Source organism: Chenopodium album, chromosome 6 (assembly GCF_948465745.1).
Source record: "Chenopodium album chromosome 6, dcCheAlbu1.1, whole genome shotgun sequence".
In the NCBI taxonomy this organism is placed as follows: Eukaryota; Viridiplantae; Streptophyta; class Magnoliopsida; order Caryophyllales; family Amaranthaceae; genus Chenopodium; species Chenopodium album.
In genome coordinates, this window is record NC_137839.1 from 78,518,667 (window position 1) to 78,590,755 (window position 72,089).

Sequence of the window (72,089 nt, forward strand, 5' to 3'; positions counted from 1 at the left end):
TAAATATATCAATTGAATAATTCAAGCTCTTTTGGTTTCATTAATAATTTAAAACATTCTCTAATTGTTTACAAGCATGGAAAAAGTTGTATGATCTGAATTGGATCGGGACCAATGACAAGAGCACTTAAAAGACATTAAATCAATTTTGTATGTTGATGTATTGTGCAATTTGTATTGCTCCAAAAGGACGAATAGTATCAAATATGCATCACAAAACAAAATTCTAGAGTTGTACATACTAATTTAAACTTTAGCCATAAAATCATATCTAATTAAAAAGAAAGAAAAATATGTATAATATCTCAATAGGGCATGGGCAATCAACTAGGGGGTTCCATTCAAATTATATTAGACGACCATGATGGTATATCTAGAAAACCATACTTGCTTTGATTTTGATGAGATTGAGCCTTTTATTATTACTTCATTCTTCTCTTAAAGCTCTCTTTTTTTTTTTTTCTTTTTTTTTTTTTTTTTTTTTTTTTTTATTGAACTTTAGACAATCTTTATTCAAACATCAAAACCTTTTACTACTTTATTCATCTTTTAAAATTATGATTTTGGCTTTTTAATGTAATAATTAGAGGTGTTATTAGATCGAGTAATTAAGCCGTTTTAATGAATTCGGGTCAAGTCTATTTCAAATTTTAGTACTAGACCAATAGTTATTGTGTCCATACAAGTTAAAATCTGATTTAGATTTTGTTTGCGTCGTTTTTTGACTGAGTTAATTGGGTCAGTTTTTAACACCTCTAGTTGCAATCACTATTTATTCATTTTAAAATAAAAGTTCAATTATTATTTATTATTACTATTATTATTATTATAACAGGTTCTGTGTATGACTGACTACACAATGTGGTTGTTTATAAAAGAACAAAGTAACTCTTATAATACTGACGAAGCAATCCGACCTTGGCCGAACTATTCTTATAACACTAACTAAGTAATTATATGATGACTAATCTGACCATAATATAAGGATTTATGTTATTCTTATTCTTATTATTAGTGTTATTAAAAAGTAAAACTTTTTAAAAGATGGATGCACTCACACCTTTTCCCTAAAGATCCTCAAAAAGAATGATGAAAGTATGAAACCACTCGACCAAAAAAATAAATAAAAATGAAATAAAGTTACCCCTAAGAAAAAGGGCGCAAATTCACATTTCACACCCAATATCTTTTTATTTTAAGAAGATAAAGTAAAGTGAAAATAATATGCAAAAATTAATAATAATCAAAAAGAAAAAAGGGCGGGGAATTTGGATGTTAGTAAAGAGTTTAGATTCATAAAAACCATTATTCCTCCAAACATACCCTTCCAAATGCTAGTTTCTAACATTCTTTTGTATTTTAGTAATTTGGACATTTTCTACTTTACAAGTACTACTTTTTAGTATTATATTATAAATTTTAACCTTTCTTGTTTTCTTTTGTAAAGACCAAAGCCTCCTAAATATTTGGCCACCCCCTTTTTAATTTTTTTTTTCTTCAATTTCCACTATTTTTCTTGTTGGATTTTTCCTACTTATCCCCCGATTCTCCCTCCTTTCTTTCATTCTCTTCTTTTCATAAAACCCCAATATCAAATCATTTTTCAGAATGATTTTTGAAAACCTAAATATTTTATTTTTTAAAATCCCAAAACGTACAACATTACTTATACTATTATTATTGTTATTGCTACATATTTTTTTTTTAATAGTATGGTTAATTATCACTACTATATATATACCCCTTTCTCTTCATCATCACCTCTCAAAACAATTATTCTTGCACACTCTCTCTCAACAATTCTCATTATTCCAATTACTACTCAAAACTTTTGTTGCACCTTTTCGCAATCAAAATAAATATTACTCCTTCCTTCCTTTAATTAGTTCGATCTTTTTGTTTCTTTTATTAGCGTTCCTAAAAGTTCTTCCCACTTAAATAACCTTTAGTAAAAATGATGAGTGCTCAGAATCAAGCGGAACACGGTGTGATTCAATCCTCAATAGCTCTTTTACAAGAAAGATTCAAGCAACTTCAAAGAGTGAAAGAAATGAGAGAGAAAAAAGAGCTTCTTACTATGTTTTCTGATAATTATCCAATTAATAATAATAACACAACCACTAATAATAATGATGGTGATGTTGTTGATGTTAATGATGATGAAGTTCAAATATTTCTTCCACCAAATTATTATCATAGCAACCGTAAGCCTTCTTCATGCTATTATTCATCATCAACATCGTCGTCATTGTCATCGTCATCGTCGGTTTTATCTCATAATAACAACAACAATAATAATGTCAATGAGATGATATCCCTCTCTCTTTGGCCTCCGGCCATGTCATATACCAACGCTACTGCCACTGCTGCTGCTGAGCATTTACGACGAGCCCCGCTTTCGACGATGAGTACTAGGCCTTCTTCATGTGTATCTAGTGCTTATAATAAATTTGAGGATTCTCATGTTTCGGATGTTGATACTACTCTTCATCTGTGAGCTAATTTTGATTAAGTAAATTAATTAATTAATTAGTTCACGTCTTTCTTTGTTTCTTTTCTGTACTCCAGATCGGACGTACTTTGATGTAATATTAACTAGTAAAGTTAGTAAGATTATTATAATATACCAAGTACTACGTACCATGAAACTAATATGTCGTCAATTGCATGGTTTGCTTTCATTTAATTGGTAACCATATCCAGATATATTTAATTTTAGTACTTATATTATACTAAAACATATGTAGTAGTTCGTATATGATAACATATAAGCTCTAATACAATCAATTCCAATGCACTTACTCAAACGATCAATCAGTTTATGATAGCATAGTAACTTATATTCCATAACTTATTATTAATTTATAACTGTTACACCAAGTATATGTAATTATAATATTATTTCCTCTACAAGTTTAACAGTTATATGTAGGCTTAGTTTGTTATTAAGTACGTAGTTGTAGAGTTGTAGACGAAGAGTAGTTAATTGAATGAATTAAGTTGGTAGTCTTGTTACTCTATAATTTCTAGCTTAACGTTAATGGTACTATATTTCTCGTGCAATAATCTGACAACTCTTATGTCTTATAAAAGAGAGGATATGATTTACGAAATTGTAAATAAAAATGAAAAGAAATACTTGTATGGTTTTTTTTATAATGTAGATATCATATCGAGTTTGCAATGCTTGGCTGGTGGCACTAGGTAATATTGAGCTAATTGAGGTATTTGAGGGACACATAAGCACATAGTGGTATTATTAAGGGATAGAAGACCAAAAAAATAAAATCGGCACTTAAGGATTTGTTCATTTCAGCTTAATTTCAGTTCAGTTCAGCTCCAATCAGTTCAATTCAGTTCAGTAATTGTGAATATGTCCTAAGTGGTATAGTTTAGTTATCGAGTACAAATATTAATATAGCTACTAATTAAGCTACATACTTTAATTTTATTTTATGATAAATGGATTAAATGGTAGTTAGATTAGTAGGTAATTTTTAATTTGTAGAGTTATAATTATTCACAAACTAATTTAATTACCAATTAATCTTAATTTTCATCAAAAAGAGCAATATATAGCAGGTTTTTCTCCGTTTTCAACAATTTAGGTTGTGATTGTTTGGTATATGGAAGGTGTAATGGTGTATGTAGTCAATAAATCATATATTCTTGATGATTAGTGATTAGGTTGACTAATAATGCATGTGACTAATAGGATTTTGATAATCCTAGTTCACCTAATCATTCACTTGAAAAGAAAGGCCACGATAAATTTTGTTATTAAGCATGAAGCTTAGATTCGTATTATCATCAAAATATGTATGTAATCATACCATAATTAGGTGATGTGAGTGTTGTAGCTGTTGAGCTTTTGCGGTAATCTTCTTGGATCACATACTTGTACTTTCATGACCATACTTATGTTCCTTTTCATTTTCTTTTTTTTCTTTTCCATTTTGGTAGAAAATATGTTCTCCATTATTATGATGAGGCCATGTCGTCCCCTACTATACTACTACGAATAACATAATTAACATTACATTAAGGTAGTACGTGTTTTTCAACATACCAAAACATGCATAAAAAAAATGTTATATGGAGAGTCTCCCTAGTACATTTATTAATTTGTACTTCGTATATAATAAAATCAACGTATAATATAAATGTGATAGTAAGTAATGAATTTGGGAATAATCAACAACGCTAATGAAGAATTGAAGATGAAGGATTCAATATTAGACATCTTAATAAGAATCTAGAATGTCAAGTTGATGGAACCACTTCATAGAGCTCTTTACTATCAATGCAACATAATTCTAAAATAGCCAAATTCATTCTTAGAACTTTATACACCTGCCTATTTGTAAGCTTGTTATGGTTCCAAAGCAGGGGCACCCCACCCAGTGTGCATTCACTTGGATCTTGAAAAAATTTCCCAAAATTGGTTTCAAAAGCATATTAATTATATAACACTAGACATAGAAATGAAACATGTTGAGGTACTTCCCAGCATAGAGTCCACAACATTTCGAAAGGCCATTTGGATGGTTTGGACTTTGAACTTGCATTTAAATTTCAAATTTAGTTGTTTACGTACAACTTATGCTTCCCTTCATTAACTCAAGGTTACCAAAAGACTTTATGCATGTGACTGGCAAATGGTCATATATAATTTCAAATAACATTATATCCTCGGCCTTACAATCTCGAGAGCGCAATAGAAGGTAGCAAACGTGACCTAATATCTAATTATAGGTTTGCTAGCTAGAGAATCTTCAATGCTCTTACTCATCATCGAAGTCATCAGATTGTACCTTTTGTTTCTGCAAACTAGTTAGTGGAAGGAACCTACTATAAACGTAGAATCCAAGCAAATTAATGAACTTAATTTCCCTTCCATTTTACTCTTCTAATTATTCATTTATTTAATCAAAGAACTACACACATACTAATAAACTATTCATAGGTAATAGGGCTAATAGCTCTGTTTATTAACAGAGGTGTTTGTGTTTTGTCTGATACAAGTGCTTTAAAATCCTTATTAAAGCCCATAATACTAACGAATATGGAATTTGACTTGGCCTAATTAAAAGGGATTTTCAATCAAGCTAACACAAGTATGACAAGATTTAGTGGAGGTGAGTTAAAATCCATTAATGTGATCACATAATGAAAACTATAATTAACTCCATGATAATCAGTACTGTATTAGTGAAGACGCGCTAATTATGGGCATCTCGAGTTTACAGTGATGCTAGATCCAAGGTGTACGAAAAGTATATTTCATATGGCTTTGTCTTTTATGTTCCCCTGATCATAAAATATATATATAAGCAGCTCAATATATGTGAATGTGCTTAACTTGTACTTTCATTTTACAGCTGCAGATTAATGCTCATGCTCCTTCAGCCAGTTCCGAAAATTATGTTGCTGCGACAGAGAAATTTGCTTGTTGTGATTGTATTGATATCGATCTCACTCATTTCTGGTATAAAATCATAACATTATTACATTACATATTGCTACTATACCGTCTTATTTTTAACACTTGATATGTGTGACAGTGGAAATATATGATATGTACTGTGTAACTGATGCAAACCTCTTCAAGTTTGTGTTACTTACATTGGTTATTTACTAAACGTACTCATTATATATGTATGATGTGGATCAGTATTGCGGGTAGAAGCATAACTGGAAGAATGGTGCATTGCAGACGAGCAGGCGTCGGATGCTGAGCTGCAGAGTGCACTTGATTGGGCGTGTGGGAAAGGAGGAGCAGACTGCAGTAAGATTCAGAAAGATCAGCCTTGTTATTTGCCAAACACGGTCAAAGACCACGCATCATTTGCCTTCAATAGCTACTTTCAGAAGTACAAGAACAAAGGTGGCACCTGCTACTTCAAATCAGCTGCCTTGATAACCGGGGTTGATCCTAGTAAGCTCCATACTCTAATTAAAATTTAAATTAACCAATGTTTACTTATACATCACAACTCGCAAGCATCAATGTGTAATGATCGATGATCCAACATTAAAATTAAAAGCTCTTTATATTACTAACAAATTTCATGATTGTTGTGTGTTTGTTCTCTATGTTTGAACAGGCCATGGAGGATGCAAGTACGATTATTCCCATTGAAGTAAAGCATAGATCAAAGTTTGAAACAAGTATCGACTTCTTTGAAGATTCTATCAATGTCTTGTCTGGAGTTGCAATCCTATCCTCGGGCAAATTCATCATCTTTTTGTGGATGCGTGGCCACAAATTAAATGATACTATTGTATTCTTGAATTGTAGAGATCATCAATTTGCAGCTTATCAATAAGAAATTGAAATATATTTATATCAGATTATTGCCATTAAGTGTTGTGTGCTACAAGTCCGCCCATGGGTGCACGATGCACTAAAGGGTATTTATTGCTTAAATTATTTCAGTAAAAAAATGTTTTGAATAGCTAACTTAATTAACATAAAATACCAGTTAATCAATTTGATGAACAAAATTTGTTTATTAAATGGCAAAATTGTAAATAAATCAATAATTTTGTATTGATTTATTTACCATTTTGCCATTTGATAAACAAATTTTGTTTATCAAATTGATTAACTGGGACTACAATATAACAAAGAATCAGTAGAAAATAAATTTTAATCAAAGAAATAATTTCAATTGATTAAAATTATTTTCAATTAAGCAAAAATGAGGTGAAGTTTGAAGATAACATTGCATGAAGCATATTTACATGCTAAAAAATAAGTATGTATAATAAAATTATTTGGAATATAATAAATTCTTCATTATCCCTCTATTACAAGATATAGCATATTTTTTCCTAATATTATTACGTGGTAGGAAACTAAATCATATTATGACTAGACCTGCATTAAGGATAGAATATCAATTAATAAGAATAATTAGGATGATATGAATTGAATTGAAGATCATGAAATTATTGTTTATTTCCTTCATATACTCGCAATATGGAGTATAATATCTGTAATTACTAAATTAAGCTTGATTAGCTTAATTGTACCCAACCCCATTAAGTATTAACATTATTGTTAATAATGAAATAATCACATGATGATTAATTTCTAAATTTGAAGATACAATGCCATATAGTTTGTGAAGTACTCTGTATATAATAGATCAGAGCGTAATACATACACGTACTATTAGCTTGTACAACGAACCCAATTTTCAAAGATGAAGACTCCTTGCTGTTGTGTTTTTGTTGCTTGCTTTTTGTTGGTTCTTTTGTCACAAATATCTGGTAAGAAAAATAGATATGAATATGTTAATATAACATTGTTATTACAAAGTAGTACTAGCTAGGAATGTCATATAACTTATTATAAATGTATACTAATATCGTTGTAATAAATATTTTATAGGGGGTTACAGCCAATGCAGAAATTGGTGCATAGCAGATCATGAAGCATCAGATGAATTGATACAAAAATCACTAGACTGGGTATGCGTGAATGCAAAAGAAGCATGTAACAGAATACAGCCAGGACAACCCTGTTATAAACCAAATGATCTAAGAGCTGTTGCATCCGCCGCCTTCAACGACTATTGGCAGATTGTTAAGCATGCTCCCGGGGCCAAGTGTGACATCTTTGGCGCTGCTATTTTGGTTGACACTGACCCTAGTACGTCTTTTAATTAACCCACCCCAATTGTTTTTTCTTATGCTCATAGTAAGCTAGCTAGTATGTATACTCTAAATAATTTAATTTGTTTTTCTATTGACATCCAGGTCATGACACTTGCAAATTTAGCTGCACACCTTGAAGATATTGGGAAATAACAAAATCAAGCTAAGAGAGGAATAAATGTCTTTTTGTAATTGTAATAATATATCAGGAACTAGTTTCTGGTTATCTTCCAGATAGATGTTTACACCTACATCATGTATTTTTTTTTTTTTTTTTTTGTTAGTTAGATGTTTTAAGTAATTCAATGATACAACTCTTGGAATGATTATCATTTTTATTACCAAACTTCAATAGATCATGACATTGAACCAAGTTTATCTGGATTAAGTTCATTATGCATTGGATTAGTTTGAAAATTTTATGACTTGTCAATAGAATTGATCTTAATTTACCTTAATCAACGGAAAGAAACCTCATTAAACCCCATAATACATACTAAAGAATAGAGCTGTCAAAAGTTGACCCGACCCGAAATACCGACTCAAATCCGATTGTTAACCCGCCCATCTAAACCCGAAAAAATAGTGACCCAAACCCGACCTGACCCAACCTGAAATCAACCCTAAACCCGAGTAGAACCGAGTATGTGAGATCCGAACCCGAACATGAACTGACCTGGAGATGACCCAACTCGAATGTAACCCGTAAATTATTGACCCGAACCGAACCCGACTTGAACCGAAATTGACCCAAACCCGTTTTAACCCGTCGAATTTAACCCGACTTGTTATTAACCTGACCTGAATTCAACTCGACCCGTTCCTAACCTGACTCGAATTAAACCCAACCTATTACAAACCCGACCCGATATCAACCCGACTTGTTATTGACCTGACCCAAATTCAACCCGACTTGTTATTGACCCGACCCGAATTTTACCAAACCTATTACTAACCCAACCCAAAAATTAAACCCAATCTGTTACTAACCCGACTCGAAAGCAACACGACTTGTTATTGACCTGACCTAAATTCGATCCAAATTGTTCCTGACCCGATTTCAAATCACCTTAAATGCAATTTAGACCACCTTATTATTGTTGATCAAACCATTTTGTCTTGGGAGACCAAGTCGGTCCAGCAAAAGAAAGGAGCATCATCCTCAAATTTAAGAGTTAAATATAATATATATTTGTTGTATGGTCAAAGGAGATAATTATCTTCCTAAATTATAGACTATAGTTCCCTAGTATATTGCCATATATATTATAGTCAACGGAAATAATTAGCTTGATAAAAATGATAATTATCTATTTATAGTTAGTTGAACCCGAATATGACCTGACTTGGAAATAACCCGGCCTGATTGTAACCTACAAATTATAGACTTGAACATAACCCGACTTGAATCCGAGAATGACACAACTTGGAAATGACCCAAACTGATTATAACCCGCAAATTATTGACTTTAATCGAACCAGAGAATGAACCGACATTAAAATGACCCGACCTGATTATAACCCGCAAATTAATGACTTGAACCGAACCCGACTCAAACCCGAGAATGATCCAACCTGATTCTAACCCGCAAATTATTGACTTGAACCGAATCCAACTCGAACCCAAGAATTATCTAACCTGTTTTAACCCGTAAAAACCCGAATTAAACCTGACCTATTGTTCATCTGACCCAAATCCGATAAGAAGTATGACCGACGTCACCCGACTCCAGCATGACCCAACCCAAACCCGACCCGCATAGGTTATAAAATTAATCCGAATTGAACCGACCTAGGTTGACCCGACCCACTCTTACCGACCTAAACCCGACCCGTTTACTCGAATTGAAAGCTCTACCCAAAACCTCCAAAATTTCTCAAAAAGCGTGGATATTAGCCTTCAATTTTGGAATTTTTTGAGTTTTTTTCGCCCGGAAATAAAAATTGCCGAAATGTTTACCATGGTCCCTAATACCCTCTGGGAGTCCAATTCGGTGGGTGAAACCGTCCAATATGCCTTTAAACGGGCAATTTACCGATTTACAATCTGCACCGATTTCATAAATTTATGCCTACCACGAACATTTACGACAACATATAATGATCATATATGGTTCTAAATGTCATTATATGACCCCGAGATGTATCTCCTAAAATCTCAAGCCTTTTCAACACCAGGCCTCGAAACCTCCAAAATTTGTACAAAAGCGTGGATATATTAGCCTTTAATTTTGGAATTTTTTGACTTTTTTTTGCCCGGAAATAAAAATTGCCGAAATGTTTACCATAGTCCCTAATATCCTCTGGGAGTCCAATTTGGTGGGTGGAACCATCACATTTTCCTTTGAACGGGCAATTTACTAATTTACAATATGCACCAATTTCATTAAATTATGCCTACCACGAACATTTATGACAACATATAATGATCATATATGGTTCTAAATGGAATTATATGATCCCGAGATGTATCTCCTAAAATATCAAGGCTTTTTGACACTGGGCCCCGAAATATTCAAAAATTTTCAAAAAGCGTGGATATTAGCCTTCAATTTTGGAATTTTTTGACTTTTTTTCGCCCGGAAATAAAAATTGCCGAAATGTTTACCATGGTCCCTAATACCCTCTTGGAGTCAAATTCGGTGGGTGGAACCATCCAATTTGCCTTTAAACGGGCAATTTACCGATTTACAATCTGCATCGATTTCATTAATTTATGCCTACCACGAACTTTTATGACAACATATAATGATCATATATGGTTTTAAATAGCATTATATGACCCCGAGATGTATCTCCTAAAATCTCAAGCCTTTTCAACACCAGGCCCTGAAACCTCTAAAATTTCTCAAAAAGCGTAGATATTAGCCTTCAATTTTGGAATTTTTTGACTTTTTTTTGTCCGAAAATAAAAATTGCCGAAATGTTTACCATGGTCCCTAATACCCTTTGGGAGTCCAATTCGGTGGGTCGAACCATCCAATTTGCCTTTAAACAGGCAATTTACCGATTTACAATCTGCTCCGATTTCATTAATTTATGCCTACCACGAACATTTATGACAACATATAATGATCATATATGGTTCTAAATGGCATTATATGACCACGGGATGTATATCCTAAAATATCAAGACTTTTTGACACCGGGCTCCGAAACATTCAAAATTTTTCAAAAAGCGTGGATATTTGCCTTCAATTTTGGAATTTTTTGATTTTTTTTCGCCCGGAAATAAAAATTGCCGAAATGTTTACTATAGTTTCTAATAACCTCTAGGAGTCAAATTGGCTGGGTAGAACCATACAATTTGTCTTTAAACGGCCAATTTACCGATTTAAAATCTACACCGATTTCATTAATTTATGCTTACCAGGAACATTTATGACAACATATAATGATCATATATGGTTCTAAACGGCATTATATGACCCCAAGATGTATATCATAAAATCTCAAGCCTTTTCGACACCGGGCCCCGAAACCTCCAAAATTTCTCAAAAATCGTGGATATTAGGCTTTAATTTTGGAATTTTTTGACTTTTTTTCTCCTGGAAATAAAAACTGCCGAAATTTTTACCATGGCCCCTAATACCCTCTGGGAGTCCAATTCGGTGGGTGGAACCATCCAATTTGCCTTTAAACGGGCAATTTACCGATTTACAATCTGCACCGATTTCATTAATTTATGCCTACCACGAACAATTATGACAACATATAATGATCATATATGGTTTTAAATAGCATTATATGACCACGAGATGTATCTCCTAAAATCTCAAGCCTTTTCAACACCAGGCCCCGAAATCTCTAAAATTTCTCAAAAAGCGTAGATATTAGCATTCAATTTTGGATTTTTTTTGACTTATTTTTGTCCGAAAATAAAAATTGCCGAAATGTTTACCATGGCCCCTAATACCCTCTGGGAGTCCAATTCGGTGGGTCGAACCATCCAATTTGCCTTTAAACAGGCAATTTACCAATTTACAATATGCACCGATTTCATTAATTTATGCTTACCACGAACATTTATGACAACATATAATGATCATATATGGTTCTAAATGGCATTATATGACCCCGGGATGTATCTCCTAAAATATCAAGACTTTTTGACACCGGGCTCCGAAACATTCAAAAATTTTCAAAAAACGTGGATATTTGCCTTCAACTTTGGAATTTTTTGACTTTTTTTCGCCTGGAAATAAAAAATGCCGAATTGTTTACCATGGTTTCTAATAACCTCTAGGAGTCAAATTGGCTGGGTAGAACCATCAAATTTATCTTTAAACGGCCAATTTACTGATTTACAATCTGCACCGATTTCATTAATTTATGCTTACCATGAACATTTATGAAAACATATAATGATCATATATGGTTCTAAACGGCATTAAATGACCCCAAGATGTATCTCCTAAAATCTCAAGCCTTTTTGACACCGGGCCCCGAAACTTCCAAAATTTCTCAAAAATCGTGGATATTAGCCTTCAATTTTGGAATTTTTTGACTTTTTTTCGCCCGAAAATAAAAATTGCCGAAATGTTTACCATGGTCCTTTATACCCTCTGGGAGCCCAATGCGGTAGGTGGAACCATCCAATTTGCCTTTAAACTGGCAATTTACCGATTTACAATCTGCATCGATTTCATTAATTTATTTATGCCTACCACGAACATTTATGACAACATATAATAATCATATATGGTTTTAAATGGAATTATATGACCCAGAGATGTATCTCCTAAAATCTCAAGCCTTTTCAACACCAGGCCCTGAAACCTCCAAAATTTCTAAAAAAGCGTGGATATTAGCCTTCAATTTTGGAATTTTTTGACTTTTTTTTGCCCGGAAATAAAAATTTCCGAAATGGTTACCGTGGTCCCTAATACCCTCTGGAAGTCCAATTCGGTGGGTGGAACCATCCAATTTGCCTTTAAACAGGCTATTTATCGATTTACAATCTGCATCGATTTCATTAATTAATGTCTATTACGAACATTTATGAAAACATAAAATGATCATATATGGTTTTAAATGGCATTATATGACCCCAAGATGTATTTCCTAAAATCTCAAGCCTTTTCAACACCATGCCCTAAAACCTCCAAAATTTCTCAAAAAGCGTGGATATTAGCCTTCAATTTTGGAATTTTTTTACTTTTTTTTGCCCGAAATAAAAATTTCCGAAATTTTTACCATGGTCCCTAATACCGTCTGGGAGTCCAATTAAGTGGTGGAACCATCCAATTTTCCTTTAAACGGGCAATTTACCGATTTACAATCTGCACCGATTTCGTCAATTTATGCCTACCACGAACCATTATGACAACATATAATGATCATATATGGTTCTAAATGATAATATATGACCCCGAGATGTATATCCTAAAATTTCAAGCCTTTTCGACACCAGGCCCCGAAACCTCCAAAATTTCTCAAAAAACGAGGATATTAGCCTTCAATTTTGGAATTTTTTGACTTTTTTTTGCTTGGAAATAAAAATTACCGAAATGTTTACCATGGTCCCTTATACCCTCTGGGAGTCCAATTCGGTGGGTGGAACCATCCAATTTGCCTTTAAACGGGCAATTTCCGATTTACAATATGCACCGATTTCATTAATTTATGCCTACCATGAACATTTATGACAACATATAATGATCATATATGGTTCTAAATGGCATTATATGATCCCGAGATGTATCTCCTAAAATATCAAGGCTTTTTGACACTGGGCCCCGAAATATTCAAAATTTTTCAAAAAGCGTTGATATTAGCCTTCAATTTTGGAATTTTTTGACTTTTTTTCGCCCGGAAATAAAAATTGCCGAAATGTTTACCATTGTCCCTAATACCCTCTGGGAGTCCAATTCGGTGGGTGGAACAATCCAATTTGCCTTTAAACGGGCAATTTACCTATTTACAATCTACACCGATTTCATTAATTTGTGCCTACCACGAACATTTATGACAACATATAATGATCATATATGGTTTTAAAAAGAATTAATTGACCACGAGATGTATCTCCTAAAATCTCAAGCCTTTTCAACACCAGGCCCCGAAATCTCTAAAATTTCTCAAAAAGCGTAGATATTAGCCTTCAATTTTGGAATTTTTTGACTTTTTTTTGTCCGGAAATAAAAATTGTCAAAATGTTTACCATGGTTCCTAATACCCTCTGGGAGTCTAATTCGGTGGGTCGAACCATCCAATTTGCCTTTACACAGGCCATTTACCGATTTACAATATGCACCGATTTCATTAATTTATGCTTACCACGAACATTTATGACAACATATAATGATCATATATGGTTCTAAATGGCATTATATGAGCCCGGGATGTATCTCCTAAAATATCAAGACTTTTTGACACCGGGCTCCGAAACATTCAAAAATTTTCAAAAAGCGTGGATATTTGCCTTCAATTTTCGAATTTTTTGACTTTTTTTCGCCCGGAAATATAAAATGCCGAATTGTTTACCATTGTTTATAATAACCTCTAGGAGTCAAATTGGCTGGGTAGAACCATCCAATTTATCTTTAAACGACCAATTTACCGATTTACAATCCGCACCGATTTCATTAATTTATGCTTACCATGAACATTTATGAAAACATATAATGATCATATATGGTTCTAAACGAAATTATATGACCCCAAGATGTATCTCCTAAAATCTCAAGCCTTTTCGACACCGGGCCCCGAAACCTCCAAAATTTCTAAAAAAGCGTGGATATTAGCCTTCAATTTTGGAATTTTTTGACTTTTTTTTGCCCGGAAAAAAAAATTGCCGAAATGGTTACCATGGTCCCTAATACCCTCTGGAAGTTTAATTCGGTGGGTGGAACCATCCAATTTGCCTTTAAACGGGCTATTTATCGATTTTCAATCTGCACCGATTTCATTAATTTATGCCTACCACGAACATTTATGACAACATATAATGATCATATATGGTTTTAAATGGCATTATATGACCCCAAGATGTATTTCCTAAAATCTCAAGCCTTTTCAACACTAGGCCCTAAAACCTCCAAAATTTCTCAAAAAGCGTGGATATTAGCCTTCAATTTTGGAATTTTTTGACTTTTTTTTGCCCGAAATAGAAATTTCCGAAATGTTTACCATGGTCCCTAATACCGTATGGGAGTCCAATTCGGTGGTGGAACCATCCAATTTATCTTTAAACGTGCAATTTGCCGATTTACAATCTGCACCGATTTCGTTATTTTATGCCTACCACGAACCATTATGACAACATATAATGATCATATATGGTTCTAAATGACATTATATGACCCCGAGATGTATCTCCTAAAATTTCAAGCCTTTTCGACACCAGGCCCCGAAACCTCCAAAATTTCTCAAAAAACGTGGATATTAGCCTTCAATTCTGGAATTTTTTGACTTTTTTTTGCTTGGAAATAAAAATTACCGAAATATTTACCATGGTCCCTTATACCCTCTGGAAGTCCAATTCGGTGGGTGGAACCATCCAATTTGCCTCTAAACGTGCAATTTACCGATTTACAATATGCACTGATTTCATTAATTTATGCCTACCATGAACATTTATGACAATTTATAATGATCTTATATGGTTCTAAACGGCATTATATGACCCCAAGATGTATCTCCTAAAATCTCAAGCCTTTTGACACCGGGCCCCGAAACCTCTAAAATTTCTCAAAAAGCGTGGATATCAGCCTTCAATTTTGGAATTTTTTGACTTATTTTCGCCCGGAAATAAAAATTGTTGAAAAGTTTACCATGGTCCCTAATACCCTGTGGGAGTCCAATTCGGTGGTTGGAACCATCCAATTTTCCTTTAAACGAGCAATTTAGCGATTTACAATCTGCACCGATTTCATTAATTTATGCCTACCACGAACATTTATAACAACATATAATGATCATATATGGTTCTAAATGGCATTATATAACCCCGAGATGTATCTCTTAAAATATCAAGGCTTTTTGACACCGGGCTTCAAAACCTCCAAAATTTCTCAAAAAGCGTGGATATTAGCCTTCAATTTTGGAATTTTTTGACTTTTTTTCTCCCGGAAATAAAAATTTCTGTAATGTTTACCATGGTCCCTAATACCTTCTGGAAGTCCAATTCGGTGGGTGGAACCATCCAATTTGCCTTTAAACGGGCTATTTATCGATTTACAATCTGCACCGATTTAATTAATTTATGCCTACCACGAACATTTATGACAACATATAATGATCATATATGGTTCTAAATGGCATTATATGACTCTGAGATGTATCTCCTAAAATATCAAGGCTTTTTGACACCGGGTCCCGAAACATTCAAAACTTTTCAAAAAGCGTGGATATTAGCTTTCAATTTTGGAATTTTTTGACTTTTTTTCGCCTGGAAATAAAAATTGTCGAAATGTATACCATGGTCCCTAATACCATCTGGGAGTCCAATTCGGTGGGTGGAACCATCCAATTTGCCTTTAAACGGGCAATTTACCGATTTACAATCTGCACCAATTTCATTAATTTATGCCTACCACGAACTTTTATGACAATATATAATGATCATATATGGTTCTAAATAGCATTATATGACTTCGAGATGTATCTTCTAAAATCTCAAGCCTTTTCAACACCAGGCCCCAAAACCTCTAAAATTTTGGAATTTTTTGACTTTTTTCGCCCGAAAATAAAAATTGCCGAAATGTTTACCATGGTTTCTAATAACCTCTAGGAGTCAAATTGGGTGGGTAGAACCATCCAATTTACCTTTAAACGAGCAATTTACCGATTTACAATCTGCAATGATTTCATTAATTTATGCTTATCATGAACTTTTATGACAACATATAATGATCATATATGTTTCTAAACGGCATTATATGACCCCAAGATGTATCTCCTAAAATCTCAAGCCTTTTCGACACCGGGCCCTGAAACCTCCAAAATTTCTCAAAAAGCGTGGATATTAGCCTTCAATTTTGGAATTTTTTGACTTTTTTTCGCCCGGAAATAAAAATTGTCGAAATGTTTACTATGGTCCCTAATACCCTCTGGGAGTCCAATTCGGTGGGTGGAACCATCCAATTTGCCTTTAAACGGGCAATTTACCGATTTACAATTTGCATCGATTTCATTAATTTATGCCTACCATGAACATTTATGACAACATATAATGATCATATATGGTTCTAAATGGCATTATATGACCCCGAGATGTATCTCCTAAAATATCAAGGCTTTTTGTCACCGGACCCCGAAACATTCAAAATTTTTCAAAAAGCGTGGATATTAGTCTTCAATTTTGGAATTTTTTTGACTTTTTTTCGCCCGGAAAAAAAATTGCCGAAATTTTTACCATGGTTTATAATAACCTCTAGGAGTCAATTTGGATGGGTAGAACCATACAATTTGTCTTAAAACGGCCAATTTACCGATTTACAATCTGCGCCGATTTCATTAATTTATGCTTACCATGAACATTTATGACAATATATAATGATCATATATGGTTCTAAACGACATTATATGACCCCCAAGATGTATCTCCTAAAATTTCAAGTCTTTTCGACACCGGGCCCCGAAACCTCCAAAATTTCTCAAAAAGCGTGGATATAGCCTTCAATTTTGGAATTTTTGAATTTTTTTTCGCCCGGAAATAAAAATTGCCGAAATGTTTACAATGGTCCCTAATACCCTGTGGGAGTCCAATTCGGTGGGTGGAACCATCCAATTTGCCTTTAAACGGGCAATTTACCGATTTACAATATGCACTGATTTCATTAATTTATGCCTACCATGAACATTTATGACAATTTATAATGATCTTATATGGTTCTAAACGGAATTATATGACCCCAAGATGTATCTCCTAAAATCTCAAGCCTTTCGACACCGGGCCCCGAAACCTCTAAAATTTCTCAAAAAGCGTGGATATTAGCCTTCAATTTTGGAATTTTTTGACTTTTTTTCGCCCGGAAATAAAAATTGCTGAAATGTTTACCATGTTCCCTAATATCCTCTGGGAGTCCAATTCGGTGGGTGGAACCATCAAATTTTCCTTTAAACGAGCAATTTACCGATTTACAATCTGCACTGATTTCATTTATTTATGCCTACCACGAACATTTATGACAACATATAATGATCATATATGGTTCTAAATGGCATTATATGACCCCGAGATGTATCTCCTAAAATATCAAGCCTTGTCGACACCGGGCCCCGAAACTTCCAAAATTTCTCAAAAAGCGTGGATATTAGCCTTCAATTTTGGAATTTTTTGACTTTTTTCGCCTAGAAATAAAAATTGCCGTAAAGTTTACCATGGTCCCTAATACCTTTTTGGAGTCCAATTGGGTGGGTGGAACCATCCAATTTGCCTTTAAATGGCCAATTTATCGATTTACAATCTTCACCAATTTCTCTAATTTAAGCCTAAAACGAACATTTTTGATAACATATAATGATCATATATGGTTCCAAACGGCATTATATGACCTTGAGAAGTAACTCCTAAAATCTCAAACCTTTCGGACACCGTGTCCCGAAAACTCTAAAATTTCTCAAAAAACGTGGATATTAGTCTTCAATTTTGGAACTTTTTGATTTTTTTCGCTCGGAAATAAAAATTGCCGAAACGTTTACCGTGGTCCCTAATAACCTGTAGGAGTCAAAATGGGTGGGTAAAACCATCCAATTTTTCTTTAAACGGTCAATTTACCGATTTAAATTCTGCACCGATTTCATTATTTTATGCCTATTACGAACATTTACGACAACATATAATGATCATATTTGGTTCTAAATGGCATTATATGACCCCGAGATGTATCTCCTAAAATCTCAAGCCTTTTCGACACCGGGCCCCGAAACCTCTAAAATTTCTCAAAAAGCGTGGATATTAATTAAGCCTTCAATTTTGGAATTTTTTGACTTTTTTTTCGTCTAGAAATAAAAGTTGCCGCAAAGTTTACCATGGTCCCTAATACCTTTTGGGAGTCTAATTGGGTGGGTGGAACCATCCAATTTGCCTTTAAATGGCCAATTTACCGATTTACAATCTTTACTGATTTCCCTAATTTAAGCCTACAACGAACATTTATGACAACATATAATGATCATATATGGTTCCAAACGGCATTATATGATCCTGAGATGAATCCCCTAAAATCTCTATCCTTTTCGACACCGGGCCTCAAAACCTCCAAAATTTCTTAAAAAGTGTGGATATTAGCCTTCAATTTTGGATTTTTTTTACTTTTTTTCGCCCGAAAATAAAAATTGCCAAAATGTTTACCATGTCCCAAATACCCTCTGAGAGTCCAATTGGGTGGGTGGAACCATCCAATTTGCCTTTAACACAGCCAATTTACCGGTATACAACTTGCACCGATTTCATTAACTCAAGCTTACCGCGAACATTTATGACAACAAATAATGATCATATATGGTACCAAACAGCATTATATGACCCCGAGATTTATCCCCTAAAATATCAAAACTTTTCATCACTAGGCCTCGAAACATCCCAAATTTCTTAACAAGCGTGGATATTAGCCTTCAATTTTGGAATTTTTTTACTTTTTTTTCGCCCGGAAATAAAAATTGCCGAAATTTTTACCATGCTCCCTAATACCCTCTGAGAGTCCAATTGGGTGGATGGAACTATCTAATTTTCCTTTAAACGGCCAATTTACCGGTTTACAACTTTCACCGATTTACTGGTTTACAACGGCTAATTTAATTAACTTGCACCGAACTCGACTTGAACCAAAATTGACCCAAACTCATTTTAACCCGTCAAAACTCAAAGTTAACCCGAATGGTTACTAACCTTACCTGAATTCAACCCGACATGTTCCTAACCTAACCCGAATTTAACCCAACCTGAAATCAACCCGTCTTGTTATTGACCTGACCCAAATTCAACCAGACTTGTTATTGACCCGACCCGAATTTAATTTTACCAAAGCTATTACTTACCCAACCCAAAAAATTAATTAATCAACCCGATCTGTTACTAACCCGACTTAAAATTAACACTATTTGTTATTGACCTGACCTAAATTCAACCCAAATTGTTCCTGACCCGATTTCAAATCACCTTCAATGCAATTTAGACCACCTTATTATTGTTGATCAAAGCATTTTGTCTTGGGAGACCAAGTCGGTCCAGGCCAACAAAAGAAAGGAGCATCATCCTCAAATTTAAGAGTTAAATATAGTATATATTTGTTGTATGGTCAAAGGAGATAATTATCTACCTAAATTATAGACTATAGTTTCCTAGTATTTTGCCATATATATTATAGTCAAAGGAAATAATTAGCTTGATAAAAATGATAATTATCTATTTATAATTAATTGAACCCGAATATGACCAGACTTGGAAATGACCCGACCTGATTGTAACCTGCAAATTATTGACTTGAATATAACCCGACTTGAATCCAAGAATAACCCGACTTGGAAATGACCCAACCTGATTATAACCCGCAAATTATTGACTTGAACCGAACCCGACTTGAACCCGAGAATGACCCGACTTGAAAATGACCCGAACTGATTAGAATTTGCAAATTATTGACTTGAACCGAACCCGACTCAAACCCGAGAATTACCGAACCTGATTCTGACCCGCAAGTTATTGACTTGAACCGAACCCGACTCAAACACGAGAATTACCCTAACCCATTTTAACCCGTAATAACCCAAATTAAACCCGACCTATTGTTCACCCTACCCGAATGTAACCCAACCTGTTATTAACCCGACCTAAACTCGACCTAAACCTGATAAGAAGTATGACCCGACGTGACCCGACTCAAGCATGACACTACCTAAACCCGACCCGCATAGGTTATGAAATTAATCTGAATTGACTTGACCCGAGTTGACCTGACTCACTGTTACCCGTCCCAAACCCGACCCGTTTACCCGAATTGACATCTTTACTAAAGAATATGGAATTTGACTTTGTCTAATTAAAATAGGTTTTCAATCAACCAAGCTAACACAAGTATGCCAAGATTCATTGGAGGTGAATTTAAATTCATTAATGTGCACACAAAATAAAATTATTCATCTCCATGCATGTTTATTAGTTTTGTATTAGTGAAGACCCGCTAATTATGGGCTTCTCGAGTTTACTAATTAAGACCTAAGATACGAATGCTGGATCCGATCCGAGGAGTTAAAGGATTGTACGAATAGTATATATATTTCTAAGCATATGGCTATTTTTTTTGCATGTTCCCTCATGATTATAAGTATATATGTATGAATGTGCTTAGCTTAGCTTGTATTTTCATTTTTCTGCTGCAGGTTGATGCTCTAATGCTCTTTCATCAAGTTCCCAAAACTATGTTGCTGCAACAAAGAAATTTACTTGTTCTAATTGTATTGATATCAATCTCACTCAAATCTGGTATAATACCATTACATATTTACGTTACATATTGCTACCATCTTAATTTTAACACTATATATGACAGTAGAAATAATATGTACTGTTATGAATTTGTAACTGATGCAAATTACTGACCCGTTCGTTATCTGTGGTGCTATATATATGTGTGATGTGGATCAGTATTGCAGGTAGAAGCAGGAGTATGGTGCATTGCAAACGAGCATGCGTCGGATGCTGAGCTGCAGAGTGCACTTGATTATGCATGTGGCGCAGGAGCAGACTGCACTAAGATTCAGGAATATCAGCCTTGTTATTTTCCAAACACGGTCAAAGACCACGCTTCATATGCCTTCAATAGCTACTCTCAGAAGAACAACTACTTGCCTCACAGCTGCGACTTCGGATCAGCTGCTGTGCTAACCACGCTTGATCCTAGTAAGCTCCAAACTCATATATACTTGTACATCACAACTCTGAAGAATAAATGTGTAAACATAATTGTTGGTCGAACATAAAAAATTAAAGCTCATGATCACTTTATTATTACTAACTAATTTAATGATTGTTGTGTGTTCTGTTTGTTTGAACAGGTCATGGAGAATGCAAGTTCGATTATTCCACATTCTTTGAAGATTCTTCCAAAGTGTTAGACATTATATAGAAGTTGCAATCCTTCTCCCTCATCTTCTTAATTGTAATCTCCTAGTGGATTACTCGTGTGACCACAAATTAATGTTTTATGGATTGATTATTGTATTGTTGAATGGTAGAGTTCATCTACTTCCTTACTACTTATCAATAAGAAATTGGAATATTGGCCTTTCAAGCGATGTGTGCTACAAGTCCGGTCTAGCTAGCTACAATTTTTTTAGTGGACTATATTGATCGATATACGTTTTACTAAAATTATTACAACTGCTATCAGCACAATAAGTTAACATTATGAATTGAATTCGTATTGTTAGAGGATCATCTTGAAATGTGGATTCTCATACTGTGCACTTAATATTCCACTTGAAAGTGGGGATTGATGATATTTTGAACCAGTGACATTTGTTTCACGCTGGATCTGATTTGACGCCCGTCGGTAATATTAGTCACTAAAAAAAACGCGTTTTCTTGTAGCGGTCTTTCATAGTATGAGTAATTTTTAAATTTTCAAAGACAAAATTGATGTAATGTATCCTTTTTATTTCTTACTATTAATTAAAGAAGTATATATATATATAGACTTTTTTCCTAATTTAGTAATTATTCTTTTCAAGTATATGTAGATTATAATTTTCTAAAAAAAATTCTCAAAGATTGCATTTTTTAAAGTTATTTTTATGTTGCATTCCTAAAAAAAAGTAAATATATGCTACCAAAACACATACCTATAGTAGTTGCATATCTATCTATAGAATGTAAAAGATCTTTACTTATTTCATACGATTAACTAAGACAATTATTATTGTATATAATAATTTCCTAAAATATTAAAGTTTTATAAAAGATTTTTTTTATAAAAAAAAATAAAAAAATAAAATAATAATAATAAAAAAAAATAAATAAAAAAAAAAAAAAACTAAGGACACACCAGAAATTGGCGTTTGTCACTACTCAATACGGTTGGTGTATCTTTTAGTATATAGTTAATATAGTTATTAATGATCGAAAAATGAAAATAATTTGAGTGCATCCAATAATTTGTCCATAACCACTTTTGAAAAAAAAAATAGTAACTTTGTAAAAACAAATATTACAAAGAATAAGGGCAGGTTCACATTTACTGAATTGAACTGAACTGAATTGAGCTGAAATGAATATTTTATGAAAGAAGAAAATTAGGAGCCGAAGTGAATTGAAAATTAATTTATTTCCTCATGTAATCGGAATATATATGGAGTATAATATCTGTAATTACTAAATTAAGGTTGATTAGCTTGTAATAGTTATAACTTGAACGATTTCCCCTATCTATATACATACTGTATATAATTGTTAAGAATGAAATCAAATCAACATTATTCTTGGTAATGATATCACATGATGATTCTAAACATTAATTTCTAAATTTGAAGTCAATTGCCATATAGTACGTTTGTGAAGTATATATATACCAGGATAACTGTAACGTAGTTGTATACAACATAATAGAGCTTAACACATTGACGTATTGTTAGCTTGTGCAACAAACCCAATTTTCGAAGATGAAGACTTCTGGCTGTTGTTGTGCTTTTGTTGCTTGCTTTTTGTTGGTTCTTTTGTCACAAATATCTGGTAAGAAATACAATGAATTCGTTAACATTGTTACTACAAATTAAAGTGGTACGAGGAATGTATTATAAATGTATTCTAATATCGTATATTCATATAATATAATGTTTAGGGGGTTACAGCCAATGCAAAAATTGGTGTATAGCAAATGAAGTACCAGACGCAGTGGTACAAAAATCGCTAGACTGGGTATGCGTGAATGCAAAAGAAGCATGTAACAGAATTCAGCCAGGACAACCCTGCTATAAACCAAATGATTTAAGAGCTGTTGCTTCCGTCGCCTTCAATGACTATTGGCAGAGGGTCAAGCACGCTCCTGGAGCCAAGTGTGAAATCTATGGCGCCGCTATTTTGGTTGACATTGACCCTAGTATGTCTCTTAATTAACCCACTTTGTTTTTCTTATTTCAACCATATCTATTATACTTCTAATATTATATATACTCGTAATACTTTGATTTGTTTTTCATTTGACAACCAGGTTTTGGCAATTGCAAATTTAGCTGCTTAACTTGAAGATATTGGGAAATAAACAAGATGGAGAGAGTAATAATATATCAGGAACTTCTTACTGGCTATCTTCCAGATATTTGTTTACACTACATCATATATAATATGTAGTTTTTTTAGTTTATATAATATTCTGAGTTTAATAATACATCTCTTGAAAAGATGATCATTTCGCCAACCTCTACTGATCATGACATTGAACCAAGTTTATCTTCGTTATGCATTGGATCAGTTGCAAAAGAAATTGTGACTAATCAATAGAGTTGATCTTAATTTACCCAAATCTAGGAAATTTTCTCAATAATTAACCACCACAAAAGCAAAATATCAACCATTCCATTCATCTACAAAGATTATAGCTGACACTTGAAATTTTCTTCAAGTTTATCTTATTAATGACCAAATTCTGTGCCACTTATATACAGAGTTAGATTGAAAGTGAATCACAAGGGACAAACCATACGTCTGAAATAACAAAAAACTATACCAAGCCATATAAAAGCTAAATTGAAATCCAAGAATAAGCTCATTCAAAAACTTAAATATTGAAAATTTTGCAAAAAGTTTACAGTAATGAACTTATTAGTTCATAAACAAATCAGTTTAAGTTCAAGTTCAAGTTCAAGCTCAAGCTATCTTTGAGATTCATGTCTAATATACTTGTACAAACTTACAGCAAATAACAATATCGAAACACGTACATTGGAAGGAGCCTTTCAAAAAAAAAAAAAAAAAAAAAAAAGTACATTGGAAATGCAAACAAGTAATAATTTTATATTGAAGAATATATTTATACTACCTCCGTTAACATTTACTTGCAACTTTGAGGTACTATTTGAGACATAAAATATTCCAAAGTTACAAGTAAATGTTAACGGAGGTAGTATTTTGCTTGACCAGCTAGCCAGTTATGATTTTGAAAACTTAGATTTTGGTTCAAAAGTCTACTGTTATCAATTTTTTTTTTTTTTTTTTTTTTGTATCCAATGAAAAGAGCTTGAAAAGGGCTCGAGTTGTCAAGGAAGATAATAGGGTCATCTATGGCCATTTGGCAACATTTATAGCAACTTAGCAAGCGAGCATTAATGAGTCGCAAAGGCCTATAGCAACCCTCATTAGTCCTACCAGCTTGAATGAGAGTACTCAGCTTACGCTTATTTACACGGTCGTAATAAACAATAAATAAAAATAGTAAATACTAAGAGCATATTATAGTCTATTGTTTCTAAGCCATACAATGAATTCCTCCAACAATTCACCAATCTATACCTAGTTCTTTCGAGAGGAACAACTTGTCAATGTATCCAATCACAGCATCCGAAGAAGTAATGTAGCTTTGCATTTGGACGCGGGCAGAGTCCTCTGTAAAGAAACCAATAAACAAGTAGAATATAAGCATCTGATAACAAACTAGACAATACAACATACAAGTTCCTTAAAATGTTCCTCTTACTTTACAAAGCAAGGGCACATGCATATAAAACTAAGTGTATGTCAAACTGATACTAAACTACTACTAGATGCCAATAAATTGACACATAAGGGAGAGCATTGCACAGTGAGTTCTGAGAAGCATTCGACTCTGGTGAGACAAAAACCTGCCAGAGAGCTTCAAACGACCAATATAAAGCAAATAACTAATTGCGCAACTTCAACATATTTGAATCCTAAATTTATTTAAGCATACACGGATACACAACACCCCCCCCCCCCCCCCCCCCCTCTTCTCTCCTTAAAGAAATTCTCTCTCTCTGCAAGAACTCATCCAAGAGGCAAAATTTCTCTCAAGATATTACAGCCCATATTTTCTTCTTAAGGAACTCATTTTGAAGCGAGTCATTTCAAAAAGAGAATATTTTAAGGGGATCTATTCTAGAGAATGGAGATCAGACATAATTACTAAGCATTTACTAAATTATTGAACTTCCATGCACATGAATCACAATATGAATGTATTAGTCAAGTAAAACTAATGACAAAGGTGCACCCACCATCCTCATTCAGCTTCTTCATCAACTGCGGCCTAGTAGGCAACGCATACATCCCTGCACCAACAGCTTTTCTAATAGCCCATCCATGATATGGAGCAAAGACTTGGGTGTAAGAATTAGAAGCGGCATCCTTCAAAGAATTTCCCCTGAAGATAGAAAGACAGACTGCTTCGGTTATTCATATTCCAACAAAATTAAGCTCAGCCTAGATCACATTTCCATTTTATAACTATTGAAAGAAGAAATAGAAGCTAAAATATCATGTGAAGAATTAAGCAAAAGTCGCGACAAAACTTATAAATTCGGCAGAAGATCAGATTATCAGTGTAACTGGTTGAACATGCCTTTCAATGAATGAATCTACATTCTTCATTCCACGGTCTTTCTATGTAAACAAAATGACTGCCAAGCCAACTAAGTATAAGCTATAGCCAAAACACTAGATACGGGCTCACAGCCAAACTATCTGACTATTTCCCTATTCAAAATTCTTGCCAAATTAATCCAAACAACCAGTACGCCAACTATTAAACCATAATAGTTCTTGTACTCAAGCCATTTGTTCAACTTGTAAACAGCCAGACCACATATAAAGCTTTGGAGGATCAGAGGATTACTGTTCTCATAAAAAAAATTCTTCTGCCCAAAAAAATTGAGCTGTTTAATTTCTCAACATTTTTAGTAGTTCCAAAGAAACTAAACTTCTTCAACATTCTGAGAGGATTATTAATTGGCAATGCCGCAAAGATATTGGATTTAAACTTGAAAGAATTAGCCTCATTAACAGGCAGAACAAGTCAATGACTGATCTTAAAATTGTGTTGTTTGAAAAGGAGACAATCATCCACATCTGGAGCAAGTAATAAAATAATAATTAAATAAACAAGTCAATTCTTTAAAGCGGGAACAATTTCTAGCAAGTCTTCATCACCTTGAGCAACAGTGTTCTGCAGTTTAGAGGACTATGAGATTCACTAAAATTTGTAAAAACAGGTTATATTGCTATACCATCAATCCAAATTATACTTTCATGATTCTCACAGTCAAAGACCTAACACTCTCACTGGACTAACCTTCATGCTTTAACCACGTAAAAGCACTCCCACAAATGAAAGAAAGCCAGCAAATGGTTATACAGCCAACATTCACTCAATGACACTAGACCTAGCAAAGTCAATCATTAGCTTAACAATGACCATCAAAATAAAAACCACATTGTGCTATAATTTGAATGAACATAGGGTTTGTGAGGTTAGTAAAAACAAAAGACAGGCTCTTCACAACCCACCCAGATAAAGTTCCTACAACCCAAATCTGTAACATGGAAAAGAAGCAACAAAATGTTATTTAAGTCAACATCACTCCCATTACTCAAGTGGACATCCTCTCCAATGACATCATTGACTAAATTTAGCAAAGCCAGGTGCTTATAAATATGAATAAAAGACATTGGATTTTTTTCGTTATAAAATTTGGAGGTACATTTCCTTACTACCCATAGGTACACATTATGTAACACCACACCCACTAGTGATTGAATACAGGTTAGGATAAAACAAATTTTCTAAAGCATCAGACCATCATCTAAACCCCATTTTTACCAAATAATTTGACATAGAAATACAACAAAAGCTTTGATCAACAGCCTACTAAGCCATACAGAACCAATACTTTTTCATTCCAATGCTATGACAAGGATGTGCTCTTAGCATGATCCTTCATCATATCCATCTAACGCATCCACCAACTTCTGAACAACATGTTACTCCTCCGGACCTCCAGTGCTCCCCCAGACATGATGCGTCTTTCCTTTGACCTTTAGCTACAAACTCATCCACTAGCCAATTAGCTACCAGTTACACTTTCCAAAAAGATGATGTGGTAAAGTAGACAATAACACATTCTTATTCACTCTTGTAACATCACATACCCAAACCCCCTATAAATTCCAATTTATGCGTATAAATATGAACAAAGAGTGCACATAGCTGGCAGACAGGTTGTCCTCAAAACAACAGCAAAAAATTACAAGACACCTAATTCCTTTAAACTCTGACAGGAGTAGCAAAGCACGGAAGAAGTTAAATAGAAAACTTCATCTCATAGCAAAGTACATGAAGGAAAGACTCGAAAATGTTACTAAGTTCCAGTAAAACCAAAAGCACCACAAACTTCCATGATCATTGCATGCCACAAGAATCCACAACGGCAATGAAATAAACACAAGATTCATAACACAACATTTTTGAAAATATTACGCAGCCTAACAAGTGACAATGAAGGAAGACTTGTGAACTGGATTCACAATAAGATCAACAAAGAATCCCAAATATCCAGAGAGAAGCAACCATGATCATTATTTTTAAAGCAAATCATTATTAACAGCATTAACATGAGGGCTCTTCCCTTAAGATAAACCCTTTCCATCCAGATGAAATCAGCAGCAGGAAGAAGGGGGTAATGAGGTGGCACAATTAAGCACCCAAATCCCTAGAATAGACATGAAACTATGAGTCTATGACAGAAACTAATACTGAATAATCCTCTATCTATACTTAGGAGTCATAATTTTCACAAAACAAGAAATCCAGAGGGATTACTGGATTAGAGCCTCCACCCAACATACTTAGCTCCAAGATCTCCCAAAGCAGATCCTCTTTCTCATTAAATTGTCCAATTTACTGTCACACTTCCACAGATTATGACACATAGACTTGAAAGAATGGGTGAGGTTGCTAAATATACCCTAAAACCTGTATGGCAAAGATTACAAGAAAAAACTAGTGAATACCGAATGCTTAGGATATTTTCAATGTAGGTGCAAGAATTTTAATGTATGTGCGAATTAACTTTACATGACCGACTAATGATTATATACGGTTCAAAACAATATTACATGACCTTGGGATGCATCCCTTGCAATCCTAATAGTTTTCGACACCGAGTCACGAAACTTCATAAATTCATCTAATTTCGTGTATTATACCCTTTACTTTTGAACAATTTTTTTTTTACCTATTTTAAATTCGGAAGAAAACGAGGATAAGGCTTTCCCATAAACCCCACGAGAGCATTTGGATGGTTGTAACTATCCACTTTGCCTTTAAACGATCAATTCAACCGTTTATGTATACGCCTCCTCTAAATGACTTAAGGCTATTGCAGGCTTTTATTATGACCGACTATTAACTTTGAATGATTCCTAACACATTATATGACCCAAAATGTTTCCTCTACAATCTTAAGACTTTTCGATGCCATGTCCTAAAACCTTCGACATTAGTCCAATTTCTTAAATTATAGCCTTTAAAATGTCGTTTCGACCCATATACGACCATTAGTCAGCTACATAAAGGCCCCACGAAACCTTATAGCCAACACAAGAGGCGTGTACGAAAACGCTTAAATTGGATGGGTCCACCCACCTAATTCGACTCCCGCAAGGTATTAGGGTCCATAGGAAGCTTCTCGGTAGTTTTTGTTCTCGGGTAAAAAATAAAGTCGAAAATTTGAAAAATTGAAGGCTATAATTCACATTTTTTGGACAATTTTGAAGATTTCGAACCCGATGTCAAAAAGTCTCGAGATATTAGGGGATACATCTTGGGATCATATAATGTACTTTGGAACCATATATGATCATTATATGTTGTCATAAATGTCCATGGTAGCCTTGAGTTTATGAAATTGATGCAAGTGTTAAACGGGTAAATTGACAATTTAAAGGCATACCCGATAGATTTACCCACCAAATGGACTCCTTAGGGTGTATTAGGGTCAATATGTAGCATCTCGTCAATTTCTTTTTCCGAGTCTAAAAAAGTGAAAAAATGTCCAAAATTGAAGGCTATAATACACAATTTTAGGTCAATATTGACATTTTTTCAAAAAATGAATTGAATGTGTGGAGTGACTTCTAAGGACATATAAGGTGGGTTGAAACCATAAGATACCTATAAAGATGTCTATAAAGTACTAAGAATGAGATTTTCAATGTAGGTGCGAGATTATTAATGTATGTGCGAATTAACTCAATGTCACCACGAGCCTTTACATGACCGACTAATAATCATATACGGTTCAAAACAATATTATATGACCTTAGGATGCATCCCTTGCAATCCTAATAGTTTTCGCCACCAAGTCACGAAACTTCTGAAATTAATCTAATTTCATGTATTATACCCTTTACTTTTGAGCAATTTTTTTTTTACCTATTTTAAACTCAGATGAAAAAGAGGATGAGGCTTTCCCATAAACCCCACAAGAGCATTTAAATGGTTGTAACTACCCACTTTGCCTTTAAACAATCAATTCAACCGTTTATGTATACCCTCCTCCAAATGACTTAAGAGGGTGTTTGTTTAGAGGGATAAAGTGAGGGGGATAGGATAAAAGAGGAGGGATTTAACATGTCCTTTGTTTGTTTAGAGGGATAAAAAGGGAGTTATCCCTCCAAATTAATAACTAAAGGGGGTGGTATAAGGGATGGGGATTATATTTAATGGGTAAAACACATTTATACTCTTAAGGAAATAAAAAGAAGAAGAGAGTGAAGAAAGGATAGTAAAGGTAATTTTGTATTTTTATATGTTATTCCAATCTAATCCCAACTCATATCAAACAATGGAATTCGCTATTTTTATCCTTATCCCATCTATTAATCCACTTTCTTATCCCACTCAATCCTTAAGGCTATTGTGGGCTTTTATTGTGACCAACTATTAACTTTGAATGATTCCTAACACATTATATGACCTCAAAATGTTTCCTCTACAATCTTAAGATTTTTCGATGCCATGTCCTAAAACCTTCGACATTAGTCCAATTTCTTGAATTATGGCCATTAAAATGTCGTTTCGACCCATATAAGACCAATAGTCAGCTACATTAAGGCCCCACGAAATCTTTTAGCCAATACAAGAGGCGTGTACGAAAACGCGTAAATTGGATGCTTAAAGGCAAATTGGATGGATCCACCCACCTAATTAGACTCCGACAAGGTATTAAGGTCCATAAAAAGCTTCTCGGCAATTTTTGTTTTGAGGTCAAAAAAAAGTCGAAATTTCGAAAAATTGAAGGCTATAATTCACGTTTTCGGGACAATTTCGAAGATTCTAGACCCGATATCAAAGAGCCTCGAAATACTAAGGGATACATCTTGGGGTCATATAATGTCCTTTGGAACCATATATGATCATTATATGTTGTCATAAATGTCCGTAGTACACAATTTCGAAGATTCTAGACCCGATATCAAAGAGCCTCGAAATACTAAGGGATACATCTTGGGGTCATATAATGTCCTTTGGAACCATATATGATCATTATATGTTGTCATAAATGTCCGAAGTAGCCTTAAGTTTAAGAAATTGATGCAAGTGTTAAACGAGTAAATTGACAGTTTAAAGGCATATCGGATAGATTTACCCATCAAATGGACTCTTGTGGTGTATTAGGGTCAATATGTAGCATCTCGACAATTTCTTTTTCCGAGTCCAAAAAAGTAAAAAAATTTCCAAAATTGAAGGCTATAATACACGATTTCAGGTCAATTTTGACATTTTTTCAAAAAATGAATTGATAGCGTGGGGTGACTATTAGAGACATATCATGTGGGTTGAAACCATAAGACACCTATAAAGATGTCTACATAGTACTGAATGAGATTTTCAATGTAGGTGCGAATTAACTCAAGGCCACCACGAGCCTTTACATGATCGACTAACGACCATATACGGTTCAAAACAATATTTCATGACCTTGGGAAGCATCCCTTGCAATCCTAATAGTTTTCGACACCGATTCACGAAACTTCTGAAATTCAACTAATTTCGTGTATTATACCCTTTAGTTTTGAACAATTTATTTTATCTATTTTAAACTCGGAAGAAAAAGAGGAAGAAGCTTTCCTAAAAACCCCACGAGACCATTAGGATGGTTGTAACTATCCACTTCGTCTTTAAACAATCAATTTAACCATTTATGTATACGCCTCCTCTAAATGACTTAAGGCTACTGCGGACTTTTATGTGACCGACTATTAACTTTGAATGATTCCTACCACATTATATGACCCCGAAATGCTTCCTCTACAATCTTAAGATTTTTCAATGCCATGTCCTAAAACCTTTAACATTAGTCCAATTTCTTGAATTATAGCCTTCAAAATGTCGTTTCAACCCATATACGACCATTAGTCAGCTACATAAAGGCCCCACGAAACCTTTTAGCCAATATAAGAGGCGTTTACGAAAACGCGTAAATTGGATGCTTAATGGCAAATTGGATGGGTCCACCCACCCAATTGGACTCTTGGAGGCTATTGCGGTCTATAGGAAGCTTCTTGGCAATATTTGTTATCGAGGAAAAAAAAGTCGAAAACTCGAAAAATTAAAGGCTATAATTTACGTTTTTTTGGACAATTTAGGAGATTTCGGGACCCGATGTCAAAAAGTCTCGAGATACAAGGGGATACATCTTGGGGTCATATAATGTCCTTTGGAACCATATATAATCATTACATGAAGTCATAAATGTCTATGGTGGCCTTGAGTTTATGAAATTGATGCAAGTGGTAAACGGGTAAATTGATAGTTTAAAGGCATATAGGATAGATTTACCTACCAAATGGATTCCAGGCGTGTATTAAGGTCAATAGGAAGCATCTCGACAATTTCTTTTTCCGAGTCTAAAAAAGTGAAAAAGAATGTCCAAAATTGAAGGCTATAATACACAATTTAGGTCAATTTGACGGTTTTTCAAAAAATGAATTGAATGCGTGGGGTGAATTCTACGTACATATAAGGTGGGTTGAAACCATAAAACACATATAAAGATGTCTATAAAGTACTAAGAATGAGATTTTCAATGTAGGTGCGAGAATTTTAATGTAGGTGCGAATTAACTCAAGGCCGCCACGAGCCTTTACATGACCGACTAATGATCATATACGAATTTTGTACGACCTTAGAATGCATCACATGCAATCCTAATAGATTTTGACAACGAGTCACGAAACTTCTAAAATTCATCTAATTTCACGTATTATAGTCTTTACTTTTGAACAACTTTTTTAACCTATTTTAAACTACGAAGAAAAAGAGGATGAGGCTTTCCTATAAAACCCACAAAACCATTTAGAAGGTAGGAACTATCCACTTTTCCTTTAAACAATCAAGTTAACCAATTATGTATACACCTCCTCTAAATGACTTAAGACCACTGCGGGCTTTTATGTGACCGGCTTTTGACATCAATGATTCCTAACACATTATATGACACCAAAATGTTTCATCTACAATCTTAACATTTTTCGACGCCATGTCTTAAAACCTCCGCCATTAGTTCAATTTCTTGAATTATAGCCATCAAAATGTTGTTTCGACCCATATACGACCATCAGTTCAACACATAAAGGCCCCATGAAAGCTTGTAACCAAAAAAAGAAACGTGTACGAAAATGCGTAAATTGGATGTTTAGAGGAAAATTGGATGGGTCCACCCACCCAATTGGACTCCCGGAGAGTATTAGGGTCTATAGGAAGCTTCTCGACAATTTTTGTTTTATGGTTAAAAAAAAAGTCGAAATTTTGAAAAATTGAAGGCTATAATTCACGTTTTTTGGACAATTTCGAACATTTTAGACCCAATAAAAAAGTCTCGAGATACTAGGTGACACATCTTGGGGTCATATAATGTCCTTTGGAACCATATATGATCATTATATGTTGTCATAAATGTCCGTGGTAGCCTTGAGTTTATGAAATTGATGCAGGTGGTAAACGGGTAAATTGAACATTTAAAGGCATATCGGATAGATTTACCCACTAGATGGACTCCTAGGGTGTATTAAGGTCAATAGGTAGCATCTCGACTATTTCTTTTTCCAAATCCAAAAAAGTGAAAAATTGTTCAAAATTGAAGGCTATAATACACAATTTAAGGTCAATTTTGACATTTTTTCAAAAAATGAATTGATAACGTGGGGTGACTTCTAGGGACATATAAGGTGGGTTGAAACCATAAGACACCTATAAAAATGTCTATAAAGTACTAAGAATGAGATTTTCAATGTAAGTGCGAATTAACTCAAGGCCACCACGATCCTTTACATGACAGTCTAATGACCATATACAATTCAAAACAATATTATATGAATAAGGATGCATCCCTTGCAATCCTAATAGTTTTCGACAACGAGTCACGAAACCTCTTAAATTCATCATATTTCGTGTATTATAGCCTTTACTTTTGAACAATTTTCTTACCTATTTTAAACTCGGAAGGAAAAGAGGATGAGGCTTTCCCATAAACCCTGCGAGGCTATTTGGATGGTTAGAACTATCCACTTTGCCTTTAAACAATCAATTTAACCGTTTATGTATACGCCTCCTCTAAATGACTTAAAGCCACCGCGGGCTCTTATGTGGCTGACTATTAACTTTGAATGATTCCTAACACATTATATGACCCCAAAAAGTTTCCTCTACAATCTTAAGATTTTTCGACGCCATGTCCTAAAACCTCCGACATTAGTCCAATTTCTTGAATTATAGCCTTCAAATAAGGCTTCTAGATAACATTTTAAAACCCAACAAGATTATGCATCAAGATTATTTCTGGGTCCAAAGAGCCCTGTGAATATGTGAAAGCTACTTGGTGCTCGAAACCATCTTATTCATGCCTTAGCTCACCCTATGTTATCATGACTTGAAGCCTTGTTAATGCTTTATCTTGGCCTTGAGAAAAATGGAAGTACATAAAAGAGAGGGGAAGGATAGAGGAGAGAAAGGGAAGTGAGGAGTAAAGAGGAATATAGAGCATACCCTCTTTACAAAAAAAGGTTTTCCTTCTCTAAAAAAATCCCCACCTACAGGAAAATTGCTAAAATGTAGGAAAATCACTTTCAAGGAAAACGTTTTCTACCAAATACAAACGCAGCCTATAGAATTTCAATATTTTCCCTTCCTTCACAAAGTCAAGAAAAGATTGTCCTTTGGCCCTTACAGCTGATAAGAATGGCCATCATAAATACAAAGTTCAAGAGCATGTGGTTGTATCCCTAACAATCTCCAAAATCTCCTTCAAACCAAGAAAAGACAAACGATACTAACCAATCTTCTTCTCAATTGGGGCATTAGAAGAGTTTTTATTACCTCCAATCAAGGTATACAGAAAACAGGCTCACCATAACACATGCCATTACAGACATGAAGGGTAACAAAGACCAAAACAGCAAATACAAAGTATAGAAATCTCAAAACTTAATTCTTGAGGATTTACTATTATACACTTTTAAACAAGATTACTCAAAACTGAAGAAACAAGACCTTTTGTAAGATTATAATGCCCAATAACTATTTTATCTCAAAACATTCTTTCCACTTTGTTTAAATGGATAATGCATCAATAGCTATTGTCTCTTCTTAAAACACCACAAAAACAGCCTTCGGACATAATTTATGTTCATTGATTCTCTCTGTACCCAACAAAGCAATCAAATGCTTAATAAATATAGATTTGCAAAAGTCGGCAGCTACCCTTTCACAAAATAATTCAAACTTCCACTTTTGATCAATGGCCAGTACAGTCCTAATTCCGAAATTTCTGGCCAACTGCATCAGTAAACTAGAGTAACAACAGTTTAAACTAACAAGCATCACAAAGTCATTGGTAAGCCATAAAATTACCAGTTACATGCACATTGACAAGTGTTTAATCAAGTAAGCAATCAGAAGAAAGGGGAAGAAACGTTTTCACTACATCATCCCCACCACTAAATTAAAAAGACAAAGCAAAATGCAAAAGCAGGAACCTCAAACTAACCTAAACCAACAGACTACGTTATTCTAGACCATATGTACAAGAGAAGCTCAACAAACCCTTGCATAATAAGCAACATTTTAACGAGAGAAGAACAAAAAGAAGAATTCCATCAACTCTACTTGATCTTGAATATGCCAACAAATCCATTTTGTATGCTAACAATGATGGAAAATGCCTTCACTTATACAAAAAAAGTAATCAAAACACTAACTACGGTAGTACGATCTGATACAATAAGCACCAAACATTTTTGTTTCATAATTCACATAAAATATCAAATTTTCAGCGGACAAGGTTGGGTTCATGACAGGACAAATAGATGGTTAGCATGAGTTGGTCACGTGTGGTCATCGTGGGTTGAGTCACCTTTTGACAGCTCTAAGTACACATAAGCAATAATCTCAAACAGCAAAGAGCAAATATTTATAGACATAGCATTTAAAGATAAAAATTGATAAATAAAGCCAATAGCCATACATATATGGAGAGACAGAGAGAGGCCATTTGAGGGGGAGAAAAAAAAATCATACTCAGTTGCAATAATTTGCTCAAAAAGTACTTTAACCATATCTAGCCCACGCTTCACTTTCAAAAGATTTCTAGTATGGCTGCCTTGTTTTCGCACTGTTTTTGCCTGAATATCTTGATCAATCAATACTTGTAATGTAGTAATCGAGTTTGAGGCCTCAACAAGATCATTAACCTACGCAAAATTCATGTACGATTAATATCACTTACTAATAAAGTTCAGACATTTTAAATTAAATCCAAAAGCCTTCCTATCACAAGTGGGGAAAATGAGGTGATTAATAATGAAGAGACTAAGAGTATTGGCTTACCTTGGCAACATAGTCCATCTCTGCAAACTTAAAAGCTATCCCCAAACAACCAAACAACGGTGAGACAAGGGAACAAGCATGGGAAAATGGGGCAACTTTAAGATCAGAGTCCTGGGAATTAACAGTGGTTGCAAGATCATTGAATGCTTCAGCAATCTTCTTCAATGGCTTTTCTCCCCCATCCTCTGTCATTCTTCCTAAATTCACCCTTACAGATCACTCTAAAATCTGCAGAACATGATGAAAATAAATGCCTTAAGCAGTATGATTGCAACAAAAAACATACAATAGCAAGGGAGTGAAGACACTGAATTCCATCACATTTGCACCATTTTTTACCATATAGGTAGCTTGAAGTTGTTATTGTTATGTTAAAGTAGCCACACCACTTCTAAGTAAGAACATTGTTGTTGTTAGTCCCCCCCCCCCCCCCCCCCACAAAAGCTTTTTTTTTACTAAGTCAGCCTTTGCAAAGATCAGAACATGGGAAATTATTGTAATTTTAAGTAGATACATTCAGTTACATATCCATTTAAACAAAACTAAATCACTTTGTTACAATCATTATACTATAGATGATTGTTGAAAGAATTAACAAAATAAAAAATTTCTTATGGAGCTACATACTCCATAACAAACAAATCATCTAAATAAAGAAAACAGAAACCTATGATTTATTACTACGGAACACTATTTTGAAATAAAGGTAGAGTAGTTATTTACAAGGGAATTCTTGTTGGCGGTCTAATTTTTTAAGACTTACACTTTAGAAGCGAAATAGTTTTGGAAACACCATAAATGATCCTATGTTTTGGATTTTTCTGTAACCTTATTTTGCAAATAAAGTTCAAAAACTGTATGAAAAAAAATTGTTCCGTATCCCTCTTCCTGCCAAAGTGTCAAAGCACTAGTCACTCCACACACACGACACCCTATACGATGACCATTCAAGGACATGGCAATTGTTAGAGTAGTTCAACGATTTCTAAAATCTCCATTTAATTTAATTAAAAACATAAACCTTTCTAATTCACTTGCCATTTTGCCAATTCCCAGCTTTATCACTTAGCTCATCTAAATGGCTTTTACTTCTAGCAGCAGTGTACATAAAGGTCATAAACCCTCCAAAATGCTAAGCAACTTCCACAAATCAATGGCATTACACATAAAAGCTATGCAAAAAAACTATATGCCTATATGGTAAAATTTTGGGAATTCGCTACCAGAAAAGCATGAATTTTGGTGGAAAAATATTACTCCCCAAGGTCACTTCAAACAGATACATTCAATAACCTTCCCTCATCCCTTTGGAGACGTAAGGCTAAAAGGATTTGACAAATCAACCGCCTTAAGCGTGAAAACCATCCAACACTATGATTTAATCACTGAAACCTCACTGGAATCCCTAATGGCTTTATGTAAACAAAATATCGGAAAAGTACTGAGTAAACGTTTCCAATAACAAGATAAAATACAATTGCACGTTTGTGAGGATAGCACCTAATCAAAGATCTGATGTATTGCATAATATACAGACAAAGTGTATAATATGAACATAAGAATCCTAAATACTTGTACTTTAACTAGATAAACTATACTTGTATAATTCTATATCAGTTTTCAGTCATCAATCACCTTCTCAAATCAAATTAGGGTTTCTTCAATTATTAATGTAATATTATCATTGGAGTAAGAAATCCCATTAAATTCCAATACTACTTGATCATCAATCTGAAATCCATAAATTCCTCAACTCTTAAAAATAGACAGTTAAAGTTCAAACTACCAGAACAAAGAACCCCAGTTACAGTAACTTGTACATTTCAACAAATCATCTTACAAACTACAAACCCTTTTGAATTTGAGAATCACGACATGTTAATTTGTGAAGCAAAAAATAAAATAAAATAAAAATGAATATTATCCAAAAAAAAAAAAGTAAATTGAAAAGAATAATACCAAATTGGATATTGAAAGGAAGTTGTTGAACAGAGATGAGGCCAAATAAATGGAGTGTCTGAAGGTTAGATTTTGATGGCGATGGCGAATCGGCGGAATTAGAGATCAGGGGAAGAGAGAGAATTGGAATTAACTAATGCGGAATTTGAGTGGTTGGAAAGGGGGAATTTTTATTTTCTTTAACCAAAATTCAAACGTCGGTTATAATTTTCCTTTCTAGTTTGCGTAACTTTTTTTTTTTGAAATGTATTCATTTTCTTTAACCTTATTAAATAATAAAATATCTTCAATTAACCAATTTGGTTGTTGATGCAGGGCCTGTTCTCATACGTTGAAATTCAGTTTAGTTCAGCTCAGTTGAGTTCATCTCCTAATTTCCTTCTCTTATAAAATATTCAGTTCAACTCAGTTCAGTCAATAAGAATAGACCCGTAGTGGTGGTGATTGGAGCTGCACTTGATAGGGATACTAATGGCCGAATGTTCAATCTCCTGTCACAATAATTGGGAATTGTTTGGAAACTTAGCATATTTTCATATTCATCCATGATTAATTGAATTGATCAATTATAATTATAGTAATCCCCTACTAGTAGAAAATTAAAGGTTATTGTCTCTCTTAATGAAAAATGTATTTAATTCAATGGTTTCACCTAGAGGTATAGGTGTTAATTCGTGTACTTAGGCTGAGTTAAGTGAAGTTGTATCGAAGTAGGTGTGTTTCAAAGTTGTGTCATACTAATTATTATGTCCATATGCGAATCAAAATCTAAATCAAGTTTTTACATTTCAAATCGAACCAGGTCATTCAATTCGGGTCAATTTTTGACACAACTACTAGGTGGTTTCTAGACATAGTTGGCCTAACCATCTTGCATTGATCTATGCACGCTAGCAAGTAGGGTTCAGAGGGCTTACCAAGCTTTAATTAGCTAATGCATATGTCTAAATACCTTAGCTTAATCAATTGCTCGATAACCATCCCTAGTTCTAGCAATTTCTATAGTAATTGGGCAAAGTAGACTTCCTCATGAATCATCTTTCTCAAGAAAAACCCCAATTCTTAGGCATGTTTATGTGACAACTTTCTAGCACATTCTCCATTGGCCGCCATTGGTTTCGAGTAAGTTCAAAGTCCAATAATAACTCCTTGCAACGACCCATTCTAATGTCATTAACTCATTATATCCTAAATTTACTCATTTGCATGCCAGTTGCACAAGCCCCAAATCTACAGACCATTTATCATTTTCATTTATGCCAACTTCAAAGAACCCATGCATGTATCAATCATCATCCTCTGATCATATTTCTTCACAATCATTAATTATAGTTTTATGTATATATGTACCAACTACGTTACCAAGGAGTAGTTCGTTTACAGTAGGAGTACTTGTTAAACTACCTAGTGATGCACTCTGCACAGTATTAGACATGCATGTCATAAGAGATTCAGAGAACACTATGTCCTAGAAAAAACAACACTCCTACTTCACAAGAATGAACATTTTTTTTTTGAAGGGGGGGAGATTAAAATTCATTAATAATAAGCCATACGGCACTTACATAAGAAATCGTAATCGAATAATACAAAGACAAAAGAACCAATTACAAGTTCGAAATAAAGAAAACTACAATTGCACGCGCAGAATGACTTTCTAAGATACCCTTGGCTCATATAACGCTGTCCTATGCAGCCTCTTGCAAGGGGGTCTGGCAATATGTTGTAGTTTCTGACGAGAACTTTTATTGGCTCAAAATCCTGTACTCCTCGACCTGAAATCAAAATTGGTGTCATACACTTCACCCTTGATAAGACAATCTCCGATTTAAACACAGATATCGGCATGGAAGCATAACCCTTTAGCCCAAACCAACAGAAGATCAAACCAAAGCCCCATAGCCAAAAAACCCGGTTCAAATCCTGCACCAGAAGATCGGTATACCGATCTGCACACCCCATAGCACACCAACACACCACACAAAAAGAAAAACTAACAGACCCAAAAAACACACAAAGACGGAAACAGGAGACCCAAACACTACACACACCACTAATAGAAAAAACAGGAACAAACTTTAAAACAAGAACTACGAACGGAACCCTAACAACCCACCCCGCCGCCACTCCGAGCACAACCACCAAAGCTCCGAGGTTCACCAACCCAAACCACCTACCGCCTGACAATAAAACCCGAACCACCAAGGCTCGCCCGAGAAGCCCAAACCCCCCACACCCCTGAACCGCGGCCGCGACGGCCCTACGCGAGGGACTAAGAACGGACCTACGCGAGGGACTCAGAAGGATCTCCCTCCCCGTTCTCGAAAACAACGACGCAACGACGGACTAAACGGAGGGGCCGGGCATAGACATGGCGGGGAAGCGGAAACCAAAACCGGCAGCAAGCCGGCAGCAAGGCCGGTGAGGAAACGGAGCGGCCGAAAATGGGAAGCGGTGCACGATGCTAAGCCGGAAATACAAAAAACCAAAACGAAAACTAAGACGCAAACGAGAAAGGAAAAAAACCACCTAAGGGAGTAGATCGGAGGCTCGCCGACGCTGTGGCATGGGCGGTGAGCCGCACGCCGGCCGGCGAGCCTCATGGCCGGAGCAGTTAGGGAAGCCGAAAGGTTTTTGAGAGAGAGAGGGGGGCGCTAGAGAGAGAAAGGTTTTTATGCACCCGTCATGTCTAACATATAAATATCTACAAACTCACAAGAATGAACATATTCCGTCGTGAAAAGGACAAAAGATATTCGATCAAAATTTAAGGTACGAAGTATAACAAATGCAAAAATTCTTGAGGTTGATCCAAGGTATTCGATGAATCAATTTCAAGATAGATCAAGTGAATAATCAAATATCATGAAATTAACTACAAAAGTCCAACTAAATCTCTCACAAAAAAGCAAGGGTGGGTAAGGAAATTAAAAAGACCAGTTGCATAGTCCATACATGAAAAAGTACATTGGCAAGCTCCTACTCGTAGTTAGTTAGAGTTGGGACACAACTTTCCCATTCCCTGTCGTCCCTGCCGGTCTGCCCCATATAGTTATTTCCATTGTTATGTCCCTTTAAGACAATATCCGATCCTTTCATACAATATCAAGTACTCCGTATATGATATGATTTAATATTGTATGATATACAAAGTAATCAAATACACGAAAGTTCTTGTGTCAAAAAATAAATAAATAAATAAATACATGAAAGTTGTTACATGCACAAGGGTTAACTACTTGAGTTATTCCTCACTCTCACGGAAGTCAAATTTAAAAGCTATATAATACACAAAATTGGAGCGCAATGTAGGAGGCGTCGGGACCCGGTGTAAAAAATTCACGAAAATCTACGGGATGCATCCATGGGTCATATAATCTTGTTTTTTGACCCATATACGACCATCAATCGGCTACATAAAGGCCCCATGAAAGCTTATAGCCAATACAAGAGGTGCGTACGAAAACGCCTAAATTGGATGCTTAAAGGCAAATTGAATGGGTTCACCCACCTAATTGGACTCCCAGAGGGTATTAGGGTCTATAGAAAGCTTCTCGGCAATTTTTGTTTTTAAGTAAAAAAAAAGTCGAAAATTTGCAAAATTAAAGGCTATAATTCATGTTTTTTGGGCAATTTCGGAGATTTCGGGACACGATGTCAAAAAGTCTCGAGATAATATATAGGGGATACATCTTGGGGTCATATATTGTCCTTTGGAACCATATATGATCATTATATGTTGTCATAAATGTCCGTTGTAGCTTTGAGTTTATGAAATTGAAGCAAGTTGTAGACAGGTAAATTGATAGTTTAAAGACATATCGAATAGTTTTACCCACCAAATGGACTCCCGAGGTGTATTAGGGTCAATAGGAAGCATCTCGACAATTTCTTTTTCCGAGTCCAAAAAAGTGAAAATTTGTCCAAAAATTAAAGGCTATAATACACAATTGCAGGTTAATTGAATGCGTGAGGTGACTTCTAGAGTCATATAAGGTGGATTGAAACCATAAGACACCTATAAAGATGTCTAAGTACCAAGAATAAGTTTTGTTTATCTATATATATAGCGAGTTTAGAGGTGTCAATTCGGATATCTAAATCAGGTTCAATAAGGTCTAATTGGCATCTATTTCAAAGACGAGACATGCTTAATTATTACTCCCTCATATCTGTCCCTTATTTTTGCCCCATTACATAAATTTGGGCAAAAATTTAAAAACTACCATGAATTGTAGTTAATCCATAAGTGACACTCGTAATATATCCGTGTGAAATCTTGTTGGAGTCGTCACATTGAATATTTTATTAGTATCAATTTTTTTTAAAAAATTCGCATATAAAAATCTATTACAAACTACTAAAAGCAAAATTATAAATAATTAATGACACTTGGCAATGTATTATTACTTTTTTTTTTTTCCTCCAAATCTACTTCCTTTCAAAAAGTTCATTGTTAAAGAAAAAGAAGGTTTGTATCTAAGGGTCTGTTCTGATTTACTGAATTGAGTTGAACAAAAATGAACTAAACTTAACTGATGATTGGAGCTGAACTGAACTAAATATTTTATGAGAGAAAGAAATCAAGAAATGAATTGAACTGAATTGATTGGAGCTATACTAAATTGAAAATAAACTGAAGAGAATAATTCCTAATTTATGACATTTACTTTATATGTCATCTAAAGAAAACTTCCTAAAATATCAAATTGATATTAAAATTATTTAATTATTTTGTTTATTTTCACTATTTTAGTACTATATATTTTATTTATATTTTTAAATACTTGCTTAACTTCACAAGTCGATTTAATATATTTTATTCCATACATTTATTTGTAAAATTGCTTTCAATACAATTATTTAACAGGTGTGCATTGCACATGACTTAATCTAGTGTAGATATATATGTTTGAAGACACGGCTTGAAGACCGTGAAATGTCAAATAGAGTAAAAAAAATAAGGAATAGAGAGTGTGTTTATACAATTCAAAATTTAAGCTGAATTTTTTCAAAATTGAATCAGATCGATCATATTAATTTTTGACACCTCTAAATTATACTACCTCCGTTTCTTTTTACTTGACATGTATTCCTTTTTAGGAAGTTTTTTTTAGTTGACACATTTTCTTTTTGGGATAACTTTTTTACCTTGCATTTACAAGCTACCCTATTTGTCTTTTCATTCTCTCTCACTCTCTCTCATCTCCGTAATATATGTGCCTAAATTAAACGCGTGAACTATATAAAAACGGAGGAAGTGCATTTCATTTTCAGTGATAAAATATGCCAACCTAGCTATACCCATAAATTCATAAAACAATAACCTTCCTCGAAGTTTGCTTCATACTTTTATCGATTAATTTCAAAGCTATGGTTTGTCTTTTTCATGAAGATTTTTGTTCTGCCCACTATGTCATGTTGCGCATAGTTATGTAAAGATAGCTTCGAATCCTATCATACATTCATAGTACGGTAGTGGAATTATCATCATGTATCATGCTTGTGCTTGGACACTTCAATAATCACTCTAGCATCTGATACACGAAATCATAACATTTTTCAGAGATTTGGATACAATATTTAAAACACAAGTGATTGTGGGAGACGCATTTTAAAGTATGATTATAAAATGTTGTTTGAAATCATATATACTCACGATTTTAATTGGATAATAGAGGTGTATGCTCAATACCTAGTGCGCAAACGACGAACATCAAAATTAACTTAAAAGAAAATAAGACTACTTGTCTAACTACGTAGTATAATCAATGTAAACTCTAATGGACATAGCATTATCTTACTTATAAATCATTGATGTTAGTCTTCATATTCGTTGAAATTTGGCTTGATGTTCACAATTTACCCTTTGCATAAATCTCCATTGTCATATTTGCTCTCAATAATCGGTCAACTTAAGGCATGTGGTTCAAGCAAAAATAACGAATTTTTTAAATTTCTAAACCATAACTCATATAGTGCATTGTGCATAAACATATTTGCAAGCAATGTGAAAATTGGATTATTCAATTTTCAAGTTATAAAGAGTGGCCTCATAGCTCACAGTTTCATACTTTATCATCACTAGTTGATCCATGTTACTCTTGTTAATTTATTTATTTAATTAGTAGGGTTTCATAAAAATGGATGTATATGCCTCCCTTCACTTTGATGTCGGATTGTTGTGTTTGGTGAATGTTTGATCCAACGGTGTAATATTGATCATCTCAACACGTGTCCCCACCAAAACACTCATTCAACCACCAAATTTCCACTAGCTCTAGAAAGGTGCAAAAACAAAAGTAATTATTTCAACCGCATTATAGTACAATCGAGTAATATAAGTGGTTCTTCACCACCTTCCCTTTCGGCTTTCAGTCAACACTCACACTTTCACTTCTCCAACTTGTTAGTTCAACGAATGATGTATTATGAAAGATCATAGATAATACAGGTAGAAATTGTACGACTATTAAAAGCTAGCATCTCATTTTAAGAGCAATATGGAAAATATATTAGATGCATCTACTAAAATGAATGAAGAGTTTAATATTGTTTGCTTGAAACTAGAATTAATAATTCCACAATTCCACTACACATGTAATAACCAAGTTGAACCTCATATATGGACATGTACCATGTAGTTGTTGTAGCATTAGATTAGGTGACCTATATTTGGTACTGAGTTTTATATTCAACTTATAACACGTATAAGCAATTTTTATGTTGGTATGCCCTGGTACGGTGCTACTCAAACCCTTCCCACAACACAAAACAGTTTTATGAAGGTGTATTCGAGGCATAGAGAACCTTGTTTTTTTTTACCAATCATGTAATAGATACATTAAGAAAACAAAGATATGTTATATCGCCGCGTGGCTTACTTAGTTTAGGTCAGCGTATCTTAAATTTCGCACTATCTTATTCAATCATCTATATCATATAATATTTGATTATAATTTTGATATGTACTATTCAAAATAGAACGAGATTAAACACAAGGTAAGACATTAACCAAGTTATATGATCAGTGCATTCGGCTTTAAGCATTGTTTGTTCATTTAAAAGTAAAAGACAAAACCAATAACATAAAAAATAATTCAAAAATTACCATATTGTTGTGGTTGGAAATCATTATAGCAAACCCCTTCAAGGACCCATCACAAATCACTATACTAGTTACCCCATTCAGTTAACACCTAGTAAAACTAAGAAACTTTCCACCCCAAACAAATGAACACAAAAACAATGAAAATACAAAGAACCACTAGTCTTACTGCAACACTTCATTAACTTGCTACGACTACCTTATTATTTGTAGTAGAAGAAGTAATGGGCCTTCATAAATACTTGTTCCTACCAATTTTCTCTCTGAATGCACTTTCTTCTTGGGACGAGGAACTGTCCTTCCCCATAAGAAAGCTCCAACTCATTTGAGCCTTCTTTAATGCTCTGACTCCTCCTTCTACTTCAATTTAATGTCCTCATTTTTTTAAAAAAAAATTTCTTACTGTTTGAGTTTGTACTCCATTAATAAAAGATTGAATTTTAGCCTTCCATTGTTCAATCTAAACTGTGCTTAGTAATTTCTTCTAGGACACCTATTTCTTTTCTTGCTTTCACAATTGTTCATTTTGACCACTTGTCACTTCTTTAGGCTTTGCTTGCATCTGTTTTTCACCCCTAAAATAAAAAGTGAGTATTCATCTCTTTCATTTTCTTATTGTACTATAGTTATATTCAAGATTTTACATAATTTGTGGTGAATATTGATTTGCAAATTTATTTTGATGGGTCCACAATAATTTGTTCATGTTTATTGTGACTATATATATTTGCAATTTAGTTCATTTTCTTGTTATCCATTTTGGGTTGATTGTGATTTGTGAATAAGAGAAAAGTTTGAAACTTTCTTCTTCTCTTGCTTTAAGTCTCTGATATAGTTGCTTTTAATTTGAAGATTGTTGTGAAAAAGAAGTTGAAGATGAATTTTGGAATTAGTCCTGGAAATGTGGCAGTTCACCATGGAAGTTGCACTGCAAAAGTGGCTGTTGAAAGGAGGATTAAAATAGCAGAATTGGTGTTAAGGGTTTTGATATTAGGGTTGGGTGTTGCTGCTGCTGCTCTTGTTGGCTTTGATAGTGAGGTTAAGGTCATCTTTGCCATCACTAAGAAGGCTTCTTTCACTGACATGAAGTCTCTTGTGTAAGATTTACCTACTTACTTACCCTAATTGAACCCGAGCCTCGGGTTCGATTCTACTTACATTTACTTGGGGTATTGATACAATGTAGGTAGAATCGGATCCGAGGCCGATGCTCTACCATTGAGCTCCCACTTGATTCTTAAGAAATACTTGCTGAAATTAATTTATTTCTTACCCTTACAATGCTTTTGTGTATTTTCATGTTATATTTTTGTGTAAGTATTGATGTTGTAAGTGTAATTTGATAATCAGGTTCTTGGTGATAGCTAATGGGATAGTTGCTGCTTATTCACTGGTGCAAATAGTGAGGTGCGTTTTGGGAGTGATCAGAGGAAGTGTTCTCTTTAGCAAACCTCTAGCCTGGCTCATCTTCTCTGGAGATCAGGTATACTGATTTACTCATACTGTCTTATGCTTTACATAAGCTTATGTAATTGGTTTTATTAGTAGAATTTAAAGATAAATGATTTCTATTTGGGAAAAATAGTGACTTTAGGTTAAGAAACTGCTTGATTGTTGCAATTAGGATTGCAAAACTGACTATTGTAGTTATATTTTAAATTGAGAAGTAACAGAGCGTTGATATATTAAGTGACAGATAATATTGAAGAAGTAATATAAGTTGAAAGTATGTTTATGATCTTGTTAAATTAACAATGCTCAAGGTTAAGTAAATATTTTCTAATCTAAGGAACAAATATGATGCAAAATTTGTGTGCTACTTATTAATTGGTATGATTTAGTGGGCCAGACATTAAGTTTCCTTAGGATTACTTCATAACCTATCTTGTCTAGCTTACTGGTCCCTTAGTTCCTCAAGTAATGCAAGCTCCATCACCATTAAAGAAGCATCATAAATTGTACTGACACCCACCATTATGTACGATTTGAGGGTCCATTGATAAAATAGACTATAAATTTTGTACATTTTCTATAAAGGATTAGTGCAAGTTTGCCTAGTATAGTATTAGAGAGTTCATGTGCCACAAGTTATAATTTTGTTGACAATGGGTTTAAAAATAAGTGATGGTTGGGCCCAACGATTTGAACCATTTATGTGCCAGTAGATCGATATGAATCTCTATGTTTGTTAGTGCCTTAGAAGTAAAGGTTGCATTTATAGACCACGCTTAGACATGCTGCTGGTGGGAAGCCTCAGGTGTTCTGTTATGGATCCTATTATCACATTGGCCATTCTGTAATAAATAGTAGATCTTCTTTGTTTAGGAAGAAGAGGATTTGTAACTATAGCATGAATGTGTGATAGTGGTTAAGCCTGAAAGATATCTAGAAAAACTGAGTATACAAATGAACAAAAGAAGTGAACTATATTTGAAGTTCCTCATTGTGGCCTTCACTGTTTTTCTGCATGGTTCTACCTCCATGTACATGTTTGTGTTTCATAAGAATTTCTAAAGATGGAGGACGGTTCTCCGTTTGTGTCATATAAAACAATTGGAGATTGGGTAACTAGGCTCTAAGTCCCCATACAAATTTCTTAGTGGAGTTTATTCGTCTTGCCAATTGCCAAGTCGCTAAGTACCACATTGGGTATTGAGTTAATATATTAACTCTTTGGTTCTGAATTCTGATGTCTTCTGAAAGGTGCTACATTAGTGATCATTGGGGCACATCTATGAATTAGTATGTTTGTTTAAAATATGAATTAGATAGATCAGGTTAAAATGATGTCAGAATCCAGGATCTTGCTACTAAATCCTGGAAAAGCGAAAAGCAAGTAAATTTCCTAGCAACTTTTTCCAGTAATGTGATTCACAATTACACAGTAATCTTGTAATCTTGATGTGATCTTGCTGTTTCATCTGCAATGTCACCATGACTGCCAGTAATGCAATGGGTGGCCCATGAATTTATTAACTTGATGAAGCATGAGCATTTGCATGAACTTAGATGTATGCTGGTGTAGTAAGTGTCCATATCATGTGTTAGATATTCTCAAGTCTCAACAAGTATGATGCTTTTCACAGGCCAAAGTAACACAACTTTTTTATATGCAGGTTATGGCGTATCTGACCCTTGCAGCAGTAGCAGCAGCTGTACAGTCATCTGTGATTGGAAAGTTTGGACAAGCAGAGCTACAATGGATGAAGACATGTGGTTTCTATCCGAAGTTTTGTAATCAAATTGCAGAAGGATTAGCAAGTTCTGTGGTGGTTAGTCTTTGCACATTGATTCTCTCTGGCATCTCGGCTTTTAGCCTCTTTCGCTTATATGGAGGGAACAAAGGGAAGAGCAATACAAGATGGTAGGCGGTAGAATAGGAATGTGTATACATATATATATTATGGCTCGTTTCTGTTGTAGTTTTTATTAATGTAATGGTGACTCAAAAGCATTTTTCAATGCGGAAAATGTAATTCTCTCTAGTAGTTCTAAAATAATATAGGAATAGCTATGGTAAAGCTTAGTCTTATCTTGTGTAATTAAGTGTTTGCTCTTGATGGAAATATTGTTACGAGTTTCAAAGTAGGTTTTGTATTTAGCCATTATGTGCAATCATTTTTCACTTGAATCTTGGTGCTTATGCTCTCCATGCTTTCATGTTTTCTATCATCTACTCTCTTCTCCCTTAAAAGTGCACCATCTTCAACATTTCAATTAAGATTTGTATAGCAATTTATCCTAAGAATTTCACTTTATTAGAGCTAACTCTCAAATCTTTTTTGCAAGACTAGATGAAATTAGTGGTAGTAGGCCTCGTTGCTCGTTAGTAGGCCGGAAGGGTCTTATCTTGTCGATTGCAACTTAAGAACCAAGACCCTCGGTAAAGGAAGGTTTTGGAATTTACAGTACCAAAGAGCGGGACATTTAGTTATCCTTGCTTCCCTTGATCCCGCAGCAAATCACATGGTCAATCAAATCACCTGTAGGCTCTAGTATACGAGTGTAGCAGCTTACAAAGATAGAAATATAGACACACTGGCTTCTCTTAAAGAAAAAATAAAATTGTAGGCGCTTTGTTCTTAATAATCCATGTAATATTTTCTTTCAATATTTGTTTCACTTTCTTTTTCGTTATAACCTTGCAATTTATTTTACGAAGATTACCATGTCGTCTAAAATTTCTGCTGTTGGGCATTTCATGCAGAATCATGCACACTTGCAAAAGCACTGCTAATTTATCAACATCATAGACATCCAGGGCTGGAAGCATTGGTTTGTTGCCTCCGTAAATAAGATCAAAGAGGGCATACTTGCCTTAACTCATTTTTCAACAAACCGAAGCAATTTCAATGTAATCTATCTTCCCCTTAGATATTGCCATATTGGTTGTAATTTGAAGCAGAGTTTCTGTTTATCACTTTATCCACCTTTTTATTAACAGTAAACTAATAGTCTCTTTAAATGTTGGAGGCCTTGAGGCGACAGTTACACCATCTTGTATCTGGAATTTGGGTGGTTCCTAATGTACTTACCGTCCTCTCCAATATCATGAAGATGCATAATAGACTACAATCAGACAATTACATAGAGGATAGTTGTCCAAGCCCTCAACTTCAGACAAAATTATTCAACACTTAAAACTGATCAACAGCAAATAATAATTATAAAAAAAAAAAAGAAAAAAAGAAAAACAGAATTGATAGGAGGTTACACATATGATTCAGATAGCTTGATGGTCCATTCTCTTTCCGTATCTGTATCTATTTTCATCGGACCTGCGAAAATTTGCACGAGTTGTGTTGTTTCCAGGTCTCAAACCTCTATAATGATCAGAACTTCTTGACAGTTTATTAGCTTCCTGATTTACTTCATAAGCCTCCTCTTCAATATAATCACACCTTATCACCCCAAACTCCTATAGTATCAATATTGAAAAGTATAAATGTTTCCAATTAGAAACAAAACATTTACAATACACCTTGAAGAATTGACCCTAACGTAAAGGTGGGATACATACCTTTGATTTCATCTTCGAATAGCAGGGTGTCAAGCAAGGGTTTACATCCCTCAGCAGCATATCAACTGGACTGTCAGGAGTTGTTGGATCATCGTCGCTGAAATCCTGAAATAATTGTTTCGCTATAGCACTTAGACAACAAGGCATATTCCCAAAGAGGAGGATCCAAATTTAAAGTTGTACTGTATCTCACAGTTTAAGGTTCATTAGTAAGCTGACAAATTCTCAAGGTTGACCTTAAAAGCTTGACACAAGACAATTGCAAGCATTTGGAATGACAGTCACCTGACTCCAGTCTATCTATCTATGTATAAAGGTTCGATCATAAATAAATACTTTATGTAGTTTGATTGTGAAATATTTTTACATACCAGGGAATTAGCAGCCTCTTCTTGATCATATATTGGTGTCCTTGGTGAGCTAAAATTACCATCAACGCATGAATTGCTTGTATACTTCACTGCCTTCACCTGTATTCACAACAATATCTACTGATCACAATGTGGTATGAAAATATGAAGACAGTAACAAAGCAGTCAAAGCTTATTTAAAATATTTAGTTATATAGTCATATATTCACTCTTGTAGTTGTATACCTCTTTCTGAGTTGCATACTTCCAAAATATAGGATACAAAGTTATAAAAGCTCACTAATCAGAATGTTTGGTTATGAACAAGTTATTATGCATAAGCCAAAAGGCAGACTATCCACTCCAATTGAATTTCATACTAAGCCCTTGGGATCTAAAGAACGAGTTATGTGATGCTAAAAGATAGAATCCAATTTGCAACAACTCCCCTCAATTGAAACACTTAATATCCAATTTGCAACAGTTGCAAGTGTCATAGTAACATCCATTAAACTTAAAATATAAAAGCAACCTTAAACAGTATTGGTTAGGATTTAGGAACCATTGAAGCAATGAACACTAAAAACCGAAAGCATTTTTCTATAAAAACGGTTAGGAATCATTGAAGCAATGAGTGTCGAAATGATACCTCTGCAAGGTCTTCTGAAAGGCATTGTAACTGACCCGTGAGGGAAGAAATCTGCCTCTGAAGAGTAGGAATGACTTGCTTAGCTTGCTTGAGTTCAGAGCCTTGTTTCTCTAAAAGCTCTTCAAGTTGAGAATTCATTTCTTCAGGAAACAAGATGGCACTTTTCAGCGCCTTTATTTCTTCCCTTTGTTTCAAGCACAAATTCTTCAACTTCTCTACCTATTATAGTTGAGGCAAAACAAATAAAATGAACACCATGTACTCAACTTCATCATTGTGCAAACTAAACATATCAATATATAGATCAAGTACAATAATGAAGTGATTGTAATTCATTCCGTTCAAATTTGACATTATACAGATCCAAAATTCAAATGCTTATTAACTACATTAATAATAGATTAATAACAGATTAACACTAACTAACTTAGTTGAATAAAGCTTTGAGACATGGAATCAAATCTCATTAAAACCACCACCCTTTGTGGCTCACTTTACACTAAAATTAACATGCACATAGTCAGTCAAGCCAAAAGCAAATAATTTTTTTAAAAAAAGTAAACTTTACATGGTATCCATCTCTTTCAAGCTTTTCTCTACCCAAAAAAAAGGCAAAATTATCAATAACATGGAATCAGCTTATATTTCATCCAAACTTTTATCAGCAAACTTATTCTAAAAATTCAAACGCTTATTAAAACACATTTACAACAAATTAATACTCGTAAAAGACTAATTCGGCTTAGTTGGTTAAAGTCTGAAAGGAGGTCGTAGTTAGTACCCGAGACATGGAATCAAATCTCGTTTAAATCACTATCTATAAACTAAAACCAACAAGCATATAATTAAAAAAGAGGAAGTGAAAATTACTTCAAGATTGCGTTCTTGGAGCAAAGATTTGAGGTCAGAAATCTGAGCTTCCTGATCTTTATTTAAGGTGAGAAGCTCCCTCTCACTCCTGAGCACCATTGCTAGTGTTCTGGTATTCGTCTTCACTTCCGTCAATGCTTTCACCTTCTTATCGCTCGAATTCGACCCTTTACCAAATAATTTCTTAGGAAGTGCGCTCAAGTTTGAGCCTTTCCGAGCTGATTTCTTCAAATCCTCTGCTATAAAATCAGCTGGAATAATCAGCGGTAATGGGCGATCGCCATTGCTCTTGGTTTTGGAGCTTGAAACTGTTCTCTTCTCCATGAATTTCTTGACCATAGTAGTGAAATTATGGTCGGGTTTGGTGGAATTAAGCTTGGTAATTGCATTGTTTTTGGGGAGGAATGATTTAGGGTTTGGATTGAATTCAGCAGAAGATGATGGTGAAGTTTGGGAATCGAATGAAGAGTAACGAGAAGCAGCTTTTCTATATCCAGAGGATGACATTTGAATATTAGATTGAAGTGAGATAATCAAATTGAATTTGAAATTGAATTGTGGAAAACAACAAACAAGAAAGATAAATAGGGGAATTGGTGGTCTTTTTGACAAGTAGCAGTTTGTTGTCGGGTGGAATTCAAATTGTTGATAGCGCGGGATAATCGATGAGTCGCTATTTGTTTTGTTGCTACTGTATCAGTGTATCTCTATCACTCTTTCTGATAACTGCTACGTTAAGCATCCACCGTTTTCGTAATTGTTGGTCCGTTTAGATTGGGCCTGTCAAGCATTGCATTTTACATGCCCATTAACTATCATTTCAGCTGCCCCTTGAACCAACAATTGCAATGTTTGATAGGCATATAGAGCTGTTAAAAGTTGACCCGACCTGAAATACTGACTCAAACCCGATTATTAACCGACTCATCTGAACCCGAAAAAATGGTAACCCAAACCCGACCTGAAATCAACCCTAGACCCGAGTTGACCCGAGTATGTAAGACTCAAACTCGAATATGAACTGACCTAGAGATGACCTAACCCGAATGTAACCCGTAAATTACTTACCTGAACCAAACCCCACTTGAACCGAACTTGACCCAAACCCGTTTTAACCCATCAAAACCTGAATTTAACCCGACTTGTTACTAACCTGACCTGAATTCAACCCGACCCGTTCATAACCCGATCCGAATTTAACCTAACTTGTTACAAACCCGACCCGAAATCAACCCGACTTGTTATTGACCTGACCCAAATTCAACCCGACTTGATATTGACCTAACCCGAGTTTTACCAGATCTATTACTCACCCGACCCAAAAATTCAACCCGATATGTTACTAACCCAACTCGAAATTAACACGATTTGTTATTGACCCGACCTAAATTCAACCCAAATTGTTCCTGACCCGGTTTCAAATCACCTTAAATGCAATTTAGACCATCTTATTACTGTTGATCAAAACATTTTGTCTAGGGAGACCAAGTCGGTCCACGCCAGCAAAAGAAAGGAGCATCATCCTCAAGTTTAAGAGTTAAATATAGTATATATTTGTTGTATGGTCAAAGGAGATAATTCCCGATTTTGGAACTTTTTGACTTTTTTTGCCCGAAAATAAAAATTGCCGAAATATTTACCATGGTCCCTAATACCCTCTGGGAGTCCAATTGGGTTGGTGGAACCATCCAATTTGCCTTTAAACGGCCAATTTACCGGTTTACAACTTGAACCGATTTCTTTAACTCAAGCCTACCACGAAAATCTATGACAACATATAATCATCATATATGGTTCCAAACGACATTATATGACCCTCAGATGTATTCCTTAAAATCTCAAGACTTTGCGACATTGGGCCCCGAAACCTCCAAAATTTCTCAAAAAGCGTGGATATTAGCCTTCAATTTTGGAAATTTTTGACTTTTTTCGGCTCGAAAATAAAAATTGTCGAAATGTTTACAAGGTCCTTAATACCCTCCAGAGTCAAATTGGGTGGATGGAACCATCCAATTTGCCTTTAAATGGCCAATTTACCGGTTTAAAATTTGCACAGATTTCATAAACTCAAGCCTACCACGAACATTTATGACAACATATAATGAATTAATGATCATATATGGTTCCAAATGACATTATATGACCCCGAGATGTATTCCCTAGAATATCAAGGCTTTTCGATACCGGGCCCTGAAACCTATAAAATTTATCAAAAAGCGTGGATATTAGCCTTTATTTTTGGAATTTTTAGTCTTTTTTCGCCCGAAAATAATAATTGCCGATATGTTTACTATGATCCCTAATACCCTTTGGGAGTCCAATTGGGTGGGTGGAGCCATCCAATTTGTCTTTAAACGGCCTATTTACCGGTTTATAACTTGCCCTGATTTCATTAAATCAAGTCTACCACGAACATTTATGACAACAAATAATGATTAAATATAGTTCCAAACGACATTATATGATCCCAAGATGTATCCCCTAGAATTTCAAGACATTTCGACACTGGGCCCCGAATTTTCCAAAGTTTCTCAAAAAGCGTGGTTAGCCTTCAATTTTGAAAATTTTGACTATTTTTCGCCCGAAAATAAAAATTTCCGAAATGTTTACCATGATCCCTAATATTTTCCGGGATTCCCATTGAGTGGGTGGAACCATCCAATTTTCCTTTAAACGACCAATTTACCGGTTTTCAACTTGCACCGATTTTATTAACTCAAGCCTACCACGAACATTTGTGACAACAAATAATGATCATATATGGTTCCAAACGGCATTATATATATGTCCCTGAGATGTATCCCCTAGAATTTCAACACTTTTCGACACCGAGCCCTGAAACCTCAAAAATTTCTCAAAAAACGTGGATATTAGTCTTCAATTTTGAATTTTTTTGACTTTTTTTTGCCCGAAAATAAAAATTCCCGAAATGTTTACCATGGTCCCTAATGCCCTCCCGGAGTCCAATTAGGTTGTGGAACCATCCAATTTGCCTTTAAACAGCCAATTTACCGGTTTACAATTTACATGGATTTAATTAACTCAATCATACTACGAACATTTATGACAACTTATAATGATCATATATAGTTCCGAACGGCATTATATGACCCGAGATGTATCCCCTAAAATATCAACAGTTTTCTACACTGGGCCCCAAAATCTCCAAAAATTTTCAAAAAAAGTGGATATTAGGCTTCAATTTTGGAATTTTTTGACTTTTTTTCGCCCGGAAATAAAAATTGCCGAAATGTTTACCATGAACCCTAATATCCTCCGGGAGTCTAATTGGGTAGGTGGAACCATCCAATTTGCTATAAAACGACCAATTTACCGGTTTATAACTTGTACCGATTTCATTAATTCAAGCCTACCACGAACATTTATGATAACAAATAATGATCATGGTTCTAAACGGCATTATATGACCCCGAGATGTATCCCATAGGATTTCAATATTTTTCGACACCAAGCCCTGAAACCTCCAAAATTTCTCAAAAAGCGTGTTTAATTTTGGATTTTTTTGACTTTTTTTCGCCCGGAATAAAAATTGCTGAAATGTTTACCATGGTCCCTAATACACTCCGGGAGTCTAATTGGGTGTGTGGAACCATCCAATTTGCTTTTAAACGACCTATTTACCAGTTTACAACTTGTACCGATTTATTGGTTTACAACGACCAATTTAATTAACTTGCACCGAACCCGACTTGAACCGAAATTGACCCAAACCCGTTTTAACCCATCAAAACCCTAATTTAACCCGACTTGTTACTAACCTGACCTGAATTCAACCCGACCCATTCCTAACCCGATCCGAATTTAACCTAACTTGTTACAAACCCGACCCGAAATCAACCCGACATGTTATTGACCTGACCCAAATTCAACCCGACTTGATATTGACCTAACCCGAGTTTTACCAGATCTATTACTCACCCGACCCAAAAATTCAACCCGATCTGTTACTAACCCGACTCGAAATTAACACGATTTGTTATTGACCCGACCTAAAATCAACCCAAATTGTTCCTGACTCGATTTCAAATCACCTTAAATGCAATTTAGACCACTCTTTTTATTGTTGATCAAAGCATTTTGTCTAGGGAGACCAAGTTGGTCCACGCCAGCAAAAGAAAGGAGCATCATCCTCAAGTTTAAGAGTTAAATATAGTATATATTTGTCGTATGATCAAAGGAGTTAATTATCTTCCTAAATTATAGACTATAGTTTCCTAGTATATTGTCATACATATCATAGTAAAAGGAAATAATTAGCTTGATAAAAATGATAATTATCTATTTATAGTTAGTTGAACTCGAATATGACCTGACTTGGAAATGACCCGACCTGATTATAACCTGCAAATTATTGACTTGAACATAACCCGACTTAAATCCGAGAATGATCCGACTTGGAAATGACCCAACGTGATTATAACCCGCAAATTATTGACTTGAACCGAACTTGACTTGAACCCGAGAATGACCTGACTTGAAAATGACCCGACCTGATTATAATCTGCAAATTATTGACTTGAACCGAACTCGACTCAAACCTGAGAATGACCCGACCTGATTCTAACCCGCAAATTATCGACTTGAATCGAACTCGACTCGAACCCGAGAATTACCCTAACCCATTGTAACCCGGAAAACTCGAATTAAACCTGACCTATTGTTCACCCGACTTGAATGTAACCCGACATGTTATTAACCCGACCCAAACCAGATAAGAAGTATGACCCGACGTGACCCGACTAAAGCATGATCTAACCTAAACCCGTCTCGCATAGGTTATGGAATTAATCCGAATTGACCCCACCCACTCTTACTCGACCCAAACCCAACCCGTTTACCCGAATTGACAGCTCTAATAGGCAAGAATCGATCCATGATCTCTTCCAATCCAGATTGAAACTTTAACCACTTAATATATCCCTCACTCTCAATTACAAATTATTACTCCGTATCAAGCATATTCAAATATCAATATTGGTTTTACAGTGTCAATTGTAGGTCACGTGTATATTATACTCGTATATGTCATGGTGTTTGTATGTACATTGTAATTGATTGTTTCATTAGTACAATGTTGTACAACCATTAAGGTGGCTAAGGGCCTATTCTCATGTTATTTTCAGTTCAATTCAGTTTATTTTCTAATTTCCTTCTCTAATAAAATATCCAATTCAATTCAACTCATCTTAGCTCCAATCTCTAAAAGATTAGTCAAATTATTAATACACTATTTGTATATTAAATTATTAGACGGTCATAAATTCAACTCTAATATCAATACATTCTCTTTCAATTCATTAAAAAGTCAAAATGTTGCAAATCTCATCTTAGAATAGAAATAACAGAGAGATTATTTATGGTGAACACATATGAATGTCACCCCTAGTATGCTAGTACCTATCTTTCCCCACCGAACAGACATTTACAGACGACAGTTGATGAAACACTGTTTGCTGAGTTTGAAGTTGCATGATATGATATGATGTTTTTTCATATCTAAATCAGCTCACTCATCAGCAGTATAAAACCACTGAGTTTTTGCTTGATTTCTAACCTTATCTGCCTCATTACAAGAATCATGAATCAATCCATTAAAATTAAGCATACTTTATAATTTTCTAGGGCTTCTATTGATAAGTTATTGTTGGCCGTCAGCTTCAAGAAAAGAGAAGCAATTCAATGGGTCGTTCTCGTGTTTTTCATTCTGATGAAGACCCAACTCAAAGGTCTATTCTTTCCCTTTTTGTTCAATTATTTTCTGTCAAATTTCTGTCTTATCCTTTCTTTATTTGATTCAAAGTTGTGATCTTTGATTAATTAAAGCTGTTTAGTTTATTTCTAATTGTTCTGCCAAAATTTGTTAATTTGTTGAGTTATATTATGTTGCTTGATTAGTTGTTTTGGTTTTTTTATTTTGTCTTCATTAAGATTATTGAATATGGCTATAGATGATCAATTAGTAAAGTTAATATTTTGATTGAGAACTGAGAATCATCATCTTGCTCGATTATTTTGTGCTGGGTTGTGGTGAAGTAAATGGCTCTTGTTAGTGGAGTTTATAAGCTTTTTATTTACAAGTTCATGTTCTTCTGCCTTTCATAGTTAACATTACCAAAGAAATTACTTTGTAGGTTGCAATTAACTGATACTGCTGCTTACTGCTAAGTATTCCTTTATATCAAGGGTTTGCTGTTCTTTATTGATCCACTGATCCTTAAATGAAAGAAATTATTCCTTTGCCTTTTTTTAATTTGCATAATGTGATCAAATGACTGTAAATAGGGGAGTGTAGATGTTATGGTTTCTATATTCGCAGGTAAACTATGACTTTTGTATACTTGGTTGGCTTGGAAATTTGTAAAACTCATCTGTAGTTTCTTTGCAGGTCAAGAAGGAAAAAGAATGTCTCTAGTGGAGAAAGCATAGAATCTGCTCTTGGAGGTATTTACTTTTGCCCCAAGACAGCTTATTAAATAGGTTTAGCCTGAAATATGTGAGCACTTGAAAAGAGAACATTGCTTACGAAGTTAAATTCTACTTACAGTAGCGACAAAATGGTTTATATGGTAACATTCAGGATTATAGTTATTGCAGATATTAAAGCATATTCATAGGCTTACTTGAAAGTGAATAAGACATAAGTATCTGTATTATATGGCCAATCATTCTCAGATGGTAAGACCCGACTTTGTATAGGAAATTACAATAATGGGTAAGATGGGATACGTGTAATAGGAATGTAATTTCCTTGATATTACCTACACTACATTATTTAGCTATGCGATGTTGGCTTATTCACTTGGCTTGTTTATTAGTTGCTAAATTTTACGGACTCTTTTAGTACATCAGTAGCATTGATTGTTAGTATAAATGTTCGGTAAAACATGTTAGATATTAGCCATTAATAATGTTAATATACAAAATAGCCAACTTTTGCACAAAACAGTTGTTTAAGCTGACTAGCCTTTTCCTTTCAGGCCAAAAAATTGGCTTTTGAAATAATTGAAATACTGAACATATTTCTTTGGTTGTTTATCCACACTTAAAGCTACCCACAAAGATGGCAACAAGCTATTTGCCAAAATTTCCATATTCTATATCTTATAACATTTTAACATACATAATTAAGCTGTTGGTTTATTTTCTGGCGAGTCAGGGCAAGGGACAGGTGATGGAAAGAAGGCTTTATACCATTGCAACTACTGCAATAAAGATATTACCGGTCGAATTCGTATCAAATGTGCAATGTGTCCCGATTTCGACTTGTGCATAGAGTGCTTCTCTGTCGGAGTTGAAATGACTCCTCACAAAAGTAATCATCCTTACAGAGTTATGGTCAGTAATTCTTCATTCTGTATATGTGTTGGTACTCTAAAGTTCCATCTTTTCGTTCCTTAAGTATGTTAATTAATATGAATATTGGTGATTGTTGCTTGAGCATAAGTTCTTATATTGAGGCTTCTGGTGACTTGTGATTCATATCTTCATGACAGGATAGTTTATCCTTCCCGTTGATTTCTCCTGATTGGAATGCAGATGAAGAGATACTACTCTTGGAGGTGTTGAATTCTTTCAAGCCTTTCTAGTTGAGTTGCATAGTCTTTAGTGTTGTTTTTAATCATTGCTAAGGATGGAGGGATTACCATGTGTGTGATTGCATCCTCTTACTTTTGAATATTTTGCTCAAAGGGGCTTGAAATGTACGGTCTTGGAAACTGGGCTGAGGTTGCGGAGCATGTGGGCACAAAGAACAAAGAGCAGTGCATTAACCACTACAGAAGTGTGTACCTGAATTCACCATTTTTCCCTCTCCCGGTAAGGAGTAACGATATGGATCAAATTCAGTTTATTTATCTCCACTTTTCTTGTTTTACCCCCCTGTAAAATTAAAATAGTCACGTTTTACTTGTAGGACATGTCTCATGTTGTTGGTAAAAACCGGAACGACCTTCTTGCTATGGCAAAGGAAAACGATGAAGATAGAAAAGGTTTGGGTTATTATTCATGAATATATTTAATTTATATATGTATGCCTGCCTATTTGGTTATATGATATATCTCACTTATGAGCTTTTGCTGGCATTTTAATTCATCTATATCAAAAGATTAGCATCAAATTGATGACTTCCTCAAGTTCAAGTATCAAGGAGATTATTATTCACTAATTCCTGCTAAAAATTAATTTTCTAATGTTAAGGTAAAACTTTGTCACATCGCTTGACATGAGCCACAATGATTAAGTGTAGTACTAGGATGGGTGACCACTTGGGATGTCCTCATGTTGTTTCATGTAACCGACCCTACTTATGGGATTAAGGCATTCAAGCAGAAAAAGGTCTAGAAAGAAAGTTTATGGGCTATTGCCTTTATAGGAATCAAGATCAGGTCATATGACAAGGATATTACAGCTTCCCCAGAACTTGTGATTGATTGCCAGTAGTAAGACAACTTTTCACTGTGATCATGAGGACTTGGACTGGTGATTTCTTTTCTGTGCTTGAATTTTGAGTCAGACATGCCAATTGCTGCGTGATTTTGATTTATATAAGAAGTATATTAAAGATAAAAGATGGGCAAAATGGTGTTGATCTCTGCTGAAATTGTGTGCATATGATTCTTGCAGGTTCAACTCTATTTGGTGATCATATTGTGAAAACAGAGCCTACATTTTCTCCTTCCAGAGTCAAGTATGCATATTACTCCTCATATTGTATAATGCAGGCCTGTTACCAGGACTCTTATGCCATACCTTTCAAATATATTTGACAGAGTTGATGAATTGCCAAAAGGAGGTCCACCGAGCCGCTTATTATCCGTGCAAAATGCAGGTAAAGCAATTCTTTCTTACAATGTGATCTGAAAGACAAAAATAAATATGATATTTATTGATGAGAGTTGTGCCAATTGTCAAACCTACATCGTAATTGACTTGAGTAAAAATCTTAGGTAGGTCACCTATTGCTTTTATTTTTTCTTGTGCCAATTACTTTAAGAAGAGCTCTCTTATATTTAATTCTCTTTGCCTCTTAAATACTAGAAAGTGGTATCGTAAGAAGCATGGAATTATAGATAAGATGACCTAGTATAGAGATTCATATGCATGTCCAAAACTCTAGATGATTTTGCTAAGGCCTTTTAAGATCCCAACTGTTCAGATTGTACTTTCTCACATGTAACATTATCTGAATCATTTCCATTTCTGCAGCTGAGTAAGTCATTTTCTTAATCATGTGTTTCACAAATTTTGCCTTCAAAACACAGATTCTCATGTAAATCCTATTGGAAAGAAACCTCCAAAGGAGGAAGATTCCTCCTTGGTGAGTTTAAGCGGGTTCAGCCTTAAACGCCATGAATTTGATCCGGAATATGACATCGATGCTGAGCAGCTTCTTGCAGAGATGGAATTCAAGGATGCTGATACTGAAGATGAGCGTGAATTGAAGTTGCGAGTGCTGCGCATTTACTCAAAAAGGTAAGTGATTCACTTCATCATCATTTTACATTACTCTATTGTTCTGGAAATTTTTATTAAACTCATGGAAATATTTGTATGTTCACCAATTATACAATTGTACTTCGTTTATAGTAAGAAGTTGGTATAACTTCAAATTTCAAAAGGAAAACATCTTTATATGTACAGATTTATTCCATTCTTGTCTATCAATCAAAAATAGCTCATCCATACATAAATGCAGTACATTTTATTGGATATTAATGAGTTTGATATATTACTCAATGTAAAATGAGTATAAAACTATAAATATACGAGGGCTATATACGAGGGCTTAATTTACTAGGAGGGAAATATATACCACAATGCATATAGAAGAGGCATTGAAAGAGAACATAGGCTTTTCTAAAATTACCATCTTCAATGGAAGTTTAACTATAACCTTTTGCTTGACTAACAAATGAAAGTGCAATACTTAACTAGAAAATGTAGTTGTTAGCCTGTTTATGACTAGATCCAACGATGAGTCAATGACACTCAGACCAATAGGTCACACTGTATCAATAGAGCTTGTTGTCCGATCAAGCTACATCATGTACCAACTACTTTAACAAACATCTCAAGGTTTTTTTACCGTAGCTACCTAATTTTGTCTGCCCTCAATCTTATTGTATCCTTAATCGTATAAGCATCAATATCTGTTGTTGCCTCTCTTTCCTTCTGATCTTGTGTATTGGAAGTGTCAGACAATCAGACCTAGATCAGTTAATGTAGGTTTCTATGAGCAAATTCTTAGAGTCTGGAATACTGGATTATATCATTGTAAGCAACTGTGAAGAAAATTGGAATAAATAATTGGATAGTGACAAAAAAAAAGTGTTAGGGAAAAGAGAGAGAAGGGAAATGTAAGTGTATATATACCCATTGATAGGCTTTGTAATGGTCTAAAACCAACTTTTATGACAGCAGGGGACGCCCCTCACATTCACATTAATTATGGGAAAAATTCCCAAAATTTGTCTGAATGCATGAATTATAGCCTCCAATGATTTTTTTTTTTTCTTCACTTTTTCGGGCTCAAATTGAAATGAGGACAAGGTTCTTCGTATGAACCCTAAGAGACCCTGGGAGGGCATTTGAATGGTAGGAAGTTAGGTACCATCCACTTTACCTCTTAGCTTTAATATAGCCAATTACATACACGCCTTATCTCATTAACTCAAGGACATATGGGCCTTTATGTGACCAATTAGTGGCCTTTATGATTTCAAACCAACTTTTATGACCTCGGGGGGGCATCCTTCATATTTACTTTAATTTTGGAAAAAATTCCCAAAATTGGTCCGAAAGTGTGAATTAGCCTTCAATTCTGGACATTTTTCCACTTTTTTGGGCTACAAAAGAAAAGGGGACAAGGTGCTTCCCATGGACCCTATGGGACGTCACATTTAGATGGTTGGAACCTTCTACTTTGCCTCTAACTTTAGCCAGTTATGTACACGCCTCCTTTCATCAACTCAATGACACTAAGGGCATTTATGTGACCAATTAATGGCCATATATGGTTCCAAACAACACTATATATTTCCCTATCATCACTTGAGTTTTCGACTCCGGATCCTAAAATCTCTGAAAATGGTTCAATTTCATGTATTATAGCCTCCAAATTTAGTCATTGGAGAACATTTTCGGACCTGTCAAGGTTAGGATCGAGGTGCTTCTCGGGGTTCCCAAAAGGGTCCTGGGAGGCCTACTAGGTGCTAGGAACTATTTCATTCATGCCTTGGCCCAATAAATATTTTTGGGACACCACAAATCTAAGAGGGTGAAGTTCATCTTGAGACAAAGGGCCTAACTTATATATTCATTTTATGGTACCTAAAATTGATACTCAGAGTTAGACCATCTTATAGTCATATTGCACTGGCACCAATTAACACTTTTCAATTTTGATAACTTGCTTTAGCCCCTATCAAAACTCTTCAGACTATCAATTTGTATTTAATTTATTTTCGCTTTGGTTTGAAAGGCAGAGAGGATAAAAAGGTTATTAATTCTGTTTGCACAGGCTTGATGAGAGAAACAGAAGAAAGGATTTCATTTTTGAGAGAAATTTGCTTTATCCCAGTCCTTTTGAGAAAGATTTGTCTCCTGAAGAGAAGGCAATATGCCGCCGATATGATCCATTCATGCGGTTCCATTCTAAGGAAGAGCACGAAGATATGCTACAGGCTGTCATTGCAGAACACCGCACTCACAAGCGAATTTTGGAACTTGAGGTAAAGTAAAGCTCAATCAGCTACATGTATAACAAGTCAAATCGAGTTTGAGCTATCTAGATTCACCCATCTCTTCAATATTGAGGTAATGCTTGGTTTGGACTTTGTTGAGTGGACTTAAGTTTACAAAGCCTTGGGATCCTGAAACCTCAGGCTTGCTTGTAAACACCAAAGACTTAACAAGTTTAACTTGATTTTTGTTTTGTTTTGTTTTGTTTGTGTTTTTTTTTTTTTTTTTTTTAAACAGATTTTTGCGTTTCTTTTACTGTTAGTTACTTATATACATTAATTGAGACTGCTTTATGTAAAACAAAAACTGATTTTCTATTCCCTACCTGGAAAATATGATTGTGATGACTACTAATAAGTCTTAGAACAAGGAATTTCAAATTATCTTCTCTTTTTAGTTCTTCTCAGATGAGCCACTAGGATAAATTTCATCCCTAGAGATTGTTTCTACTTTCTGGTTTTACCCTTGTTTTGTAATGCAACAATGATCTGGTTTTTGGCAGTAACAAGCCTTTATTATTATTATTAATTATTCAATATATTACGGAGTATAAACCAAAGCCAAATAGGGTCTTCGTCCCTTGCTAAAAACAATGAGACTCTTTATCAGTAGCTATTGTGAAGTGATTACGTTGATTCCTTTGATGAATGTAGGAAGCTCGAGCTGTTGGTTGTCGTACATCTGCCGAGGCAGATAAGTATTTTGAGCTTAAGAGGAAAAGAGAAGCTGAAGAAAGTTCCCGTAGAGCAAAAGAGAGTGCTCAACTTGGTCCAGCCAGTCAGTTAGGACAAAATGCTGCTATGACCTCTGAAACTGTGAAGGATCCAGGTTCGCTAATACATGAGTTAGATATAGGAAGATATCCGGGTGAAGAATTGCTTTCTGAAGCTGTAAGTTTATTTTCTAGCTTATACCACCACCACCCAACTTTTATGAGTACTCATAAATCATAATCTCTTTATATACTCCAGAAAGTCTCACTTCTTAATTTTTGAAAACCTTGCCAGGAAAAGCAGCTCTGCCATGAGACCAAGATATCCCCGCATCAGTATCTGAAGATGCAGGAGACCATATCTGTTAAAATCTTCAGCGGCAATGTAACTAGTAATGTGGATGCACACTGCCTGTTTGATATTGAACCAGGCAAAATCGACCGTATATATGATATGCTAATAAGAAAGGGTGTTGCTCCGCCATAAGAAGAGATCATAGTTTTACCATCACCACAGGTTGTTTGTAATTGTTACAAGAAGGATTCCATCCACATAAACGCAATAGGGTACAAAACTTTGCTTTTTTAGACCACAGGATATGTCACCATGATAAATCAGCTTTACAGTTATCTTGCGTTCCCCTTAACACACCCCCTCCTTTCAAAGCTTCGATCTTCCCTGTTGTATTATATGTCTTATCTTGTTTACCAATAATGTAATCATATAATAATCTCTCTTTACTTTTTCTGTTTGTTTGTTTTGTGATGATTCAGAATAATCAAATTAGATGACCAAATAAAGCCTTTATATTTTACTATTTTAGGTTGTCCAGAATAAATTGTCATATTTCCCAATTTAGCAGTACTTATAAGTGAAAAAGATATTGACAGAGTAACAAAATTTAAAACATATTGACTTGAGTATAACATAATGTAGAAAAAGACACATACTTGCAAATGTTGCAACTTGATATTAATACCTTCCGAGAGTTTAAATATTCCTAAATTAAATAACAAGACTGGAGACTTGTTTCAAGCTACAATAGTACTTAAACCTTTTCACTATTGACAAGCATAAATAAAAAGCTGTATTTCTTTCTGCAGTGAGCTCTTCAACGTTTGAACTCAGAACCCCTCAAATAGATATGTCCAGCTTCTCTATACACCACCCCAAAATTCCACAACTAAAAAAATTCCGGCTAACTCTCCAGCATTGCTGATTCCTTCCTCAGTTGCTTTCTTTCTTCTGTCTATGCTATTTACAAAATATGCTACTTACATTCACATTACAAAAATTGCATCACCTCACGCTGGCTTCCACAAATTTTTCCTGTGTATATTGCTGCCTGCAAAATTCAAAATCCTTTTCGGCACTCAGCCTATCACCTTTAGCCACTACTCCAACATCATAGTCAACATGATCTTCCTTTAGTTGCTCATCAACCTCAGCATCAGAATTATCCTTTTTGTTTGATGGACTTCTGCATGTTGTATTGTCTGCAAAATCTGCAAGTACAGGCTTCTGCATGTTCACAACAGGTGCATCTTGCCCTTCTTCAACTTCCACAACTTCTGAAATAGGAGGCATGGCATAATCAAGCAAGCGTGAATTTGACTTGGCAGAGATAGAGGAAAGAATGTCAGGGCATGTCTTTGCAGTAACCCATGAACCATTAACCCAATCTTTGGCGGTTCTTATAAGTGATTTCTCTGTGGTCACATATCTGTCTTCACCTGATTACAAGAAAGCACCAATCAAATCATAATTGATAGTCCAGCTTTGTAGATAGTTAGATGCCAGGTATACTGAAGAAAATGAAACCCCTTCCCAAATGCCAACTTAAAACTAGGTTATAAACAAGGCTACTTTAATTTAGAAACTGAAATTTTGAGCATGAAAATTCCATAGCCCAAATAATATATACATATGATAAAATTCCATAGCATGAAAATTCCATAGCCCAAATAATATATACATATATATATTTCACTCAATTTCAGTGCCTAGTAATAGAAATGAGCCACTAAAATTGCAAGTTTCAAAACATAAATCTCGCACCAAAGTTCAGAGTTACAAAAATATATATATTTGCAGATAAAAGCAATCTATCGTACTCAAATTTCCAAGTCCTAGCCAAGATCAAAAGGAGTGAATGATGGGGAGCGAGTGAGTGACTATGAAAAAATTAACTGGTGAGAATGCAGGAAAAACTAAGAAGCGTCTTAGAACAACAGTGTCATAAAGTGTGAGGGAAAGTGGTGAAGAATTGAGAATTCCATTAGTTATTCCATTCTGCTATGTGTTGTATGGTTTGGGCCGCTTGAGCCATTTTCATACCTGGACGGCTTCTCAACAATATCTTACATAATGACTTCGCCAGAAGCTTCATGAAGTAGTGCATACATCAATTATAGACTGACTCTGCAGGGTTTGCTATAGCTCACCCTCAATCTTTACAATGCCAATATAAGTTAACAAAATGATGCAGTCTTATACTCTTCTCTTACATAACCCCCTTACTCAAATGGTAGGCCACTACAATGTTTAGTGAATGTTTAATCCTCTGATTGATCTATTATGAACAAGATTTGTTTTAGGGAACTAAAAAAGTAAAAAGTAACTTTCTCTTTTTAGTTCATAAGACTTATAAGAGTACCAGATAGCTCCATTTAATCTTCGAAGGACACGAGACCCTCATTTTGTCAAATAATCTAAGAATTACATAATGATCACCTTTTAACTTGCTAGATATCATGTTGACTTGCATAGGAAACCCCTACATTCACGCATCAGAATAGCACATGTTTCTAGTAAGATGTCAAATACATAAACCTAGTCTGCAATCAAATTCGGTGCATTGACTCAATTTGAGGCCAGAGACAGGCTAGACTAAGTGAGACCAATCTTATCTTAAAACAGGGTTTTTGATACACAGCAAAATCTGCAGATATTCAACTCCTTGTATGGATTAAGAGCACATCACCAATTTGGTGGTATTGTCAACTTCACACAATTCATTCTCCTATAAATTGTTCTAACGATTGCAAGATCTTTTGATCAAAGCTCATATATGAGTGTTGGGTTTAAGGAAGACATTTAAGTGATTGCTCCTGATGTCTCTTGGTTCTAGTGGGCAGTGATTAGAGCAGGGACAGATGTTTACATAGGTTAGTGTCAATGACAATTACATAACAGGAGCACATAGTTTTTGTTATAAATATAGAGTTTATCTAGGAGGGAGGGTAAAGTGCCAGATAGGAGGCAGGAAACCACACATTGAAGGCTACAGGAATAGAGCGTACCAGGCAGGTAAATTTGAAGGTGGTCAGTCCCACATACATTTGCAGCGATGATGACCCCTTCCCACCAGCCATCATGCCACCAAATTTCTACTGCTGTTCCCACCTCAATTATGCAGTCATCAGGGTCCTTAGGTGGACGTGGACGAGTTGTGAGACGGCCAGAGCATCTCAGACCCATTTTATCAGGAGCTGCCACTCTATATGAAGCAACCCACTCCTGGCACACACATCACAAGTTATTCTCAGTATCCCGTCTTTATAAAATCCAGAGGTATTTCATCAAATTAAAAGAAAAAAAAAAGAGGGGGTGGAGGGGTGGGGTTACATATGTTTAAAGCAATAACTAGCGAACATGCAGGGACCAAGATAAGACCATGTAAAACACGTGATATTCTACAAGAAACTCTTCTTCAGGAAACATTATGCAACAAACTTGGGTACCATTCTTGAATTTTCTTGTTATTTGTCAAATTCATTTCAGAAAGTATTGACTTTTATACACACAAACATCTAGCACATCTATATACAATTTTTGTTGTTTCTAATTATGCACTCTTGCAGTAGATTAACCACCACAAGGGACCTATTATTTTTTGAGGGGGATGGGGTTAAAGCAACTATATGTTTAGCTATTGGATTGATGAATATTAATTTGTAAATGTCCTTTCAGGGCAAATTTAGTCCCCATTAAAAGGTATTATATGAATGCATTAAGTTCATATATTACCTGCAATTTCCCAAAATCTTCAGGATCCTCCAGATCATCATACTGAACTTTGATGTGCTTCCTGGAGATCTCTAAGACCTTGCATTTGAACCAACATCCTCGGATACCACTATCCTGAGAAAGTAGCTCTATCTCATCATTGATTCCAAATGAAGCAGAAACCTCATCATGATGACTTTCTACAAAATCTCCATGCTTCACTGTTTTCCCAGCAAACTTTATCTTCAGCTTTGAAAATGATGGCACAACTTTTGTTTTTTGACTCCCTGTTGCTGAAGGACTCGTCTCAGCTCTATTATGACCCCTTAATTGGATGTCTCCAATCTTTCTCTCATCAAGTCTCTTTCTTTTACTATGCTCCTTGGTCTTCTTCTTGGAGAAAAGGATATGATCTATACAGGACAAAACTGCTTGATTACGATAACCCTGTAATTTGCTTACAGTGAAAGGTCTGATCTGATCATTTTTTAACTGTCTGAAGCACAAATGTACCCTGCATAATATAGACTGTGGAAGAGCAGCCACACATTGCTCATAATGTTTGGGGGTTAAGACAGAAGCAGGTCCGCCAATGCACTCTGCATTTATTACTTGGACATGAGGTGTAATGAATACTTCTCTAGGGTGGGCATCCAGCTGAGACACTAAACTTGTGACCTCTTCATCACGATGAAACCACCGCACTTTAACCTTCTTTTGCCTCTTTTTATCCTCATACATGTCTTCTAAGTAACCAAGGTAAGGATTACCTTCTGCAGCCATGACGAACACAAAAGAATGCACCTGCATCATGCATCAGAAACTAATAGGCTAAGTCCAATGATAGAAAATTAATGACAGGAGGATACAATGTTCAGATAGATGCTTACGGAAATGGTAATTCCAGTTCGGATAAAGGAAGGATAATGCATGAGTTTTTTGGAACAAGCCCAACCTTCCCCATTCCACACAATATCAGATATTTGGGCCTTCAATTTCCTAGGAAGCTGGACAAACAAGAGATCAGTAGTTAGCAAAGAAAAAAAAAAAGGAAGAAATACCTATCATAAATTCATAATAGTTACAAGTCAACCTCATTAAAATAGGGTAAAGTAAGTACCGTCACAGGTGCATGAGAAATTAGAGTGCCATTGGATCCACGTATTCGATCTTGAAAGCGTTGAGCACAAGCCAATGACTCTGACAAAATTATCAACATTAATAACACGGGTCACTAAAAGAAACAGCACAACACGAGACATCGTAAAAACAATGACATGCAACCAGATCAATCTGGATTCTGGAACACCAGAAATAACTCCCAGACATTTTGATAATGCATAAAACATCAAGGTAGTTGATGTCATCGGATAATTATAAAATCATGATTATTATAAAACTTGGAAAGGATGTATATACATAAGTTAACTAAGATAAGAAAATGATAAACATGGTATTATTTCCACGGCTTATTCAATAATATGTATATTTTTAAAAAAATATACAGAGTAATAATAATAATTTTTTTTTTTTAAAAAAAAGCCAGCTCAACATGAGTGTGAATTGAACACTGGAAAATGACTTTACAGATAATAATTCCAAAAATAACATTACAAAAGAGGATACTGATGCATTGTATTTGTAACTAAGAGAGGAGGATGTGATAAGATGTTCATACGTCATAGTCATGTTAGACTCTATACGAATATAAACCTATGACCGTATTGGAACATATATTTAGTCAGTATTATCATTATGAATTAAATCAGAAATGTTTGGATGAAACGAGAGCACAATACTATACAGTATACATCAATAATAAAAGTGCGCACAATTCAACATGTTTGATTGTCAACTTGCGCCTACCTAATAAAAAATGGACTAACTTATTTTTAAAAATATATATGGCCCAACAGATAAATAAATTTGATGAACTGAAGCATTTTACAAATAATTTTCCAAATGCGAACAGGTAAATAAGGTAATACGGATGAGGGAAGACACAATTTTTATTAAAAGGTTAAAGGTTAGACACCAAAGATTGGTGTGGCATACTCCACTTAAATATTTGTCTTCCCTTTCTCTTCTTCATTATATCAATCAATCAATCAATCAAAGCCTTAATCCCAAAAGTGGGGTCGGCTAACATGAACCAAATTTGATTATTCCGTGTAGTCATCAACATAAATCTTTCTCCTCCATCCCTTACGATCCAAAACTTCATCCTCACGTAAATCCATGCACTTCATATCCTTCCTCACTCCTTCCAACCAAGTCATCTTTGGTCTCCCTCTTCCTCGTTTAATCCCTCCATGGTCCCACTCTTCCACTCTTCGCACCGGTGCACCCTCGGGTCTCCGTCTTACATGTCCAAACCAACGCAGACGATTTTCCCTTAATTTATCTACAATGCCCGCCACACCTACTTTCTTGCGAATAACCTCATTTCTGATTCTATCTCTTAAAGTGTTTCCACACATCCACCTTAACATGCGCATTTCCGTAACCTCCATCTTTTTAATATGCTCTTTCTTAGAAGCCCAACATTCTGTACCATAGAGCAACACTGGTCTTATGGCAGTCCTGTAGAATTTTCCCTTCAACTTTAAGGGAATGCTGCGGTCGCATAACACTCCCGTGGCCGCTCTCCATTTAAGCCACCCTGACTTAATCCTGTGGGTCACGTCTTGATCAATGTCACCATTCTTCTGGATGATCGACCCTAGGTACTTAAAACATTCACTCATGGTCAAATCCTTTCCATCCAAACTCACCACTTCATTGCTTGTCCCCCTCTGAGTGCCAAAACGACATACCAAATATTCAGTCTTACTCCGACTTAGCTTAAACCCTCTAGATTCCAACCTTTGCCTCCATTGCTCCAACTTGACATTAACCCCATCCTTAGTCTCATCCACCAAAACGATATCATCTGCGAACAGCATACACCATGGAACCTCATCTTGAATTGGTCTAGTTAATTCATCTAGAACCGTTGCAAAAAGAAAAGGGCTTAATGCAGACCCTTGATGCAATCCGATTGTAATAGGGAAATCTTTTGTCAACCCTCCGCATGTCCTCACATTTGTTGACACATCCCGATACATATCCTTAACTAGGTCTACATACCTTCGTGGGATACCTTTCT

At 34.9% G+C, this 72,089-nt stretch overlaps 6 protein-coding genes across 7 annotated transcripts in view; 3 read left to right on the forward strand and 3 right to left on the reverse strand.

Annotated features, from left to right (window-relative positions):
• Positions 1-7,211: 7,211 nt before the first annotated feature.
• On the forward strand, positions 7,212-21,726 carry LOC145637356 (uncharacterized). Its single transcript, XM_081688811.1, has 5 exons — positions 7,212-7,278; positions 7,400-7,644; positions 20,992-21,066; positions 21,265-21,564; positions 21,667-21,726. The coding sequence occupies exons 1-5, from the start codon at positions 7,212-7,214 to the stop codon at positions 21,724-21,726; spliced, it is 747 nt and encodes a 248-aa protein (XP_081544937.1).
• Positions 21,727-24,916: 3,190 nt separating this feature from the next.
• Positions 24,917-38,646, reverse strand: LOC145636498 (accelerated cell death 11-like). Its single transcript, XM_081688074.1, has 5 exons — positions 38,463-38,646; positions 36,504-36,731; positions 36,195-36,367; positions 25,837-25,982; positions 24,917-25,207 (listed from the first exon to the last, which is right to left on the reverse strand). Exons 2-5 carry the CDS (start codon positions 36,693-36,695, stop codon positions 25,101-25,103), a joined length of 618 nt encoding a protein of 205 aa, XP_081544200.1. The 5' UTR covers positions 36,696-36,731; positions 38,463-38,646; the 3' UTR covers positions 24,917-25,100.
• Positions 38,647-45,665: 7,019 nt separating this feature from the next.
• LOC145635446 (CASP-like protein 2B1) lies at positions 45,666-49,201 on the forward strand. 2 transcript variants are annotated; one of them, XM_081686725.1, is made up of 4 exons: positions 45,666-46,157; positions 46,423-46,667; positions 46,921-47,053; positions 48,687-49,201. In XM_081686725.1, the coding sequence occupies exons 2-4, from the start codon at positions 46,447-46,449 to the stop codon at positions 48,936-48,938; spliced, it is 606 nt and encodes a 201-aa protein (XP_081542851.1). In that variant the 5' UTR covers positions 45,666-46,157; positions 46,423-46,446; the 3' UTR covers positions 48,939-49,201. The 2 variants fall into 2 exon arrangements, with proteins under 2 accessions (XP_081542851.1, XP_081542850.1); XM_081686724.1 differs by lacking the exon at positions 45,666-46,157 and having other exon boundaries at positions 46,314-46,667.
• Positions 49,202-50,110: 909 nt separating this feature from the next.
• Positions 50,111-53,050, reverse strand: LOC145635447 (uncharacterized). The gene is made up of 5 exons (XM_081686726.1): positions 52,460-53,050; positions 51,590-51,808; positions 50,962-51,060; positions 50,591-50,695; positions 50,111-50,488 (listed from the first exon to the last, which is right to left on the reverse strand). The coding sequence occupies exons 1-5, from the start codon at positions 52,964-52,966 to the stop codon at positions 50,294-50,296; spliced, it is 1,125 nt and encodes a 374-aa protein (XP_081542852.1). The 5' UTR covers positions 52,967-53,050; the 3' UTR covers positions 50,111-50,293.
• Positions 53,051-57,774: 4,724 nt separating this feature from the next.
• LOC145635448 (transcriptional adapter ADA2b-like) lies at positions 57,775-65,750 on the forward strand. The gene is made up of 12 exons (XM_081686727.1): positions 57,775-58,206; positions 58,866-58,921; positions 59,637-59,815; positions 59,974-60,039; positions 60,170-60,295; positions 60,393-60,468; positions 61,104-61,167; positions 61,250-61,308; positions 61,742-61,952; positions 64,000-64,210; positions 64,874-65,110; positions 65,228-65,750. The coding sequence occupies exons 1-12, from the start codon at positions 58,160-58,162 to the stop codon at positions 65,417-65,419; spliced, it is 1,524 nt and encodes a 507-aa protein (XP_081542853.1). The 5' UTR covers positions 57,775-58,159; the 3' UTR covers positions 65,420-65,750.
• Positions 65,751-65,855: 105 nt separating this feature from the next.
• LOC145636499 (uncharacterized) overlaps positions 65,856-72,089 on the reverse strand; it is a 9,941-nt gene continuing 3,707 nt past the window's right edge. Inside the window, exons 3-7 of the mRNA XM_081688075.1 lie at positions 70,062-70,141; positions 69,832-69,948; positions 68,963-69,745; positions 68,236-68,452; positions 65,856-66,666 (exon numbers count right to left, since the gene is read on the reverse strand). Coding sequence (XP_081544201.1) covers positions 66,233-66,666; positions 68,236-68,452; positions 68,963-69,745; positions 69,832-69,948; positions 70,062-70,141 — 1,631 coding nt within the window. The 3' untranslated portion in view covers positions 65,856-66,232. The remainder of the gene's footprint in view (positions 66,667-68,235; positions 68,453-68,962; positions 69,746-69,831; positions 69,949-70,061; positions 70,142-72,089) is intronic.

What these genes read in the sequence shown, in the direction of transcription:
- LOC145637356 (XM_081688811.1), top strand. Translation starts at nt 7,212, where the DNA reads ATGAAGACTCCTTGCTGTTGTGTTTTTGTTGCTTGCTTTTTGTTGGTT. An exon ending in TCTTTGGCGCTGCTATTTTG is followed by an intron (nt 7,645 to 20,991) that starts GTTGACACTGAC and finishes TTTCTGCTGCAG; the next exon opens with GTTGATGCTCTAATGCTCTT. An exon ending in GAAATTTACTTGTTCTAATT is followed by an intron (nt 21,067 to 21,264) that starts GTATTGATATCA and finishes TCAGTATTGCAG; the next exon opens with GTAGAAGCAGGAGTATGGTG.
- LOC145636498 (XM_081688074.1), bottom strand. Translation starts at nt 36,695, where the DNA reads ATGACAGAGGATGGGGGAGAAAAGCCATTGAAGAAGATTGCTGAAGCA. An exon ending in GAGCAAATTATTGCAACTGA is followed by an intron (nt 25,983 to 36,194) that starts GTATGATTTTTT and finishes TTCTATCTTCAG; the next exon opens with GGGAAATTCTTTGAAGGATG. An exon ending in GAAGAAGCTGAATGAGGATG is followed by an intron (nt 25,208 to 25,836) that starts GTGGGTGCACCT and finishes GTTTCTTTACAG; the next exon opens with AGGACTCTGCCCGCGTCCAA.
- LOC145635446 (XM_081686725.1), top strand. Translation starts at nt 46,447, where the DNA reads ATGAATTTTGGAATTAGTCCTGGAAATGTGGCAGTTCACCATGGAAGT. An exon ending in ACTGACATGAAGTCTCTTGT is followed by an intron (nt 46,668 to 46,920) that starts GTAAGATTTACC and finishes TTTGATAATCAG; the next exon opens with GTTCTTGGTGATAGCTAATG. An exon ending in TCATCTTCTCTGGAGATCAG is followed by an intron (nt 47,054 to 48,686) that starts GTATACTGATTT and finishes TTTTATATGCAG; the next exon opens with GTTATGGCGTATCTGACCCT.
- LOC145635447 (XM_081686726.1), bottom strand. Translation starts at nt 52,966, where the DNA reads ATGTCATCCTCTGGATATAGAAAAGCTGCTTCTCGTTACTCTTCATTC. An exon ending in TCCAAGAACGCAATCTTGAA is followed by an intron (nt 51,809 to 52,459) that starts GTAATTTTCACT and finishes CAACTATAATAG; the next exon opens with GTAGAGAAGTTGAAGAATTT. An exon ending in AAGAGGCTGCTAATTCCCTG is followed by an intron (nt 50,696 to 50,961) that starts GTATGTAAAAAT and finishes CAATTATTTCAG; the next exon opens with GATTTCAGCGACGATGATCC.
- LOC145635448 (XM_081686727.1), top strand. Translation starts at nt 58,160, where the DNA reads ATGGGTCGTTCTCGTGTTTTTCATTCTGATGAAGACCCAACTCAAAG. An exon ending in GATGAAGACCCAACTCAAAG is followed by an intron (nt 58,207 to 58,865) that starts GTCTATTCTTTC and finishes GTTTCTTTGCAG; the next exon opens with GTCAAGAAGGAAAAAGAATG. An exon ending in AAACGATGAAGATAGAAAAG is followed by an intron (nt 60,469 to 61,103) that starts GTTTGGGTTATT and finishes TGATTCTTGCAG; the next exon opens with GTTCAACTCTATTTGGTGAT.